General features: G+C 35.5%; 4 protein-coding genes and 4 pseudogenes across 4 annotated transcripts in view; 7 read left to right on the top strand and 1 right to left on the bottom strand.

The window, feature by feature from the left end:
* Positions 1-2,262, top strand: part of OR8K5 (olfactory receptor family 8 subfamily K member 5) — a 7,111-nt gene extending 4,849 nt beyond the window's left edge. The window contains 1 exon segment of the mRNA XM_073904925.1: positions 1,344-2,262. Within this exon segment, the coding sequence (XP_073761026.1) occupies positions 1,344-2,262 (919 nt within the window).
* A 4,128-nt stretch (positions 2,263-6,390) lies between these two features.
* Positions 6,391-7,350, top strand: LOC112829509 (olfactory receptor 8K1-like). The gene has a single exon (XM_025879140.1). It carries the CDS (start codon positions 6,391-6,393, stop codon positions 7,348-7,350), a length of 960 nt encoding a protein of 319 aa, XP_025734925.1.
* A 12,059-nt stretch (positions 7,351-19,409) lies between these two features.
* LOC112829713 (olfactory receptor 8J1-like) lies at positions 19,410-20,291 on the top strand (annotated as a pseudogene).
* Positions 20,292-28,047: 7,756 nt separating this feature from the next.
* Positions 28,048-29,213, top strand: LOC112829516 (olfactory receptor 8U9-like; annotated as a pseudogene).
* A 5,081-nt stretch (positions 29,214-34,294) lies between these two features.
* On the top strand, positions 34,295-35,269 carry LOC112829688 (olfactory receptor 5AL1-like). The gene has a single exon (XM_025879411.2). The coding sequence runs from the start codon at positions 34,295-34,297 to the stop codon at positions 35,267-35,269; it is 975 nt and encodes a 324-aa protein (XP_025735196.2).
* Positions 35,270-36,909: 1,640 nt separating this feature from the next.
* Positions 36,910-43,295, top strand: LOC112829712 (olfactory receptor 5AL1-like; annotated as a pseudogene).
* A 10,601-nt stretch (positions 43,296-53,896) lies between these two features.
* Positions 53,897-54,817, top strand: LOC112828974 (olfactory receptor 5AL1-like; annotated as a pseudogene).
* A 4,690-nt stretch (positions 54,818-59,507) lies between these two features.
* On the bottom strand, positions 59,508-60,461 carry OR8U3 (olfactory receptor family 8 subfamily U member 3). Its single transcript, XM_025879040.2, has one exon. The coding sequence runs from the start codon at positions 60,459-60,461 to the stop codon at positions 59,508-59,510; it is 954 nt and encodes a 317-aa protein (XP_025734825.1).
* Between the last annotated feature and the right edge of the window lie 11,628 nt (positions 60,462-72,089).

Below are 72,089 nucleotides of genomic sequence, written 5' to 3'. Positions count from 1 at the left end.
CTGAGATTAAGACCTGAACCAAAGCCGAGTCAGACACTTAATCAACTTTCCTACCAGGCACCCCAGGAAAGCACAAGCACAAACCTTATGCACTTGAAGCTTATACTAATTTGAGAGTTTTCTTTTTTTAAAAAAAAGGAAATAAAAAGTATACGTGTAAATTGAGGTATAAATGTGAAATTAAAGTAGAAAAATAATCTTAAAAGTTCAGTTGTTAACTAAGAGTCAAAAGCATCATAAAATCTGTAAATATGTTTTTATTAATGAAATTCTACATACATCTTAGCCTATTTGGTGGTAGGAGTGTTCTTAGAAGCTGTTCTTACACCAAAATGGATTGCACTATTCAGTGATAAATATCATTGATTCTGAAACATATAGATATATTCACTAACCATCAAATAAAGCTTTATTTACTCAGTCTCCCTTTACTAGACCCCACAAATGCCTGCAGACATGCCAGTGCATCTTGATATTAGCTGAAGTATGATGGAGCAGAAGTTGGAATAGAGAGAGAAAGTAGACTTAATTGATCAAGGCTAAAAGGTTAAAATATTTTACATTTTCAACTTTTACAAAGATTTGGCACTTTGTTAGTTCATTGCTAAGTCGCCACCCAGGGCCTTGAAAATGCTCATGAGGGAACTTAAATCTCAAATTTCATTAGTTGCATATTACTTCTGCTTCTTTCTTTAAGAATATCAAAATTTCACTGGGATTCTCATACAAAATTGGAAGTGTACTAAAGAAAAATTGTGCTATCATTGTGTAGGTGAAATAAAGTCTAATAAAAATCTATATAAATACTTATGTGGCTTTTTTAAAATCAGTGGATATGTTCCAAATATTGTGGACTCTATTTGGAGTTTATTTTTTTATTATTTTTTAAAAATATTTTATTTATTTATTTGACAGAGAGAGACACAGTGAGAGAGGGAACACAAGCAGAGACAGAGGGAGAGGGAGAAGCAGACTCCCCACTGAGCAGGGAGCCCGATGCGTGGCTGGATCCCAGGACACTGGGATCATGACCTGAGCCGAAGGCAGATGCTTAACGACTGAGCCACTCAGGGGCCCCTCTATTTAGAGTTTAATCAGCCATATCAGTGCATGTGTTTCATATGGCTCTCTCCAGCTGAGAAGTAGACGATTCTATCATTTCTTTTAGTTTCAAAATCAGATGGGATGATTATTTTTCTATCCCCATTACAAAGAAAAATCTACATTCTGTCTATAAATACTATGATATGTTTAAATGATACTACATGAAAGCTGATAGCAACCTCTCTGTTTCTTCCTAGAAGAGCTAACTGGACTAAATGAGTCCAACAGAATCTAACATCGCTGACTGGGTTCATTCTAATGGGAGTCACAAGGCAACCTGAGCTTCAGGTTCCCCGGTTTGGGGTCTTCCTCATCATCTACATAATCACAGTGGTGGGCAACCTGGGGATGATCACCTTGATCCAGGTGGACTCCCACCTCCACACACCTATGTATTTTTTTATCAAACACTTGGCTTTCATTGACCTTGGTAATTCTACTGTCATTTGTCCCAAGATGCTGGTAGATTTTGTGGTGGATCAAAATACCATTTCTTATTGAGCATGTGCCACACAGTTGGCTTTCTTCCTTATGTTCATTATCAGTGAATTTTTCATCTTGTCAGCTATGGCCTATGACTGCTATTTGGCCATCTGCAACCCCTTGCTCTACAATGTTATTATGTCCCAGAGATTTTGCCACATGCTGGTGGGCATTCCATACCTCTACAGTACTTTTCAGGCTCTAAGGTTCACCATTAAGATTTTTACATTAACCTTCTGTGGTTCTAATGTTATCAGTCATTTCTATTGCGATGATGTTCCCTTTTTACTTATGCTCTGCTCAGATGCACAAGAAATAGAATTGTTGATCATACTATTTTCAGCATTTAATTTGATCTCTTCCCTGCTGGTAGTCCTAGTGTCCTGCATACTAATTCTGATATCTATATTTCGAATGCATTCTGCAGAGGGCAGGAAAAAAGCTTTCTCCACATGGGGTTCTCATCTGACAGTGGTGGTTGTGTTCTATGGCTCTCTTCTATTTATGTACATGCAGCCCAAATCTGCCCATTCCTTTGATACTGATAAAATGGCCTCCGTGTTTTACACGTTAGTGATCCCCATGCTTAACCCCTTGATCTACAGCTTAAGGAACAGAGAGGTAAAAAATGTCTCCCGCAGGGTCTTTAAGAATCAATGCAAACTTTGTATCTAATATTCAATATGGAATATTGTTCTAATAAACTACGATAAAGGCAAATGCCACTTAATAATCTAATAGATATAATTACTTTCTTTTTGGCTCCAGAACAGACACTAATTATAATACACAAATTCTTTTTCTTATATTCAGCCAATATATTTATATATATTCAGTTCATATTTTGTATCTTAAATGCACCACCTAAAACATTCCTTGCTTTTATTTTTTACTGAATCAATGTATTTTAAGAAAAATACATGGAAAAATTATATATTTATTAAAGAGAAAGATCTAGTAAGAGAACAAAAGCATTCCTTGCTTTTGATTCAAAGTTTCTTTTAGCTATCCCATAGAACCTCACATTTGTCCCACTGAAAACCTTCATTAAATGCTGCCTCAGTAAGCAAAGTGTGTGCTTTTCTGTGGGGAGGGGGGGTAGGTATCTTCTCAATCTTGTTTTCACTGTATTTTCTGAACCCACAACAAAGTATAAACAGAGTGAGTCTCCTGCAGATAATGTATAGTTGGATCATGATTTTTTTTTAAATCCATTCTATCAGTCCCTGCCTTCAGAGAATTTAATTTATTTACATTTAAAGTAATTACATTACAAGGTTTTCTTGAGTTTGTGGCTCAACACTAACTTGGGCCTGCCTATGGTGAAAGTCCACAAGGTGGTTAAAAGAATGAGCATGGAAATGCAAGCTGAACAATTCCAGAGATCACACAGATCAGGAAGACATGGGAATTTAAGAAAGCTGGAGTGTAGAGTCCATGGTCAACACCTGGGCATCCAAAGAGATCTCAGAGGTAAAAGCTACTTTAGACTCCTGTTTATATAGTTTGAAAACAGTCTCAAAAAAAGCCACATAATCCTTGTTTATAACATTATTAACATTGTTTAACAAGGTTTACGACTTAACATTATCTGAGGAAGACACAAAAATTGTAGTACTCATTAATATAAAATTCACAATATTTAGCATCCAATCACAAATACTATGCATATGTGAAGGCAGAAACATGTGACCCTACCAGATGATTAAAACAGGTCCTGAAATGATGGCGATGATAGAATTATCAAGCAAGGATTTTAAAATATATTATAAATACATTCAATATACTGAATGATTTAATAAAAACACTCACCTTTTGAGGACACAAATGAAAAATTAAAAAATGACCAAAAGGAATTTCTATAAATTAAGATACAGTATTAGATGCAAACAAATATATATTAGATGAGAGTAGCAGCACCTGAAAAAGAAATGACAAGTACACTTAAACATATCACATAAACAATAGAAGGTATCCCAATGAAACCAGAGAGAAAACAAAAATTGGATAAACACTAAGTGACCTGTAGAACAATAACAAGCTGCACACTATACATATAAGTGTAGGTCCAATTGGGAAAAAAGAGTATGTAGAGCAGAAAAGCCACTGCAAGTGATGTTGGCCAGAATTTTTTTTCCAAATTCATTAAAAAACAACGATATGATACATATACGTATATGTATAATACAAGAAGCTAAAATTCTTCTAAGCAGGGTAAATAGAAAGGAAATTACACCAACATCACAATCAAATTTCTAAAAACCAATGATAAAGAGAAATCCTTAAAAACAGAGATGAAAGGTACTTTATGAACAGATGAAGGAAAGGTTTACCAATGATACATTGGCAGCAACAATAGAAGTCATAAAGCATTGTCTTATATCATCCCATAATTATATATCCAGTAAAAATATCTTTGGATAGTGGATGCTGTATTATCAAATATTACATAACATTTTTCTTGGAAGTCATTCTTTCATTTACTCATGCACTGTGTGCGTGTGAGTAATATACCTAATACATGCATGATATCATATAACTGAGACGCTGAAAAAAGCACATTTATGATTTCCAGTGTTTAGTGGTATAGTACAATTTATTTATTCAGTTAGACACAGGCACAAAGTATTTTTGATTTTTCTCAATGGGACATTCCAAGAATATACAGAGACCCACGGTATTCTCCCTCAAGTAATTACATGCATTTTTTTTTCCTAGAGTTAGATTAAAATTTTAACAAAATGAGTCTCAAGGGAGTAGGAAAATGTTTAAATACATTCTGCAGCAACCAGTGAAGATTAAAACAGAAGTCAAAACGATTCTCCAGTAAGGTGAATAGAAAACACTGGTTTTTGAAAATGTCAGGACATACTACAGCTTAAACTGGATCATCACCAGAGTCCTGAATGGCATTATGCTCTGTAAAACTGTTTCTTCCTTTGCAGTATGCTTTTCCGTCATCAACAGGATTAATGTGTTGGAGAGACCTGTTCTTTACTCTCTGGTACTCTGAGCTATGCTTTTTAGACCATCTTTGTTTTCACATCTTACTCTTCTGTCATCTATTTTAACAATCTTTGTGTATCTTTATTTACCTGATGTTCCTCCAGTCCACTTTTCATTTCCCATTGACTGACTCTGGGTGACCTTAAGAGAAAGACTGTTACTGTGTTTATGAGAATAGATTCTGAAGACAGAATAACTTTTTTGAATTTTGACTCCACCACTTACCTTAGTGACCTTGGTTAAGTCATTTTTTTTGACTTTTAGATGGATATAGTCATATTCTCTACTTCCTAGAGGTATTGTGTGCATCATATGAGTTAATATATATGAAGCGCTCAGAAAAGTATCCAGCACATAATGAGTTCTCTATCAGTCCTTGATATCCATTTGTATGCTTCTTCCCACTGGGCCTCTTTAGATGTATCTCCATGAAGAATTCATAAATAATTAGAATGGTCAAATCCTCTTTGTGCAAGAGGACTGTATTATTGGAAGAGCATTAGAAAAAATGATTCAATAGGCAGAAACACCAAATGTGGCAAATGTAAACAAGATATTAATAACGAAATTTTGAAATTAATATTACACTATATTTTGTCTTGGGTAAATCAACTGAGCTGTATTGCAGTGAGAATATTGAAATATATATTTAATGTCAGAGGTTTCCTGAATACCATCTCATGCTTTGGTCCACTAACCATTTAGAAAGGTTTTTGTTTGTCTGTCTGTTTTATGTCTTGCTACTTTAAACAGATATGATTATTGTCAATAAGGTAAGGCTAATGGTTTAGGTATAGATATTTGTTTTCCTTGCTTCAAAATTTTAAAAAGGTTGATGTATAATAGATAGGTCTTTTGACATACTTAAAACAACTTTGGGCCCAGAAAAGCAGGTCATTGTATCAAAACAACCACTTCAAAGTATTTGGCCCCTTTGAAGAATACTTGAGCAAAGTTTCCATCACTGTGTGTTGTGTGTAGACCTCAGTCTATCATAGGGATGCCATCAGGTAGGGATGCCAGTGGACCTATGCTACCCCTGGTCTTGAAGGGCTTGGAGGACCTGGAGTTCTACCTTTATTGGGGTCAAGGATGGAATGTCTAGAGTTTCATGGGCTTGCTCTTTATTGGTGACTTTAAAACGTAGGAACAGGAATTAAAGCTTGGAAAGGGAAATGCAGGCTCCCTCCAACAGTTGGCCCTCTGGGTCACCCAGGGCTTTCCAAAACGGCGGCTTCATGGGCAAGGTGGCCTGGCATTTTACCTAGTTGTGTAGCTGACAATGTGCTTATTTGAGATGGATGTTTTTGAAATTGACACCTTGGCAATGAAAAGCTTAATCTCAGGGATTTACATTACAATTAAAAAAGCTGATCGTCAGGCACTTACACTACATTGTGAGTGAAGGTATGTGTAGTTTGGGCCTCATGGTAAAATGAGTCTCTATTTATGTTTTATGATAAAGAAATTATATCTGTATCTGGGCGCCTGGGTGGCTCAGTCGATTAAGTGTCTGACTTTTGATTTCTGCTCAGGTCATGATCTCAGGGACCTGGGATCAAGCCCCACATGGGGCTCTGTGCTCAATTCACAGAGTCTGCTTGAGATTCTCTCTCTGCCTCTCCCTCTTTCTCTCCCCCTGCTCCTACTCTCTCTCACAAATAAATAAATAAATAAATAAATAACATCTTTAAAAAAAGGGTATCTGTATCTCATGCATAATATTTTAAATTTTCTTAGAAGATAGCATCTCAAATATAATACACGGTGATTTTATACCTTACATAGGTTACCAAGATGAACTGTATGGAGAAACAGAATCATACTGCAGCGAGTAAGGTGACTGAATTTATTCTCATGGGGATCATCAACAACCCTGGGATGCAAGCACCTCTCTTTGGAATCTTCCTCGTCATATGCCTGGTCACAGTGACAGGCAATCTGGGCATAGTTATCTTGACCCATTTGGACTCCAAGTTCCATACTCCCATGTACTTTTCCCTTAGACATTTGTCAATTACTGATCTCGGTTACTCCACTGTCATTGGCCCAAAAATGATGGTAAACTTTGTGGTGCACAAAAATACAATTTCCTACCATTTGTGTGCCACCCAGCTGGCAGTCTTTGAGATTTTCATCATCACTGAACTGTTTATTCTTTCAGCAATGGCCTGTGATCGTCACGTAGCCATCTGTAAGCCTCTCCTCTACGCAGTCATCATGGCCGAGAAGGTGTGTCGGGTGCTGGTCCTTGCTCCTTATCTCTACAGCACATTTGTGTTGCTCTTTCTCACAATTAAGTTATTTAAGTTGTCCTTCTGTGGCTCTAACATTATCAATTATTTTTACTGTGACCAGCTTCCTCTCATATCCATGCTCTGTTCTGACACGCGTGAATTAGAATTGATCATTTTAATTTTTTCAGGCTGTAATTTGCTCTTTTTCCTCTTGATTGTTCTTATATCCTACATGTTTATTCTTGTCGCCATTCTCAGGATGAATTCAACCGAGGGGAGATACAAAACCTTCTCCACCTGTAGCTCCCATCTGACAGTGGTGGATGTATTCTATGGGATATTACTGTTTATTTACCTGCAACCTAAATCCAGCCATACTTTTGATATTGATAAAATGGCCTCTGTGTTTTACACTGTGGTGATCCTTATGCTGAATCCATTGATCTATAGCTTAAGGAACAAAAAAGTAAAAAATGCTCTGAAAAGAACTTTAACCAATGGATGCAAAATTCCCACTTAATGTCTTACTATGCGGTTGCAAAGATGGGTCCAAAAATCTTTGTTTAATACTCTGCCAATCCACTTACATCATCAAAAAGTAGAAATGTTTTACCCGATTGTTTTTCTCTTTTTCTGGATAAAACACTTCCTCTTGAATCTCCCTATATTCTTCTTCACTCCAACTGAATAAATAAATAAACATTGTACCCAGATAATTTAAGTCCCAAGTGATGTCCAAGGTCATATTGGAGTTTATAGGCAAATCATATTGAACATAAGCTTGTAGAGGTTAAGAAAAAAAGTCTTAGTCAAAATAGAATAAAATTAATTGGAAAATTAGTAATGTATATTTTGTAACAGTCATTTTATATTAACAATAAGTAAGATTGAATCATGAAGAATGTGTAGGCTAGACAGGAGACAAGAAAGTAAGTAAATACATGATTATAACATAACATGAACAAATTGTTTCAAGAATCTAGGCTAAATGGAAAATAAAGTATATCACCTCAGAATGAAACTTTCAACTGGATTGAGTTCATATTTTCTATCTCAAGGATACAGTGGTCATTTGGGAAGATTTTTTCATTAAGAGCTTGAGAAAAATATTGGCTGATTCTGGGTCCTCCTTGACAGATCCTCACACAAGATAGCTAACTTTGATTTATGATAGCCTGCTGATAAGCTGATTTAAGATCAACAAACTCACCATAAAGGAGTTATATGGTTATCTACCAGAATGACATCAACATTATGAAAAATCTATAGCCGTAATAGCAAAGATTAAAGATAAATGAGACATTCATGTCTATTTTGTCTCCTTCTTCAGCCTGTATATACAGTGATGATATTTTGCATGGACTGTGCTAACATAAGGCTTCATTCACATTGTACACTCAGTCAGCAAATGAACAGATTCCTTATATCTTTGTATTGTCCTTGTTGTTTAACGGGCATTTTTTAGTTTTTTAAAATATATACACTACCCCAATAATGTTTGTTTCAATCTAACTTAGCATTCACAGTTAAAACTGTGGGGAATTAAGTCAAGTAAGAACCATGGCCTCCTTGTCCCAAATCCATGTATTTTGCTTATTTTCTCCCTTCTTTAATGCATTGTGGTTTATTTACAGAGTTGATCTTAAGCTTTCTCACCACAAATAGAAAAATTAACTATGTGAGGTGATGGATATGTCAATTAGCCTGGTTATGGCGATCATTTCACAATATATGCATATACCAAATCATCGTTGGACACCTTAATTATTATAATTTTTATTTATCAGTTGTAACCTCAATAAAGCTGAAATTTTTTAATTTTTAAAAATTAAAAAAACTGACTAAAATAAAACATAAATTGAACACAATAAAAGAAATACAAGGTTTTGTTCTCTGATCATATTAATTTTGTTTACCATGTTGACTTTGGATCCTGTCCATAAGTATATATGTTGTTATAAATACATTTTATTTTCTAGAGTAATATTTTATATTATACTACACAGTCCTTTTTAGTCATATACATTTTTCTTTCCCAAATTCTATCATTTCCACTGCTATCCATGAACCAAAAGTAAAGCCAAATCATATTAATAGCGTTCTCCTATATCACCCATTACAAAAAGGGCTTTAAAAAATCATAATGCAGCATATCCCTGCAACTTATTTTTCTTCCTTGAGAATTCATCAAAAACATATTTCTTGGTCAATAAACATTAAATATAATTTTTAATATCAGCATACAACTGTGAAGTATCCCTCAGTCTCTCTGTATTTACCCTCCCTTGATTGATGGACGTGAGATTGCTTGCAGTTTTTTATTTCTTTCACCATTATTTTTTTAAAAAGCCACAATAAATGACCTTGTACTTATGGCATGATATACTATTGCTTTTTATTTCTAAAATAAATATGTAAGGTTCTTTCACATTCTAATGATATGTTGGGTAGATGTTTTATAAATATGCATAATAACTTGAAATAAAAAAGAAAATACAGAAGAAAAGTGCTATGCATTGTAATTTTTTCCAAGTAGTATTTCTATTTTATTATTTCTTAAGAAGGGATACTAACATTTACTGACATTTCATTTTCATTGTGCAATTGCATGATGAGAAAATTGCAAAATGTCAATAATAGGTGATTATTAGCATCAGCTGATAAATGGGTGATTATTATCATCAGGTGACGATATCATGAGCTATTGGATATTCTAAATATAACATGAATGGTCCTAAAATATTATCTCTTTTCTACAGGAAATTTATCATATTTCCAATTTCATTGGATAAGGCCATTGCTTTTAATGGCCATGAAGTACATATTCTCGTCATAATTATAATGATAAATAGTTTAGAAATAATGCTATCAACTTACATGAAAATCCTTTAGTATTTGTACACTCTTAAACTTCTTCCCAGAGCTAGAACCTTTAGTTTTCCTTGATGTATTTCCAGTGCATATCTAATTAATAGATTCATGCATCCAAGCTTTTAGCTTGGAAATTAGAATATATTTGCATCAATTATTAAATGGTAATAGTTGCAAGGCCCTAATGACTCAAGCTCACACTCCAATTATTTCTTAAAGTCCTTGAGATTGATTTCCTACATGGACTCTGCATTGATTTCATGAATTCCTTTCCTATTACCTCTGTTTTTTTTAAAAAAAGAGCAAGATATGCTCTTTCTTGAAGGGATTGTCTCAAACACTTCAAATTTCCCATGTGGAACAGAAAACCATTCTTGCTTTAAGAAGCTGGAGAGAGTTGGCTCAGAAAAGAAGAATGATGTCTTAATATGTCATCCTAAGCATCCGAGTGGTTCAATCCTTAACATCATAATTTTGAGACCAAGGTACAACTTTTAACAAGACTCAATGTTAAGGATCAAATTTTCATATGAAAATAATTTAAGAACTGCTACGAAATGTGACCTTTTTCAGACCTGAAAACTTTAAACCTAACTTCATGATATATAAACTAGGTCCCTCATGTCTGGCTTTAGGTCTGCTTCTATACAGTACAGAAAAGATCCAGAATAGCTACAACAATTTTTTAAAAAAAGAACAAAGTTGGAGAACTTACAATACTGGTTGTTTTTTTTGTTTTTGTTTTTGTTTTGTTTTGTTTTAGATTTTATTTATTTATTTGACGGAAAGAGAGACAGCGAGAGAGGGAACACAAGCAGGGGGAGTTGTAAGGCCAACTATAAACCTACATCAATCAGGAGAATAGAGAGCCCAAAACGTGTGCACATATGTATGTTCAACTATCTGCTAAGAAGCCAAAGTAATTTAATAAGATCCCAAATATAAATATATATATATACACAAATCAATAAAAAGACAAATAACCTAATAAAACTGGAGAAAAAGATCAGAAGATACTTTGCAGAAGAAATATAAAAAGTCAATACACACGTACCAAAGGCCTAACATCCTTAGTCACCAGAGAAATGAAATTAAACAACTATGAGCTACTTCTTGTCACCCACTAGCATGGATAAAATTTAAAATACTGGATTTCCAAGTACAAAGAATCCTATCAGCTGCTATGTTCAGCTCCTGAAATTATCAAACATTGCTGATTGGAATGTACAGACGTCCTTCACTTTGGAAATAAGTTACTACCAAATATCCCAGGAATTGTCCTCCTGGATGCTTACCCACGAGGAATGAAAAGATGTCCAGAAAAATATGTGTATATTAATGCTACTGATAACTGTATTCATGACAGTACAAAATGGAAATTTTTTAACTGTCCATCAATAGATACAAAGATAAATTGTAATACATACTTAGAATGGAGTACAACTCAGCAGTAAAATGGAATAAGTTGTCCACGGATTCAAGAGAGTGAATGAATTTCAATAGTATTAAGTTGAGCAAAAGAAACCAGATACAAACATACTATACTATTCCATTTACATGAAGTTTCAAAACAGGTAAAATGAGTCTATGGTGAGAGAAATCATAGTAATTGTGGCTTAGTGTGGGACAATTTGCTGCAAAGAGACACTGAAGAACATTTTAAGGTACTGAAATATTCTCTTATTGGAAGCAGTAGTAACTCAGGAGATGTTATTTTTCAAGTACTGTCCATGCATGCTTGGCATGTGATTTTACCTAAGTTATAACTTAAAAATATATTGTTTTATTTATATATTTTATTTTTAAAAAATATATTGTTTTAAGAGAAGCCAGTATAATATGGCCTTTGTTTCTTTTTTTTCAAGTTTTTATTTAAATTCCAGTTAGTTAACTGTTAGTCATTCATGTATATATTATATATATATATAAATATAATGTACACTCACACACTATATATATACACATTTATTTATGTTATATATAATAAATATGTAAACACTGAATATTATAATACACATATATTTATTTATATATTTATATATAATAATAAACATATATATTTAAACACTGAGTATGATATATAATAGTTATATATACACACATTTATTTATATATTTATGTTATATAAATAGTATCTATAACAATAAATATATATTTAAGTACTGAATACTATATATATTTATGTATACTATATATTATTTATATATTATATATAACATTATTATATATAATAAATATATGTATATAATATTCAGTATTTAAAACATTTATGCAGTGACAGGAAATTTATGGACATGACCCAGGGGCTTCCATTTTAAATATTGTGTTTGACTCTTCTCTACTAATTATGTTCCACCTCTTCTCACCTCTTATTATTAGTAAAAGATTAAAATAATAATCTTATTACCTGTGGATTGTTTTTGTAGGACACTTCCTCCTTTTAACAACCATGACACTCCATTCCCTGAAATAATGATTATGTTAACTATATTCTTTGAAGCAAAAGTGAAGGAAAAAGAAATAGCGGCATAATAAAAATACCATTTATATATAGAGTTTTTTTGTTTGTTTGCGTTATTTGATAGAGGAGAGCACAAGCAGGGGATGCTGCAGGAAGAGGGAGAAGCAGGGAGCCCGACGTGAGACTTGATCCCAGGACACTGGGATCATGACCTGAGCTGAAGGCAGATGCTTAACCAACTGATCCACCCAGGCACGCTAGAGTTTGTTCTAACTTCACTGCTAGACCATTGGTTTCTACCTGGGGCTCAATCTCATGATCCTGAGATCATGACCTGAGCTAATTTAATACTGAAATTTTGTAATAATGACTCTCTGAATGCAAATGAGTTACTTTTGCAGATACACCTTAATCACCGTATCCCTTCAATGTCAGGGAATTAAACTCACTTCAGTAATGTAGGTCCATATTGCCACAAAGATGACTCAAATGGTGTCTAGTTGAATTCCTAGGGGGGAAATTTTGTTAAGGAGCCATTCCCAAGTGGCATCTTCCCCAAGGATGTAAAAGGCAATTTGTCAATCCTAGAATCACCTGTGCTTCAGGTATTTTATTGAACTCCATTTAGAGATTCTCACTAAGAGACTCAAGCAGATTCTCCATTAGAGGTAGGTAGAAAATATTTATCTTATTTTTGTATAATGGCCTTTGAAATATCCAAAACTGTCCCTCAAACTGAGCTGTTTCATTTCATTGAAATACACCTGACACTATGTCTAATCAAATAATACAATACTTAAAGTAGTCTGTTTCCAAGATTTATAACTTTGGGGGGAATACTTGTTATTAAATATAAACCAACTATTTATGTTTCCAAATCAGAACTGGCATCATTATGTTTTATGTACTTAAATAAATTATTTCACTACAGAAACAATGAATTTTTGCTCACTGAGTTTATTTATATCATAGTTTTGTTTCTGCGATATAAGCTAAAATGAAAACTGCATGTTTCACAGGACAACCTGTGAAAAGAAACTAGATACACAACTACCCAAACTCCAAATGATGTTCCTTTTTGAGGAACATAACAGCACAAATTTTCACAAGAAAATGACCATTAAATCTGATAATACCAGGGCAAAAGTATGTATAGAAGCATAATACATAATCAATGCACTAATAAAACATATTTAGATAAGCCATCTATCTTATAGTAAAATAAATCTGTCAACATTTCAGTTAAAAAGGTCTCAAAAAAAAAACACCTTCTATTTGAGGAAAGACACTGCATAAGTGGGAGTGAGACTTTAAGAAACTGCAAACCTCAAGATTCCTGGTTTGATAGGACAGAACTTCTGTAACATCCTCAAGGAGAAAATAAAACACAGGAAAAAAAATATTCATTTGCTGGGTTGTCCTTAATTCACATGACCCAAAATAAAACATTTAAAAATAAATTTACTTTCTTCTAAAGATTTATTTTTTTTTTTAAGAGAGAGGGAGAGAGTGCAGGTGGGGGTAGGGACAGAGGGAAAGAATCTCAAACAGACTCCCTCCTGAGTGTGGAGCTTGACCTGGGGCTCAATCTCATGATCCTGAGATCATGACCTGAGCTAAAATCAAGAGTCAGACACTTAACTAACTGAGCCATGAAGGTCCTCCCAAAATAAATTTACTTTCTAAAACAATTCTGCCTTAGGGGCACCTGGGTGGCTTAGTTGTTTTAGCATCTGCCTTCAGCTCAGGTCATGATCCCTGAGGAGATCCCATATGGGGCTCCCTGCACAGTGGGGAGTCTGCTTCTCCCTCTCTCTCTGCCCCTCCCCCCACTCATGCTCACTCTCTCTTAAATAAATTAATTAAATTAAAAAATTCTGCCTTATAATTTTATAATACAAGAAAATTCTAAATGCATGAAAACTATTTCCATATATACTTTAAGACTATTATTATTACTCATTAGCCATTATACATTGGTACTAATTTAAAGATAAATCACATTTTTACCCTCCCTGTTACTTATTAGTATTCATAAGAAGATTTAAAATGCCTAGAGTATGGTCAGAAATGACATTTTTTTTATTTATTTATTTCAGAGAGAGAGAGAGAGCACAAACTGGGGAGACAAGCAGAGGCAGAGGGAGAAGCAGACTTCCCACTGAGCAGGGAGCCCAACGTGGGGCTCAATCCCAGGACCCTGAGATCAGGACCCGAGCTGAAGGCAGACACTTAACCTACTGAGCCACCCAGGTGCCCCAGAAATGACATTCTTAAATATTCCAAAATTCAAGTTTGCTAGCATCATTTGACACAATATTCATTTCTACTTTCTGATCACACGGAGCCCCTGCTACAAAGGATGAGCAAACTTCTTTCAGGTAACACATCACCTCTCACACCCAAATAATGGAGTAATCTCAGAAGAATCAACATGAGTAAGGACATGGAGGGCCAGAGATGAAAATTTATGATCAATGTGTGCTGATAGGATAGTATGACCAGGAAGTTGGTATGGGCCTGATTATGAAATGCACTGAAAATAAAGCTAAAGCATCTTGCAATTATTATTTTAAAAAATAGCTCAAATTACATACCTTAATTACTGAAAAATCTTTAATGACTGCCATTTGTCTACCAGCTAATCTGAGAGAATTATGATATGGAAAGCAAGAAGAATGCCATAGTCAATGATGGTATTAATGAAAGCTTGACCTAAGGAAGATGAAGAGGAGGGTGTTTAGGATGGGGAAGTATTTATGGAAATTGGCCAGTAATATATATGGAATTTTGAAAGAGAAAATTAGAAGATGAATAGGATGTTTGTCTTTTAAAATGGTTGCTTTTTAAGATTTATTATTGCCCTTTAATATAGAGCGTATAACCAGCAACACATCAGATTTCAGCAGAAATAGAGGAGCTGATACAATTTAGAAGCATTCTTTTCTGCTTATAGTTGATATGTTTGCCAAGGAAGACAATGGAGAGCCTGAAAGCTGCAGATAAAATGTTAAAAATTGTAAACACAGAGAAGATAGGCTCAGAAAGAGGTGTGGGGTGGGGGGAACAAAGTGGGGGGAAACTAAAGCAATATCCTATAGTGCAGTGTTTGGGGATAAAAGGAAAGCAAAAATTTTGAAACAGAATGTTGTCCCTCAGTGGAAAAGGATGAAGATCAAGGAACATATTAGAAGTTTTTGTTAAAATTTTTCTAAAAATCTTGAAATAGATAAGAAAAAAATGCTATCATCATCTGGGTTGACATTTCTTAAGTATCTGTAAGACTAACCACACCAATGTGCTCCAGACTTAAACATTAGCTTGGATAAATGATTGTTTACATGTCTCAAAAGCACCTAAAACTTCTTATATTCAAAATACCAGTGTGATCACTCCATCTTAAACCACATTCTCTAATATTCAAAAATTGTAATGGCTATCGATCCAATTGCAAAAAAAATCACGAAATGTTTCTTTTCTAATTTTTTTTATATATTTTATTTATTTGAGATAGAGAGAATGAGCAGTGGGGAAGGGCAGAGAGAGAGAGGGACAAGCAGACTCCTCACTGAGCAAGGAGCCTGATGCAGCACTCCACCCCAGAACCCTGCGATCATGACCTGAGCCAAAGGCAGAGGCTTGACTGACTGAGCCACCCAGGTGCCCCAACAAAACGTTTCTTGATCCGACTTCACCTTTCATTCCTTCATATCTCTCTCACAGAATACATAATGTGCATTATGTTGAAGATACCATCTGGTTTCTGCTCCCAACTCTTAAATTTACCTCCTTCCCTATACCTGTAGCTTCTCCCCTTGAACCCAAGTCAACATTATCTTCCCCAGAAATCCTATAACAACTGCTTGGCTCATTTTTTAAAACTTCTATTTATGTCTACCCATTTCTAATCCTATAACTCATTATGGCAGTAAGTGTTCTCATTTTAAAATTTAAAGTTGATCATGTTATTCACCTACCTTAAAACTTCGCAATGGACAACTGACTTAGAATAAAATCCAAATATTTATTGTGATCTATATAATCTGATTCTACTAGCTCTCCACTTTCTCATTACCATCCAGTCACACTGGCCTATGTTCCCCTTTAAAAACAAATTAAAACCTAAAGTCTTTCATACCCTTGAGCAGCATCTTCAAGAAACACATGCCTACCTAGAATCCTGAAACATTCTTCCTGTGATTTATGAAATAGTTGGCTCCTTCCCATAGGTTTCAGTTCAAATGTCACTCTCTCAGAAAGGCCTTCCCCTAACATCCCAGTTGATCCTAATGTATCTTTTTCACTCAATTTATTTATTGTACTTACTTGGCATGAGCCAAGCTACTCATGCTGTTTGACAAAGTCCAAGTATGAGGGACAATCCTGAAAAATCGGGAGACTCCACAGGCTGGCTCCTGCTACTTCCTTTCATTTTATTTGCGGCAATCATTATAATCAATTCTGGGGTTTCATGATAAAATGATTTATAAATTTAGTTATGTCTATGCAAGCAATCATAATGAAACTGATTCCAAAAAGCCCCACGATGGGCCAAGAAGTAAAAATACCCAATGTCCTCCAATCTGTAAGGGAGCTGTTGGATCCAGGCCCAGTAAAAATTCCTATTGATGAGATTCCTCAGGCACCTCCGAAACATTAGAAGAATCTCATGACATTCCACAGTACAGGAACCTCCCTATGTTGTATACAAAATAGAGGCCACCTTTGGTATGCCCCTCGAGGCAAGCCCCTGGTGTAGGATAACTTCCTTGCCCCTACTCTTCCCATTCCTTATACTGGAGTTGATAATGAGGACATAAACAAATAGTATAAGATTAAAGGAAAAAAGGGTGCGGGCATCATCTGACAGCCTCTGGGAAAGGAGTGATCCTCCGTGGTGTCTATGGAGCAAGGACAAGAGACATGTAGAAATGGAATAAGTACTTTGATAAAATAGGGTGCACCCATTGTAAGCTGCCTTTGGAGAAAGTAGATAACGTTCATAGGTCACGCTCTATTTTCTAAATCCGAAATGATTGCGATAAAATGTAAAAAAAAAATAAGATCACATGGAAGAATGGAAAAACAAGAAAACACTAATGAATAAAGAGAGTCCCTCCGAGGCTATCAGGAGGGAGATGCTTGCAACCTGATCCTGTGTCCGTGTCTCCTCACTGCCGACCCGTCCTTTCCTTCAAGGACCCTTCCCCCGCTGGAGCTGGACTCCGGCACTTATTATAACCTACAATTATCTCCTCTATAAGTTCCATTACCAGCGTTTTTTGTCTCTTCCTTATTACTGGAAATAGAAGGCTCAAGAGCTGAGGAACAAGTATTTTACCTGAAGCTTAAACATACTCTGGCACAAGTAAGAAATCAACAAATGCTTTTTAAATAAATAAGAAGATGACTCAAAGAAACCAGGAAAAGAATGATGATGTAGTAAATAGCACCGTTAAAAATTGTTTTGGTCTTGTTTCTCTGATTCTTTATTGTTGCTTCACCGTTTTTTCTCACAGCAGATAGATTTCTTTTCTTTTTTTTCCTATTCCATCACATTTTAGGAGAGAAAATGTCAACAACTTGAGCATTTAACCATTCAGGCATTATGTTGTTTTTTTTTTTTAACCCACTTTATTGAGGTATGGTTGACATACAAAAAGCTGTATACCTGTTTGATGGGTACAATTTGGTAAGTTTGGAGATACATCAGTGAAACCATCACCACAATGTATCATGGCCATATCCATCATCTCCAAATGTTTCCTTCCACACACTTTATTATCATTAATTTTGTATGTATGCATACTTAAATTTTTGTTAAAGGGTAGATGTGATGTTACATGATGATATAGTATTGACTCTTTAGAATTTAAGTCCAGGTCTTCAGATAAGACACAATCACAAGACTTCTTTGGACCAGGTACCCATCACTGGAACCAGTTCTGATTCTCTGATCCCAGGGAAGGGATTCTAATTGGCTTAGGTAGGAATAGATGATCATCCTTGAAACAAACATGTCCAAGAGAATATTCAGTCATGTTATAATAGCATGCTGATTCTTTGGCAAATATATGCAATGAAATTATTATAGAGTCTCTATAATGTAAGGAGGCTTATCATCATTACAGTAGCGAAAAATGTCAAATCTAGGAAAATATATTGAGAAAAAGATCAACTAAAAATGAAGGTCAGATATATTTTACATTTAAAAAATGTCATAAAATTCTATAATTAAAAATACTATTTAAAAATAAACAGTGGAAAGAATACAAGGAATTTTATAACTTGTGGGACAAGAAGGAAAAGTTATGGGATGCCTGGGTTCTCAGTCAGATAAGCGTCTGCCTTGGGCTCAGGTCATGATCCCAGGGTCTTGGGATCAAGTCCTGAGTCAGGCTCCTTGCTCAGCAGGAAGCCTGCTTCTCCTTCTGCTTACCGCTCCCCCTGCTTGTGTTCACTAACATTCTCTCTCTCTCTCTGACAAATAAATAAATAAAATCTTAAAAAAAAAAGAAGGAAAAGTTTTGAGAGGGAAGGAAAAGGAAGTAGTATCCAATAAAGCATAGTGGGTTGTTTTATGAAAATTTGTAATTTTCACAGATCTCATTTTCTGAAAGCTGGGAAAAAATCAGTCATCAGAAAGATAAAAGACATATCTCCATGTATTTTTGTCTGGGTTAACAAAATGGAAAATGAGAAAAAGCAGTTGACAGACATGGATGGTAGAAATTAGAAATTCAATGCCCATCAAATAAAAGTTATAGAAAAATAGAATAAAGAAAATGAGGCAGGATAGAGACTAGAATCATCCGATCTTCAGAAAAAGCCAGTCCCAGATTAGGAAATCACAAGAAGATATTGGATTATTTGGAGGCATACGATTCCTCAAGTCTTTCTCATACTCAAAAGACATGATATGAAGATATGAACCATGGCTTCAAATGTTTGTAAGCTAATAAGATACTCATGATTTAATGAGATCGTGAGGAAGTAAATTTTCAAATAGTACATGACGTTGGATCATCTGTTTAATTTGCTATATACTTGCTTTTTCTCTCTTCCAAATGTTTGCAAAATTTACCAGGTCTTGCACCTTGATTTTAATAACTGAGTTAGATTAACACATGATTCCAGGAAATCTCACCTAAGGAATATATCATCTAATGACCATCCTAGAAAATAATCCCTTCAAGTTTGTAACCACTTCTTTTCCTCTCCGAACAGATGATTCTCCAAACACTTACATGGCTCCTGGAAATTTTACCCAGGTCACTGAGTTTGTTCTCACTGGAGTCTCAGACCATCCAGACCTCCAGATTCTACTCTTCTTTGTTTTCCTGGTGATCTATGGGCTGACCATGGCAGGGAACCTGGGCATCATCTTCCTCACCAGTGTTGACTCTCAGCGTGAAACGCCCATGTACTTCTTCCTCCAGCCCCTGGCTATCACCAATCTTGGTGATTCTACTGTCATTGACCCTAAAATGCTGATCAATTTTTTAGTAAAGAAGAAAACCACCTCCTACTATGAATGTGCCACCTAGCTGGGAGGGTTCTTGGTTTTCATTGTAGCTGAGGTGTTTACATTAGCTGTGATGGCCTATGACCACTATGTGGCCATTTGCAACCCCCTGCTGTATATGGTGGCGGTATCTCCACAGATCTGCCTCCTGTTGGTGTCCGTCACATACCTCTACAGCTTTTCCACAGCTCTTCCAATGTAATCAATCATTTTTTCTGTGATATTGCCCTTCTGTTAACATTGGCCTGCTCTGATACTTACCTTCCAGAGACAATCGTATTTATACCTGCAGCTACAAATTTGGTTTTATCCTTGATTATAGTTCTAGTGTCTTATTTCAACATTGTTTTATCCATTCTAAGGATGCGATCGTCAGAAGGAAGGAAGAAAGCCTTTTCCACATGTGCTTCGCATATTATGGCAGTCACAGTTTTCTACGGGTCGCTACTCATTGGATACAGATAAAATCGCTTCCATGTTTTATACACTGGTCATCCCCATGTTGAATCCCATGATCTACAGCCTGTGGAATAAGGATGTGAAGGCTGCCTTACAGAGATTTCTGGCAAATTCATGCTGCTCTTTTAAATCAATGGAATTTTAAATCTCCATAGGTAAATGATGAGATGGTTAAGATAAGGTACTACATGTCAGAGAAAACAAACATTAGGTGGCTGACTTATAGGTTTACAAGTAATTCCAGGAATTAAAAAGAGCTGGGATTTGGGAAGCACTGAATTAAAAAGTAAACTGAAATTCTTGGAAATATGAGGTTAAAACAGAAACAAGCATTATTGACTAACTTCATATGTAGGTACCCAATTTGAAAGAAATATTTCCAGGAGTTGAGAGATATAGAAGTTAAAAAAAAATTTAAATAAGTTTGAACAGAGCAATACAATATTGCTGAGAGAAGTAAGTTGATCTTTCTTATCCTTTGGCTTTGTTTTTGCTTTCTGACTGGGTATGTTGGGGTATAGTGGATCACAGCATCTAAGGAACTGTAATTACAGATGGCTAAAGTCCTCTTCACAGCCAAGTTAGTAAAATTAAACTGAAAAGCATATTTAAAATAAAACTCCCTAACTTTTTCTTAATATTGTTTGATTGAAAAAATAACATATACCACTGATAAATTTACATTCAGAATGCTAACCAAATATGATTGAAATTATTTTAATGCAATTAATATAATTTATATAACTTCTTAGTGAAGAATCCAGAGTATAATCATTGATATTTTCAGTTTGATTCATAAACTTACTGGATTCTGTAAGATTTATTTCTCTTCCTACGCCAAATATCAGCCTTCTTTATTGTGTGTAATATATGTACTGTATTGTGATATCATTAGACATTCCAGGAATCATGTTTGTGAGAATTCCTTATATCATTAGAGGGACATTTTAATTGTTTTTATAAACATTTTTGTTTTGTATTCTGATAGTTCTTGATCAGTGAATATACACCAAAATCTGTTGTATAACTTTGAACAGAGGTAACCAGCCTGTATCTCAGATCTACCAAATCAGCATCACCACATAAAGGTCAATAAATCCATGTTTTAATCCGCTCTATGGGTGATCTGACATTTAACCTTAAGAATGAGTCTTGATAAATAATCAAAGAACTAAACTGGAAGAGATGCCGGCATACATCATTTCATTGCACTTTGCTTTATTGCACTTTGCAGATATTGCCGTTTTAAAAAAAAAGTCTGAGGCAACCCTGCCTTGAGCAAGTCTATCAGCACCATTTTTCCAATAGCAGTTGCTCACTCTGTGTCTCAGGCACGTTTTTGTCATTGCAATATTTCAAACTTTTGTGATGGTGATCTGTGATCAGTAATGACTCACTGGAAGCTCAGTTGATGGTTAGCATATTTTAGCAATAAAGTTGTTTTTTTTAAATTAAGATTTGTACATTTTTTAGATGTACTACTATTGCACACTTAATAGACTACAGTATAGTGTAAACATAAATTTTGTATGCCTCTGGAAACCAAAAAAAATCCATTTCACTTACTTTATTGTGATGTTTTCTTTATTACATTGGCCTGGAACCTAACCCTCAATATCTTTGAGATATGTCTGTATATGGAAAATCATATTAACATTCTGTGGTTATGTTCACTTTACTTATAAATGAATTCCAGTGTTGAAGAGTTTCTTCAAGTATAGGCACTAAATCTTTAGTCAAAATAATTATGATATAAGAAAAGAAATCTAATCCTACAAAACAAAATTAGACTCATTGACATGAAAACATTGTAATTGGGGTATCCTTGGACTATTCCCCCAAATCCTTTTTAAATTATTCCTTACTAATTTCCTTACTAATTAAGTTAAATTAGTTCTAAAATCCCCAACTTAGGGAGAAGAAATATGAGGCATCCCAGAGAAATGTTTTCTTTTATCAGTTGCACTAACATTGTGACAAGCCATTAGTTGATACTTTGCATTGTCTCTTCTTTCCTTTAGTTTATTATAAAATTATTGACGAATGGTCCTAGTTTTAGAATGGACAGCTAGAGCAGATGCTTTAGTAAAGCAGGGAGACCACATAGTCCTTTGGAATCTTCTTATTACCCTGAACTTAGGTATGGGAACTTACAGATCCACTAAATAATAGGAAAGAATAAAATTATGTAGAGTCTTTTAGTACACACCCAGTTAATCAATGTTAAATGTTGATATATTGATCTAGTCTAATGTTACAAGATGGAAATCCTTAATTTACTACATTTGTTGTATGATCAGCCAAGCTCTATTCAGTGAACATGGTCTTTCTTACCCATTTATTCACAGACACTATGCCTTATAAATCCTGTTTGTGATGAGACATGAGTGAGGAAATGGATGTTCAGGAGGAACTAAGCCATGAGTTACATATGGGTGCTTACAGTGGTTCCTACAAGTCTGAATAGAAAGCTATGAACTGACATTAAACAAGACCATCATGTGAAATATATGCAGGATTCACTGAATAAAGTTTATAAACTCCCATAGAAAATGTAGTGTTGGTTTTCCATGGCCCTCCTTAAAATGTCTTCTATCAGTTATATTGTACTTAATTGTTTAACCTTATACAATATTTTAAGATAAAAAAACAAAAAAGAATTGAGGAATCAAATGTAATTTCTGGACTCTTTATATATTTCTGATTCATTAGGAAGACTTTCCTTTTAATTACATTTAGAGTTGAATGGCTTCTTCAGAATCACTACTGGTATTCCTAAAGATTTTGTTTTTTTGTTTGTTTTTGTTTTTATTATGTTATGTCAATCACCATACATTACATCATTAGTTTTTGATGTAGTGTTCCATGATTCATTGTTTGCGTATAACACCCAATGCTCCACGCAGAATGTGCCCTCCTTAATACCCATCACCAGGCTAACCCAACCCCTCACCACCCTCCCCTCTAGAGCCCTCAGTTTGTTTCTCAGAGTCCATAGTCTCTCATGGTTTGTCTCCCCCTCCGACCCCCCGCCTTCATTTCCTCCTTCCTGCTATCTTCTTTCTTTTTTTTTTTTTAACATATAATGTATTATTTGTTTCAGAGGTACAGGTCTGTGGTTCAACAGTCTTGCACAATTCACAGTGCTCACCTTAGCATATACCCTCCCCAATGTCTATCACCCAGTCACCCCATCCCTCCCACCCTCTACCATGTTTGTTTGTTCTTAAGTATAATACTATACTTAATGATCAAGCATTTCAATACCAAATCACAAGTCATGGCATTTTATAACAAGGCACAAACAGAGACAGGATATTTAGCCAATCATACCAGATGTGTTCCCTAACCCGGGGGGAGGGGGAGAGACATACTAAATATACAAAAAAGAATTATTTAATATCTGGAATATATAATTCAAACATACGATTCCCTATCTTGATCCCTATCTTGATCTTTATCTGGCTTGATCATCATTTACACAATGTAAGCAGGTTGTGATTTTTAAGCATTTGCTGTATTTTCTCCTTCAGTCAAGTGTCCTGTTTACACAACGTGAAAAAGAAATGTAAGATTCCATCCTGTTCTTCATTATATTGTAGCCCAGTGTTATAGTTAAATTTTTATTAAAGGAAAAGTAAGGGGCAAATTTTAAATTCCTAGCCAGTATATAAAACTTACATATCCACATTTCTTTCCCCACACACTAATTTGGCAATATATTTCTTATTCATCATCTAGGTCAGAGTTACTAAGATGCAAGCTAATGCCCAGAACTTTTACCAAATGCTTTATGTATATAGTATTAAGGGGCAGGTCCTTAGAGGAATTAGATAAATGTTTCATAGAAAGTTATAAGAACTTTAAAAAGGTAATTCATACCTCTCCTTAAAAGCGAATTTCAAAAATTGACCCTCATGATCTACTATAAAAAATAATTTTTTAAAAAAGTAACTAAAAATTTTTAAAAGTTAAGAGAACCTTAGAGCAATAACATTATATTAAAGGCAGAGCTATAAATATGCAGTTTTTCAAAAACAGGAAATCATATCAATAGATCTTCAGCCTGCCTTGAGATCCCAGTTGAGCATGGATTATAATTTTTCTGATAATCGTACTTGCATTGTGCTTTGAGGTAAGATCCGCTGGGACAGAGACACTAATAAATACATGCAGTCAGCTGCTATTCAAAGCCATTATGAGGAGAAATAGGAGGGCCTTCTACCCAGTTAGGTTAGAAGAGCATATTTCAAAATGGTCGACTTTGACTTATTGACCTGTAATAACATCCCTTTAGCAGCTCAAGATAAGAATTTTAAAAATTAAGTAGAGTATAATATGATGGACTAGATAAAAAAGCTCGGAGTACATTTTGTAACATGAAAGTAAACAGTGTTTTCTCTGATTTTACATTAGTTATACATATATATTTCTTTTTAGATTTAAAAATATATTTTATATATACATATTTTTTCTTTTTAGATTATATATTTATTAATTATATATATTTTATTTCTTATATGTAATTTCTTTTTAGATTAAAGAAAATAAAAATTCCAGTTTCGATCTATGAGAAAATTTGGAAAAATCAGGCCCATGATTTACCAGATTATAATCTATCAAAACTGTTTCTGCATTTACAGTAGCTAGAGATTTTACACAGGATTAGCAGGGAGTGTATTGAACAAAGATCATCAATGTGTCATTAAAAATATTTTCCAAAGCACTGACTATAATGTAAAAATAAGGAGAAGAAATATTCAAATATCATTATTATGATATTAACATTTAGATTTTATTTATTTATTTATTTGAGAAAGTGAGAATGGGCTGAAAGGCAGAGGGAGAAGCAGACTCCCCCCTGAGCAGGGAGCCCAACTCTGGCTGGATCCCGGGATTCCAGGATCATGACGTGAGCTGAAGGCAGATGCTCAACCGACTGAGCTACCCAGGTGCCCCATGATATTAATCTTAAATTAGTTAATCCAGCATTAATATTTAATTCTTCATTACCTAACATTTAGGAGAGACTGCATTAAGAAATGACAAAAAGCCAGGATGGCTCTCAACCATAATTGTCTAACTAACATCCAGCAAGGGAAGAGGTATAGAAACAGACGATTGTTATACATATGGCAAGAACTATAAATGAATTATTATGTCTAAAGTGATTCTAGAACAAAAATATGAAATATGTTAACATGGGAAGTAACTCTTCACAGAATAGATGATGTTTCAACAGACCTTAACGATAAATGAATTTCCCTTCATCATCCATTTTTCTTATAGAGAAGAGTACTAGGAACAGCAAGAATAAAGTAGAGAAGCATGGAAAGGCATGTTACTGACAAGTGGAGACCAACTCTGTTAACAGGACCAATGGATGTCCACTGATGGTGGAAAGGATTGAATGGAATTGGGATTAAAAAAATATTCAGGGATGAGATTGTAAAAAGTTGCATACACTTTTAAATATAATTATCCAAGTTTTATTTTTAATACAAAGTAAAGTGGTTTGTATGTACAAATGTCAGAGTTTTGTGCTTTGGAAGTGGAGTAAAACAATTGAGAAGAAGAGACCAGAAAAATAAAGGAAATTTGAATAAAGTTTTCTTTCTTTCCAGTCTAGTCTAATGCCTATTCTTTGGCTGCTCTGTCTTCAGACAGTGGTGCCTGGGAATTAATGCTTCTCAACATACATTATTGAAAGAAAGAATGAGTGAATTGACATAGGCTTCTAATGGAGTGGCAGTTGGACATAACCAGGACAAGGATAGGATATGCTCAGTCTTGCTTAGAGATGAGAGTAGGTCTGTTTGTAGGGGAGTTGCTTATCCACTGAGGTTGGTGAAAACGGTGATGGTGTGTGTTGTGCCAGAGTGTAGTTTTTGAAACTGTGTTGGAACTACTACTAGATTGTGGTTCAATTTTTAGAATCTTAACCAGGATTATTTTGGCTAATTAGAATAAAACAGATTCTAGTAGGACATAAGAGAACGTGCAAGATAAGCACATGCTGGGTCATGAGAGTATTACTCTGGATATATTTATAAGCTCCATGCCATCATGTAACAAGATTTGTTTTCATTTCTCAAGTGTAATAGTGGGAAAGAGAGACAGAAACAGAGAGAGAGAAAGGGAGAGAGAGAGAAGAAAAAGAGGAGAGAGATGACATTAATAGTAAGAATATGGTTCTAGGGGGCGCCTGGGTGGCTCAGTTGGTTAAGTGACTGCCTTCGGCTCAGGTCATGATCCTGGAGTCCCGGGATCGAGTCCCGCATCAGGCTCCCTGCTCAGCAGGGAGTCTGCTTCTCCCTCTGACCCTCCCCCCCCACGTGCTCTCTTTCTCTCTCTCATTCTCACTCTTTTAAATAAATAAATAAATAAATAAATCTTTAAAAAAAAGATTATGGTTCTATAATTTTTATGCTTTCCTAAAATAAATTTCCATAAATTTTATTTAGATACTCAATAATTCAATTATGAAAGTCAATCACTAATGCCAAGAACTGTTCCATTCTTCTTAGATAATGTCATTATATGCCTTTTACAGACCACTAAAGATTAAATACTTAGTAATTAAAAATTAGAATTATATGGATATATACATATATAGAGAGAGAGAGATCTAAATTGGTTAGCTCCATGGGCAGCACACAATAACACTTTCTCTTTCAAAAGAATAAATTGCATTAATTACAAATCCTTCAAAAAAAGAAAAAGGAGAAATTTGGGTAAAATGAATAAGAAAAATAGGGATCCAACTTAAAGTAAGAAAATGAAAATTAACACATAAAACATAATTCAAATCTATGTTTCCTTAATAAAAGGTAAACAAGTTGAAAGAAATATAAATTGACTTATAGAGACATAAATTTCCAAATGTCTTGAAAAGCAAGGATCAATTTAAAAAATGTAATTTATAATATAGAACTTATTAATATTATATAAGATTATTATGTAATATATAATATAGGTTATATTAAATATATTACATTATGTTAATATAATATAGGCTATATTGAAATATAATCTATCTTACAATATAAAATTTGTGAGGGTCCATTCCCTTTGTTCATGTAGGTTCATGCTTCAGAGATAAAGGTGTTTGTGCACTATGGTAGCAAGCAAAATTTGAAAATAATAATGAGATAAGGATTCCTGAATCAAAAACATATGGGTGTGAAACCCAACTAACTGTACTCAGACCAGCTATCTGCTTTTGTTTCAGGTGTTAACTGTTTCAGTTTCCTCTTCCTCGTTTGTAAGGTGGGCATAATAATACGGTTTTTACATAAAGGTTTAGTGAGATCAAATGAGGTCAATAAATATCTCATTGTACTTTCCATACTTACCCATTTCACATAACTATGAAGATTATGTTGCAACCTAGAAGGGCCTTTTAGTGATAAATTATCAAGGTAACATAGAAAATACAATGTTTCCACCAGCATTGGGACAATGTGGATTTGTGTCTGCACAGGTACAATGACAGATTTGTCAGGGCGATGCCACTACAGAAGATTTATTTTCCTTAATGTTATTAATGTTAACATTTTTTCCCGATAAAAGCAATAGTTAAAACATTTCAGCAAGTCACATTATAGTTTTAAATAGCTTACCGCACAAGATCTTTGAACAGAAACCAAGAAAATGTGGATAGTTCCATGGGTCCCATCTTTGTATATACATTGGATTTGAGGAAAGAGAAATAGACTGTTCCCACATACAATTCTTTCTGTTCTTCATTTCATTCCCAGAATCCCAAAATGCTAACAATCTCTATATTAGCAACAAAACTTCTTTACAACATATTAAGGTATAAAAAACACTACTTATTGGAATGTCAACCTGAATTTAACTCTTTTCTCTACTTCCCTATACAGATGCTTTGAAAAGATATGGCTCAGATAAACTGCACCCATGTGAAAGAGTTCATTCTCATGGGCCTCACAGATCAAAAGGAATTAAAGATGCCCTTCTTTGTGGTTTTCTTTTTTTTTTTTAAGATTTTATTTATTTATTTGAGAGAGAGAGAATGAGAGATAGAGAGCACAAGAGGGAAGAGGGTCAGAGGGAGAAGCAAACTCCCTGCTGAGCAGGGAGCCTGATGCGGGACTCGATCCCAGGACTCCAGGATCATGACCTGAGCCGAAGGCAGTCGCTTAACCAACTGAGCCACCCAGGCACCCTTTCTTTGTGGTTTTCTTATCTATCTATCTCTTCACAGTAGTAGGGAATCTAGGTTTGATCCTAGTCATTAGAACAGACTCAAGACTCAACACACCCATGTACTTCTTTCTTAGCAACCTAGCTTTTGTCGATTTCTGCTATTTTTCTGTCATTACACCCAAAATGCTTGGGAATTTCTTGTACAAACAAAATGTTATCTCCTTCAATGCATGTGATGCTCAATTGGGCTGTTTCCTCACTTTCATGGTATCTGAGTGCTTGCTGCTGGCTTCCATGGCCTATGACCAATACGTGGCCATTTGTAACCTTCTCCTCTACATGGTTGTAATGTCCCTAGGAATCTGCATTCAGCTTGTGGCTGTCCCCTACAGCTATCGCTTCCTGGTGGCACTGTTTCATACCATCCTTACCTTTCACCTCTCCTATTGTCACTCCAATATCATCAATCATTTCTATTGTGATGACATGCCTCTCCTCAGGCGAACCTGTTCAGACACTCACTCCAAACAGCTATGGATCTTTGCCTGTGCTGGGATCATGTTCATTTCTTCCCTTCTGGTTGTCTTCATCTCCTACATGTACATTATTTCTGCCATCCTGAGGATGCACTCAGCCGAGGGCAGGCACAGGGCTTTCTCCACATGTGGCTCCCACATGCTGGCGGTCACCATATTCTATGGGACCCTCATCTTTACGTACTTACAGCCAAGCTCAAACCATTCCCTACACAGACAAAATGGCCTCAGTCTTCTACACAGTGATCATTCCCATGTTGAACCCCTTAATCTACAGCCTGAAACAAGGAGGTGAAAGATGCTCTGAAGAAAGTTATCATCAGTAGAAACTTAAAATATTCATGAAATTGAGGAAGTGACTTGAATAAATATAAATAGGCTTTTCTTCATGGTCTGGTTTTTCCTCTTAAAAAATTGTCAGAATGCCTATTTTTAATGTGATTTCTGTATATCTGTTCACTATATAATGGAATTTTCTAAATATTTTTACTTAGAATGAGATTTCAGATGTAAAAATAACCATAAGAATTTACACCCACTCTCTCATTTTAAATGGAAAGTATATTAAAAATATTTAATTTTTGTTCCATAGGAAATTATTGATCTTCCCAATTCTCAAGTAAAAAAATGCATAAAAAGTCATTAATTTGGTATATAACTAGTTACAGGCAGAACATGGACAAAAGTTCTGACCCCACTTCTCCAAAATTCCCACTTCAGAATTCTCTGGCTACATCAACAATATCCCCTGTGAAAAGCAAAGATGTACAGTGTAAAGATTATTTTCCTGATATGCTAATTTCTTGAAAATATAAGACAATATAAAACTGTTCCATATTGTAATTTAACAAACTGCCTTTATTAAAGAGAATAGTAGTACATCCTAACTTTACTATCTGACTGATTTAACACAACTGTCTACTCACCTGGAAGTCTGGCTTGGTCCCAAAAGACTCTTAAGTAAACTGCCTTTTTTTTTAAGCCTATGAGATCTCATATATTTTTTCCAATTATCTAAAATTAAAAAAATAATAAGGTAATTCAGGGATTGCATCCCAAGGGCATCATCCATTCCAAATAAATTAACTCAAAACAATGGAAACATTATAGAACATTTTGCCAGTAGCAAGGATCATATGAGTTATACTGGGCAAACCTTGGGTAAGTTGATCCTTATAAATCAAAGTATAGCTTAAAACACTGGACAGTGTAGCATTGGACAGTGTAGCCTATGTGTGGGCTTTCACTAGTTTCTCAATTAAATGAGGACAAATAGTGCTCATTTTGGAGTCTTCTTAAAGATTAAACAACATGAAAGGGGTAATAGTAAATTGTGGGTACTAGTAGATCATTTTCCCTCCTTCTATGAGCCTAAGGACCTGAGTTCTAGTCCCAGGTGTACTGATGAACTTGAGGGAGCAATTTATAAATAAGTATTACCATACACAACTGATAACTGTGATATAGGTAAACAGATACACAGTTATATTTATAGATATGTAGATATAGATATGTATGTATATGGTTCAGGAAGCCTGGGCAGCTCAGCTGGTTAAGCAACTATCTTCAGCTCAGGTCATGATCCTGGAGTCCTGGGATCGAGTCCCACGGCGGGCTCCCTGCTCAGCAGGGAGTCTGCTTCTCCCTCCGACCCTTCCCCCTCCCCCCTCTCATGCTCTCTCTCTCTCATTCTCTCTCTCTCAAATAAATAAATATCTTAAAAAAACATATATATGTATATGGTTCAAATAAATGCAAAGATCTTTTTACAATTTTAAATTACACGGAAAATGGTTTTGAGTTGGCAACTCATGTTTACTATGAATTTTTTTTTTTTCAATCTAAGGGTCATATAAAAGCTTAATGACAGAAAAGACTAGGATGTTATTAATAGCCAGAGAGAGAAGATCGTATTTAAACTTGCCTTAGGTCAAGGTGTGCTTTTGATCTTACCATACATTTTGATGGATCATAGAGACACAGGGCTGGCTGCTCTGATCTATGATTCTCAAAAGTTACTTTCCTTCTCTTCTCTTTAAACACATTTACCTACTATTTGAACATTTCAGTGGCTCCCTGTTTTCTGACAAAACTCCTGCAGCAGGTTGTGAGTCTGTATGCTATATGCCCAAAGCTGATCACTGACATCCTTGAATTAACAGTCTCCTGTCTTAGAAGGCTGCCGCGTTCTCTATGCCACAGCTGTGCCTTTAAAAAGCACGGATTCCGGGCGCCTGGGTGGCTCAGATGGTTAAGCGTCTACCTTCAGCTCAGGTCATGATTCCAGGGTCCTGGGATCGAGTCCCACATCAGGCTCCCTGCTCCTTGGGAGCCTGCTTCTCTCTCTCTCTCTGTCAAATAAATAAAATCTTTAAAAAAAAAAAAATAAAAAGCATGGATTCCTTGGAGTCTAAAAGCCCAAATGTGAATGCTGGGTCTCACACTGGCTGAATCAAAAGACAATTTATTCCGCTTACGTTATCCCTCAGTTTCCTCAGCAATAAGAAGGTGAAGACAATATCATCTGTTGAATCTATCATTCTAGGATTTAAAAAGGCAATGGATTAAAATAACATTTTGGAGTAAAAGACTTTTTAAATTGACAATTTTTAGATTTCTTACTCTTAATTTTAAAAGGCTGAACATTTAGGAAACCACCCAAAGTAAGATTTAAGAACGTCAAATTAAATCTGAAGACTTGACACACCATTTTAATAAAAGAGGAAAAATATTGACATGATTTTCACTTCAAATTTGATGATTTTGTAAATTGGTTTTGTCCTCTTTGAGGAGAATTGTTTTTAATTTGTTAACAAATTAGTCCACCTTTGCAACATATCACAATGAAATATTGCCCCCTAAAATGTAGGGATTATGAAGTCATTTTTAGCGGTAAATAATTAGGAACTCTTCAAACATCCATATGGGCACCAGATAAGCACAAATTATAGGGATAACCAATACGAAAAATTAAATTGTCAGTATTCATAGATGTGGAATGCATAGTAACATGGAAATGTACATTTGAAATTGAAATCAAAGGAACCTGGGTGGCTTAGATGGTTAAGCATCTGCCCTCAGCTCAGGTCATGATCTCAGGGTCCTGGGATCGAGTTCCGCATCGGGCTCCCTGCTCAGCGGGGAGCCTGCTTCTCCCTCTGTTTGCCGCTCCCCTGCTTATGCTCTCTCGCTCTCTCTGACAAATAAGTAAATAAAATCTTTAAAAAAATGAAATTGAAATCAAGCTTGTTGAAGTAGAGTATAATGCAAAATCTAAAGGATGATTACAATGAATAGGGAGGAGGGAAGAGCCCCAGTACCACCTCATAACTACTGTTAATATCGTGGTATGGTTTGCACATTTTCCTTCTGTGTATAAATGATCTATAGGCCATGATGTGATGTGCAGATATAGAAATCATGTATCACTATATAACCTGTTTAGTATGCTGCTCTTTTCAGTGTGTTATATTGTGAACATTTTTCAATATCAATAAATGTAGACTTAGTTCAGCTTTTGAATGGCTACTTAATATTTTACTGAGATGTGCAAAAGATGAATTAACTATCAGGGTATATTTAGATAACCTTCATTTTTTGGTAAGTAAAAATGAAACCATTCATATATTTGCATACTTTTATTATTTTCCTAATTGCCTAGCATTAAAATCATTGTATCAATGGCAGGACTAATTTAAACAATTTTGATGCTTACTATTACATTGCCTTCCAGAAAGATGAAGACAAATTTCACCTCCTTTGGATGTGTAAGGCTATATTTGTTTTCCTACACCTTTACCAACCCTGGGTATAACGATTATTTTAATTTGATGAATCTCATGAACAACTTATTGTTAGCTGATCCTTTTGTATTTTATAAAATGAACTTTTCCTCTTTGAAATTAACCAGTATATTGAGGAGAGATATTTATAATTATAGATACAAATACATTGTGAAGAGAGACTCATCATTGATTTTAAGTGTTTCTCTAGCATATGGTATAATATAAATATGCATGTGCTTTAACAATATTTTATATAATTTTGCTTATAATACCAACCTGCTTTTGTATAACCACCACCAGTGTCTCTCATAATAGCTTGTAAAAGATATAATCTGTATTTATTCCCAACTCCATGTTCAGTGGCTTTAATTTTGTAGCCTGAAATCAGTGATGGTGGAAATATTTACACCATTGAAATCGGAAAATCAACAGATGCTACAAATCAGCACTTTTTTTTGAAAGCAAGTTGATAAATAATCACTGTCCTGCCACAGATTTCCACTTTATTTTACAATCTGTGGTTTATAATATGGTTCACTATTTGTAAGAATAACCCTCCATTACACTTTATTTTAAGAAATGTCTACGCTGTTCTTGTAGGTTTATTTAGTAGATTTACTTAGGGTTACCCAGCATGCATTACATAGCTGAATTAACTTATAAAAACTTTCTTCTTTCCTAAATACCATTCCACTAAGACATAATGTGAAACTATGAGTTTATTCAGCTTAAACATAAACAACAAGAACATATAAAGCCAACAGTTTGCTAAGTTAAATATTAAATGAAACCCTAGGTTTTAAATTTATTATTTTAAATGGAATCTTAAAAACTATATTTTCACATTTCTTTGTCGGTTTTTTTATTTGTTTTTTTAAAGATTTTATTTATTTATTTGAGAGAGAGAGATAGAGACAGAAATAATGAGAAAGAGCATGAGCAGGGAGGAGAGGGAGAAGCAGGCTTCCCACTGAGCAGGGAGCCCAACGTGGGGCTCCATCTGGGATCATGACCTGAGCCGAATGCAGACACTTAACAACTGAGCCACCCAGGTGCCCCTATTTTCACGTTTCTTTGAAGTTACATTTTTATTATAGCATCATTTTCATTATATTGACTTGTAGCAGAAGACTTTTCCACAGTCATAACAAACCTAATATCTTTCCCCTGAAGTTACTGGTTTTGATACAATATCACTTACTTTATAAATAATATTTTACCCCTTCCTTTATTGCATTGGCTAGCACACTAATAATGTTTAGTGAGAGTCATGATTGTTTTATTTCTCAGTTGAGTTGAAATGCTCAGTATTTAATCTTAATATATTACTGAAATGTGCTCCCATCTCTTTTATCACTGAAATATTTACCTGCTATTGTTTTAATACTGGGTTTTTATTGTATATATGAGATTCCATATTTTAATTCAAGACATTCTGTTTTCTTCATCAACCCCCCAGACCACTGAGCATGTTGGAATTTCTGCCTGGAGCAAATCACTTCAAATCAAAAGCAGGCAGTGTGGAAACCTAAGAATGGCCCATAGAACCAGTAAGGATTATCTTTCCAATATGGTCACCATAAAATAAGTGTGAGTTAAATTCTTAATCCAAGAAGTGGAAGATTATCTAGCATGGATGTTCTAAAGACAATGATATGAAATGCTTCTACACATTTTCCATGGCTGAAGGCAATAATTCAGAAATAAGTGAATTCAACTTCTTGGGATTCACACAAAGCCCAGAGCTTCAAACCCTTCTTTTCGGGATCTTTCTAGTGATCTACTTAATTAGTGTTATAGGTAATCTTGGGTTAATTATGCTAATTCATATCAGTTCTCAGCTTCATACACCTACGTATTTTTTCCTCAACAACCTAGCTTTTGTTGATTTTTGTTATACCTCCTCTGTTACCCCTAACACCCTGGTGAACTTCCTCCAAGAAATTAAGAGAATATCCTTACCTGCTTGTGCCACCCAGTTGTGTTGCTTTATCATGTTTGCAGTTTGTGAAGTGTATATGCTCTCAGTCATGGTATATGATAGGTATGTCGCCATTTGCAACCCTTTACTCTATACCATTATCATGAACAGAAGGGTCTGTATTCAAATGGTTGTTAGTACATATGTGTATGGCTTTTCTGTTGGACTCCTACAGGCAGTCCTTACATTACACTTATCCTTTTGTAATTTCAATATAATAAATCACTTCTACTGTGATGACATTCCCCTGGATGGTCTGGCCTGCCATAAAACCCATTACAAAGATAGCAAAGAACTGGTAGTGTTCACACTTGCTAGTTTCAATACCCTCTGCTCTCTTCTTATTGTCCTTATCTCCTGCATATTCATTCTATTTGCCATTCTGAGGATTAATTCAGCAGAAGGCAGGCAAAAGGCATTCTCTACTTGTGCCTCCCACCTGACTTCCATCACCATATTTTATGGCACAATCATCTTCATGTACATGCAGCCAAAAACAAGCCATTCTCTGGATACTGACAAGATAGCTTCTGTTTTCTATATTGTGGTAATCCCCATGCTAAATCCTTTAATATACAGCTTGAGGAACCATGAAGTCAAAAACGCTTTGAAAAGAATTATGGAAAAGGTGTCTTCTACTATAAAATAAATGACCTATGGTCTAACTGAAAACCCTCAGAGTTGGGATGCAAAAAAACAAAAACAAAAGAAACAACATCAAAAAAACAGTCATCAAGTTATCTGCATTAGCATACTATTACTAACACGTTTTCAAATGTTAGAATATTAGGTAAGTTCATATCAAAACACAGGATACATTAATTTTCTGATTTTATTTTCCATTATCATAAAACTTATAACTCCTAAAAATATTGAAAGGCATGAAAATAAAATAAATTTGCAAATAGTAGGTTAGATTGTGTTCCACAGATCATTTAAAATCAATCTCTTTTTCATAGAAGAGTTTTGTCTTGAACACTCCAATTCATGAACTTGACATTGGTAAAAACCATGTCTACTTCAGATCACTAAAGCAGCTTTAAGTTATTAACATTGTCTATAAAAGACACACACGCACTCCCAGTAAGATGAATCTGAAAAGAATTATTTGTTCTGGTGACCTCACAGGGACAATGGCATCAACACTGGTAAAACACCTAAAAAAAGACTAAAAGAGCAAACTTGAATTTTACCAAATAAGACAAGTCCTTCAGAGCAGAATAAGGTCTGTGGATTATGTAATAATGCTGCACCAACATTAATTTGCAGATTTTTATAATAGTACTGTGGTCATTTAAGAACGCCCCTGATTTGAGTAAATATTATAAAAGTAAGGAAGCATTTGTCTCCAACTGATTATTAAACATTTCAGGATAAAAAAATGTGATAAAATGTTAATGTTTGGGAGTGCCTGGGTGGTTCAGTCGGTTAAGCCTTCGGCTCAGGTCATGATCCCAAGGTCCTGGAATTGAGCCCTGCATCGGGCTCCTTACTCTGTAGGGAGACTGCTTCTCCCTCTCCCTCTGCTTGTTGTTCACCCTCCTTGTGCTCTCTCTCTTTATGTCGAATAAATAGATAAAAATCTTTTAAAAAAATGTTAGTGTTTGGGGAATCTAGGTGAAGGATGTACAGGAATTCTTTGTAAAATATTAGCATCTTTTCTGTAATTTTGAAATTATGTCAAAATAAAAAGTTAAAATAAAAATAAGTCATTCAGCATTTATTATTCAATTTTAACATTTGAGGTGCCTAGGTGGCTCAGCGGGTTAAGCATCAACTCTTGATTTTGGTTCAGGTCTTAGTTAGGATCCCAGGGTCCTGGGGTGGAGTCCCACATTGGGCTCCCTGCTCAGCAGGGAGCCTGCTTCTCCCTCTCCCTCTGCTCCTCTCCCTGCTTGTGCTCTCCCTCTCTCTTTCTCTCTCTCTACTGTTCATTCTCTCTCTCTCAAATAAATAAATAAAAATCTTTAAAAAACAAGAAAACTTTAAATCACAATTTTGTATAACAATTCTTAAAGTCACTGCATTTTTGTTAATAACTTTATGATCAGCCATAAAAGTATAGCCAAGTTATTGAAACTTGTCAATGTCTCTTCATAAGGATTCAGCTCTTCATTGAGTGAGAGTGGATCTGGCTCTTTCAGATTCATTTTAATTGTATCACATTTGGAAGTCTTATACTTTATAGGCATGACAGATAAGTGAGCCTTGTATCTGTCATATGCAGGCAGCAGTCTGCAAATGTCACATGCAGATATACATGCAGGTGTATACAGATACCTTTTTACCATGGCCGAAGTGAACCCTGATCCTGTGAGTGAATGCTTGAAACACACTCAGATTTCTGGTCACCTCAATATCAGATGCTGGCATCATCATTCCAGGTACTCCTAGAACTGATTTTCTCAACAGTTCATCACACTACTATAAGCTCATGTTGGTGATCTATAAAGAAGGAAGCCAATGCTGAAATAAAATTCAAGAATGTCTTATAATAAGACCCTTTGAAGACAAAATTCCCATTAGTGTAAAAAAGGAACTAACAAATTTAATTTCTTTACCCTTGATCTTAGCCAGAAGGCCTAGAAGCAATCTTTTAATTTCTTCAATGCTCATTTTGTAAATATTTTTTGATAACATAAAACTTTTTCAGACATTCTGTTGAATGCTGAAACATTCCAAAATTCCACTTTGGTCCCCAAGGCCTATTTATGTGATCGAAATTCTGTGGCTCTCATTTCTTATTTTTAAATGACAGTTAATTCATTGATCTCCATCATGCTTTCCTTCACTGATTGATTCAGCCAAAAATTATTAAAAGTATTATTTCACCAAAAATTTATAATCATTTTTCTTGTAGATGCTTAGAGGTCAAAAAAGCCAAATCTGTATGTAAAGGAAGAGGGGAAATATCATTGAGCTGACAGTCTCTTCCAACTTAAATATAAAACACTGAGAGACATCAATTCTCACGAGGATTTCAAAACACAAAAATTTTACTAGGTGAGGGAAAAATAGATCCTGTAACGTATGCTGATAGAAAAATCATGTAACGCCTGCGGAGGGATATGTGGCAATACCTAGCAAAATTACAACAGCCAACAATCCCACTTCTAAGAAACTATCTCAATAAATATTAGCACAAAATGCAAAATAACACATGTGCAAAGTTATTTGCTGAGATATTATTTATATTAGCAACATATTGGCACCCACATATCCAGTGGTAAGAACAGCTATTCTAGAAATGAGGACAATTTCTAGGTGTGCTACGTGATGAGCGTCAGAATATAGTATTAAATCAGAAAGATATTAAAAAGAAAAAAAAAATTCAATATATTATTGAAAAGAAAAAAAGGATACTTCATATAAAACAAGAAAAGGGGATGATTAAAGACATGTACATGTGGAGCACATGGATGGCTTAGTCTGTGAAGTGCCTACTCTTGATTTTCAGCTCAGGTCATGATCTCACGGTCGTGAGATCAAGCCCCCTGTGGGGCTCTGTGGTAAGCATGGAGCCTGCTTAAGATTCTTCCTCTCCCTCTCCCTCTGCCTCTCCCTATCCTTCTCTCTCATGAGAAAGAAAAAAAGAAAGAAAAAGAAAAAGATATGTACATGTATTTTATTACATCTGATTAAAAAAAAAAAAAGAAAACACATTGAGAGGACAAGTCAAAATGAACAAAAGCAGTTCCCTACAGGGAAGGCAGGGAATGAAGTGGGTGCTGACAGGTACAGAAGGCAGTCTTATTTTGAATATATTTTGCTATGCATTTTGGTTTTAGAAGCATATCAAAATTTTAAGGAATTAAAAAACAAAAGTAAGTCAAAAGTGAAAAAAAAGAAAGAGACTTCATTTTAGAAGCCTTCTAGTGCATCTCATTTTATTCAAATAAAAGGCAAAGGCTTTACATTGATCCACAAAGCTCTGAATGATGTCGCCATGTCAACTCTCAAACTTCATCTCCTTCTCATCCTTTTCTTTTCTCTGACTTCCTTGTCCCTAAGATAACAGCATATTTCCTCCACAAGTTTTTGTTTCTTTGCTTGTTTGTTTGTTTTTCAAAAGGGTAAAACATTTTTATGGACATTCTTTCAAGAAAGATGCATGAACGGGCAATAGGCACATGAAAAGATGCTCAACATCGTTAGTCATTAGGAAAATGTAAATCAAAACCAAAATGAGATACTACTTCATACCTCATTTGCTTTTTGTTCTGCATAGCTAGTGCTGAGGCTGAACAGCCACAACAGCCCTGTGGACATCATTGGTTTTCATCTAAAGGAAATTTAGATAGAGTGGTTCATCCATTTCTGTGGAGTGATTACAACAAGATATCAAATGCCCTATGATTTGTATGCACTCAGTTTTCTAGAGATGGAAGAAGAAAATGAACATTCTTTTAAATTCATCTTTGCTGTTGAATTGAAATGTCAATCATAAGAACAGTTTGAAATATTAATCTCAGAAGAAAGGTTTCAATGTTGCTCATTGGGAAACTGATTTTTGTCCAATGGTTTTCAAAAACTGCTACTAAATACAAAGCCCACAAACTGAACGTTTATTTTAAATAAATTCATAATTTTAATATGAAACCAATGTGACAAAAGTTAAAGCAGATATAGCAAATATCTATAGCAGAAATAGTAATTAAATTGTTTTCCCAAGAGATAATTAAAATGTTCTTCTACCCTAGATTCTTCCATTAAGTAATAGCCCAGAAGGTGATCTACCGTTTCAAGGGAAATAATTTGGTCCCCAAACACTAAACATCAAATAACTGCCTGTTCTTGAATATATATAATTATGTTGTTTTCCAATGTTTGTTAAAAATAATGTAACACCCAAAAAATGTTTCCTGAGGGACCATACACACACAATACAAACTTGTCTCATAATACCTGGGTAATTTTAAATGTTACTGGCTTCACAAAGATTCCTTTCAGGTGCACTAGACCAGACTACTTACGGGTTTGTGGTTGAACTGAATGACAGTGTATTGAATATTGAAAGATGCAAAATCATAGGAAAAATATACTTTATCTTGGTGAGAAAGGCTTCGGACTTATATATATCATTGAACAGATAGTTATTGATCATCTTCTTGGTATTAGATACCACAAAAGGTAGGTGATTAAATTAGGCATAAAATACAAATTCATTGTTTAGAAATAACAGTTTTAGGTTTAGAATGTGTACAGACATGTTAACAGTTGGTTGCCATATAGTATAGCAAGTGCTAGGATGAAGGAATCAATGGATGCAAAATTGTATATATAAGATCACTTAATTTGCCCTGAAAAGTCAGGAAAGCCTCCAAGAGGAAATGGTGCAACAGAGCACAGGAAGTTTAGTGGAAGGGAAGTCAGATGAAGGGAATTGTGGCAAAGGGAAGTGTTCTGGGCAGAGATTAAAACGTATGTAACATTACGGCTTACATTTGAATAGCTATGGTAATTGGGAATACCTGTGACATAAACACTATTTGAAGAAAATCAGAAGAGATCAGCCTGATCTGAGATGCAGGAAGTAGATTTTCAAGAGTTATGTCAACTGTTAAAGACCTTAGAATTTTATCTTGAGAGCTATGGGAAGACACTGAAGGATTATATCATAAAAATGAAGTCCATGTCTATAAAAATTCACATAAGCTAAAACGTGAGGAACAGAAAGACATAGGAAAGATTGGAGGCAAGAATAAAAATTAGGGGTCAGTTGCAAACAAAACAAAACAAATCAAAAAGTCATTGTGGTTTGGATCAAGAAAACAATATAAGTGAACAGATCTGAAAAGTATGTAAAGTATGAAATAGGTACTGGAGACAAACTGAATACTAGAACAGGGAACAGGAAAACAAAGTAAAAGATAATTAGTCTCTGATTTGGAAAACTGAATGGATAATGGCACTGTTCATTGAAGATGTAAAATATATACTCCAGATCTTGAGTATTAGGTCCAATGTAAGGAGATACCAAGTTATTTTCTGTATGTGATACTCTTGCATATGCATAATCAGCATATAGATGCCTATTGAGGATTTAGGATTGGATAAAACCACTGAGCAAGAAAGTTAAAAAGGGGGGCGCCTGGGTGGCTCAGTCGTTAAGCATCTGCCTTTGGCTCAGGTCGTGATCCCAGGGTGCTGGGATCGAGCCCCACGTCGGGCTTCCTGCTCAGCGGGAAGCTTGCTTCTCCCTCTCCCACTCCCCCTCCCCCTCCCCCTGCTTCTGTTCCCTCTCTGGCTCTCTCTCTCTCTGTCAAAATAAATAAATAAAATCTTAAAAAAAAAATGTAAGTTAAAAGGGAAAGGGTGGGGGGGCTTTGGAGAAAGCCTGAACATGTTGTCTAAAGCAAAGTTAATAGGAGCAGAGCCTCCAAGATAGAAAATCAAAATGGACAAATAGTAAACTCAGAGACTGCTCTGTTCTGAAAACCAAAGGTGTATTCAATAGCGTTTAATGCTACCAAGCTGCCAAAAAAAAAAAGGGCTTTCTTGGATTTGGGAGTAGGGAAGTTGATAGTTAACTTGGTGAGGGGATTTCTTGTTTAATGGGAAAAGCAGGTAGGTTATACCTGGTTAAGATATAAATATGATTGAAAAATTGGGGGTAGATACTGTTCTAAGATGTTTGGTTGAAAGGGGGAAGGGCACCCGGGTGGCTCAGTCGGTCAAGCGTCTGCCTTTGGCTCATGTCATGATCTCAGGGTCCTGGGACTGAGCCCCACGTCAGGCTCCCTGCTCTGCGGGGAGCCTGCTTCTCCTTCTGCCTGCCACTCCCCCTGCTTGTGTTCTCTCTCTCTCTGTCAAATAAATAAATCTTAAAAAAAAAAAAAAGTGCTGAAGGGGAGAGAAAAAATAAAGTAGTAACCAAGATAAAGTTTCCAAGGAGATGTTAATCAGAATTTAAGTGGGAGAAGTGCTTTTTGTATTTTACTATAGTTTACCTGTCTTGACTCTCTGTGTCCTGACCATATGAAGTAACATGAGACAATGTAGTAGTAAAGGAAAATCAAGTTAACTTTTCCTCTGCTGTGCTTAAGTAAGGAAGGGAGATGATTTCAATTCTGCCAGCTTTCATGCATTCAGAATCCAACCCGGGTTTATGGAAATGTTCTATAACATGTAGTTGTTCTAAACGCTGCTTCAATTCTGTTCACTTCTGACCATTTAGATACTTGAAGAAAGAAGGTAAAATAATGTCTCCTAATCATTGAAAGCTGTTTTACAATCTGGAAATTTATTCTCTGGTGTGCATTTTGTCAAAAGACAAAGCCAGAAAACCCACAGTCCTCTTTTTCCTTAATATTAATATTATATGTGTATTAAGAAAAAAACAACATGGAGATAAGTAAAAAAAAGAAAAAAAAGAAAAAAATCATTTTGATATATATTGTCAAAGCCACTTACATTCTTAACGTTCTTTTTTATTTCTTTATATTTAAAGAAAGGTACAACACAGACTTTGCTATTGTACTGATTATAAAATTTTAATTGAAATACTCTCTTTCTTCTTCTACAGCTCCCTAGTAGATTTTATATCATGGAATTTCTGCCTGGACCAAATCCTTTCATGCGGAAAGCATAAGTGAAATCCACATGCAATTCAGAGTGCTTATCAAGATTCTGCTTTGGCTGAATTTAACATAACGCCCTCCAGGGCTATCTTCTCACATTGAATTGATTATTCCTTACAGAGTTTGTGCCCTAGAGGAGTTTATTGTAGATTTATCTTTTATTGTTTATTGTTCATCTATTTCATGGCAAAACACGGATCATTCAGCAGTCACTGAGTTTATTCTCTTGGGCCCCACAGATAACCCAGAGCTTCAGGGCATTCTCTTTTGTGTATACCTATTGATTTAGTTGCTGTCTTGGGTAATCTTGGTTTTTTATTGTTCTCATCCAGATCGGTCCTCAACTTCACAAACTCATGTATTCTTTCCTCTGTCATCTGGCTTTTGTTGATTTTTACAGTACCTCTGCCATCACTCCAAATACCCTTGGGAACTCTTTTCGTGAAATTAAAAGTATGCCATTTTATGCATGTGTCTCTCAAGTGTGTTGATTTATCACATTTTCAGTTTGGGAATTATTAATGCTCTCCTTCATGGCCTATGATTGGTATGTGGCCATCTGCAACCCTTTACATCATTCTCATTCCCAGGAAACTCTGCAACCAATTGGTCACTAGCTCTTATATTTACGGATTCACTGCAGGGCTCATACTAGCAGTAGCTACATTCCACATGTCTTTCTGTGATTCTGATGTGGTCAACCAGTTCTACTGTGATGATGTTCCCTTGATTGCTCTGGCCTGCTCTGACACCCAAGTCAAAGGGTTGATGTTGCTCATTTTTTGCGGGGTTCAATGTGTTCTGTTCTCTTATCATTGTCCTCCTATCCTATGTGTTCATTGTCTTTGCCATCTTAAAGATCCATTCTGTTGCAGGAAGACAAAAGCCTTTTCTACTTGTGCTTCTCACCTGTTTTCTATTACTATGTATTACGGGACCCTCAGTTTTATGTACCTGTGCCCCAAGTCAAGCCACTCACTGGATAAAGGCAAATTTGCCTCAGTATTCTATGCAGTGGTGACTCCCATGTAAAATCCATTAATCTACAGCTTGAGGAATCAGGAGGTAAAAAAACGCCTTCAAGAAAATTTTTGAAAAGTATATTCTAGTAATCGATAATGAGGTGCGTTTTTCCTAAAGAAACACTGGATGTTAGGAACTTTTAAATGAAGGCTTGTACATGGCACAGTGCCAGGACAAAGTAGAGATCTTTGTCCTCTGAAGCTCAGTTCCCTGATCTCTATCTCCTTGAAAAAATGGGTGTTTTCTTGGTTTTGCTTACATGTTTGCAGTAGATATTTTATAAATGCTTATTTAATTGTTGAATTGGAAAAAAGAGATAAAAACCATCCATTCTGTTTTTCCATGAAATGCTTCAATAATAAGAGGAAGAACAAAGCAACTTAAAAACTTAACTTTATCTTATTTCACTGTGATGTTGAGAATTTTAGGTGGTCTTGTGAGACAGCAACTTTGCAAATGTTAGTGAAAATACCAGGTCTGATTTTCTTCCATAGTTGAACTGGAGTAAAAGATAACAAGGTGCTTGTTTGAAGGGTTTGGTCTAAAAATGCCTAAAACATGACCTTGTCTTTTTTTTAAATGTCCCTATTTATATGGTTGAGCATTTTTTTAAAGACTTTATTTTTGTAGAGCAGTTTTGGGTTTACCACAAAATTGGAAGAAAGGTACAGAAATTTCTCACAGACTCTTACTGCCACACCTACAAACCTCCCCTCCCCCCACTATCAACATCTCTCACCAGAAAGGTACATTTGTCGCAGTGAATGAAACTATATTAATATATCATAATCATCCAAAGTCCGTAGTTCTCCTTAGTCTTCACTCTTGGTGTTGTACATTGTATGGGTTGGGACAAACGTACAATGACTTATATCCACCATTATAATATTATACGGAATATTTTCATTGCCCTAAAAATCTTCTGTGCTTTACTTATTCACCTGTCCTCCACGGTTCCCATCCCTGGCAATTGCTGATCTTTTTATTGTCTCCATTCTTCTCTAGAATGTCATAGAGTTAGAATCATATCCGATGTGGCCTTTTCAGATTGGCTTTTTTCACTTGGTGATAATGTAAGTTTCCTCCCTGTCTTTTCATGGCTTGAAAACTCATTTCTTTTTAGTGCTGAAACATTCTACTGTCTGAATGTAGCATAGTTTATTGATCCATTCACCTACCAAATGACATCTTAGCTGCTTCCAGGTTTTGGCAATTATGAATAAAGTGGCTATAAACATCAATGTGCAAGTTTCTGTGTGGATTTAAGTTCTCAGCTCCTTTGGTTAAATACCAATGAACACAATTGCTGGGTCAAGTGGTAAGAGTATGTTTAGTTTTGTAAGCAACTGCCAAATTCTCTTGGCTGAACATTTTAACATGATCGTTTAAGCACTGCCCTTTCTATGTTTCCCTCCCATTCAGCCAGGACTTTAGCTGCACCAATTATTCCTGAATGGACTGACACAAGCCTTACTCCACATAGTTACTGAGAATCTAATTGCCCTGTCCTTGTTGATTTATACATTTTGCAGTTGCCCATTGACAATTGCATTATCACTGGGCTAGAAAGTTCTAAAGATGCTCTGTGAATTCTTGTGTTCCAGCCCATTTGTGCTTTGGCACTCCTAATTTCTTATGTTAATTAGAATTGACTACCTTAGCCACCACACTAATTCATTCTTTGCCTGCTGGTCCACAGGCATGAAGCTGTCACAGATTCCAGTTTGTTAAAACACTAATTGAGACCCTGGTGGAAATATTTGCCTTCTGGAACTCCAAACCTATAACCCAGAATAGCCTAATATTGTAGGAAGAGGAGACACAAATTCAGAAATTGGGTCACAGGATGTAATTATGAGAAGGGCCGATCCTACTACCACTACTTCATTTCTAGACCCATGATTGCATTCTATTGAAGACACTATAACCTATATTGCCATTGGTTTGTAACCTACAGTGTATCATAGGAAGATAGTGCTCTGATGCAACAAGTTCTTTTTCTGGGCTGGTAACTTAGCTGAGCTATCAATATGCCATTCAGATTTCCTTTCAAGCTAGCTGATTGTTGGTGATGAGGTACACATTAAGATCATTCATTATGTGTCATGGTCATGCCAAACTTTCGTTGCTGTAAAATGTACTTCTTCTGAAACAATATGGTATTATTTACTATTCCAGTGAATTAGAAATCCTTTAAACTGTGGGAAGATAGTACTCCTTCCTTCAACCTATTGATTTCAGTATAAACAAATTGCTGTCCCCTTCAATACTGAAGAGGTCTGATATAATTGACTTATCACAGTGTTTCTGACTTGTCTCTCAAAAGAATGGTGGCATATTTAGGACTTAGCATAGGTATCTGCTCCTAACAGAGTGAACACCCAATGTTGATGGTGGTAGAAGACAGCCTGTGTTCCTGGATACATGCATAAGCTTCATTCCTGACACTGTGGCTACTGTGTTTGGTTCGGGGTCATAGCATAAGCCCGGAGACTGCAAGAGAGAAGGAGGTGGCTGCTATCTATATGATAGCTTCTCCAGTCCTTCTCATTGTTGCAAACTTCCTTTACCATAGTTATATTTTAGTAGTTAAGAAATTAAATTGGCATGCTTTGTGCCCACTCCTATAAACTCATTTAAAATCTTCTCCCCAAGAATGCCATGTTTTTGGAGACTTGTTACTCTCAGTTCCTTAGCCAACAGTCCAACACTATTTATCACTGTCTATGAATCAGTGTAGATCCCATTCCTTCAAGCTACATTTTCTCCGTATTAAGTGGAGGGTCAAATGTTCTACCCACTCGGACAATTTGCTCTCACCACCATCCTTCAGGACAACCTTGTAAGTTGGAGCATAATGAGGCACAAGTCCAATGATGATTAATTCCTACATAACGTGGCAGCCCTTCTTTGCACTGGGCCCAAATCTTATTTGGGACTTCTTCAGTGGAACCTCTAATCCATGAAACCACAGCATAGGTTGGCAGGAGTCTGTGCAGCAGAGATAAGTAATATAAAAATCTGGACCACTTGTTCATATAATTTGTTAATGCCATTTCAATCCAATTTAACCAGGTTATAAATAAATTACTTCCATCTACAATGGATTGCTATTGTGCCAGCCCCAAATTATGAGTTGGTGAATCCTATAACACATTATTGGTAGCTGATGCTGAGTTTTCACTTGATGTCTTTTCATCCAGGAGCATTTAGTTTTTACTAGGGTACAGTAGAACATGGAAAGCTGTTTTATTTCTTCATCAGAAGGTCTGGCTTTGCTCCAACGTCTCTGTGGTGATGTGAATTTGAGCTTCCAAAGACTCAAACATCATTCTTTTCCAATACAGATATCTCCAGAATCATTGGATCACTTGCAGAATCTACTCTTTCTCTGGAACTGAATCAAATCAGTAGTCTGCTGAAATACCCAGCAAATGGCTCAGAGCTATAATCTCAAGCATGGTATATGCTGCCTGGTAAGTCCAAAGAGTCCCCAAAAATGCTGTACACATTTCTGAGTTGCTGTCAGTTTGTGGCACACCAATGTGTCCTTTACTTTGGAGGGGATGGAAGTGCAAAGAGTACTACTTGTAATTCAACTTAAAGAAAGTATACTGAAGAAACTACGGTACTCTGAATATTTGTAGGTTTTTTCTCCCAGTTTTAGACTCCTATATGTTACTAAGGCATCAAAGGATCTTGCCACTCACAGTTCACCGGGTATAATCAGCAAGATTCTATCAATATAGTAAACTTACATTATGTTTTGTGAAATATCAAGATAATAAAAGCCCCAGTGGACAATTTTTTTAACTTTATTGGGGTATAATTGACAAGCAAAAATCATATATATTTAAGGAGTATGACTTTTTGTTTTAAACTATATGTATCTATCATGAAATAATTGTACAATTAAACTAATGAATATATCTATCACCTCACATAATTACCCTTCCTTCCTTCCTTCCTTCTTTCCTTTCTGTCATAAGAACACTTAAGATCTACCTTCTTAGCAAATTGCAAGTACCCACTACAGTACTGTTAACTATAGTCACATCACTGTACATTGCATCTCCAGAACATACGCGTCTTGCATAACTAAAACTTCGCATCAACATTTCCCCCATTTCTTCTTCCACCTCCAGCCCCTGCCAACCATTCTACTTTCTGCTGTTAAAAGTTTGGATTTTGGGTTTCACATATAAGTTAGATCATGTAGTATTTGTTTTTCTGTGTCTGACTTATTTCACTTAGCATAACATCTTCCAGGTACATGAACAAACTTTGAAAGTAAAACGTTTACATATCCTTGAAGAAGTCTGCTCTAAAGTAATTTATTATTTTTTTCTTTTTTGGTAGAGAAACTAAGGGTAAACAAATTCTTCATTGATCCATATTAGCAGATGCATTTTCTCAAGTTAAATAATTGTATTAAGCTTGTGTGTGTGCATTATCCCCATTTTATAAATAACTGAATTTTAAAGATAATAAATGACTTGCTCAAGAACACACACCTTGTATGTAGCAAAGTTAGGATTTGGGGCCAAATGCTTCTGAATTCAAAATTCACGGGTTTTAACACTCTCAGACACTGACTGATGATCCAATGTGTCATATTTTTTACATGTTTGTTTTATTTAAGTGCCTTGAGGCAGATTTGGGAAGATCATAATTGTGGTAGATTACTACCAAATACTCCACACAAATCCCTAGGTCTATATTCACACACTTGTATAGTTACCTTTCTTGTGGACTCTGGCCCTGTGACTTGCTTTATAAAATAAAATGCTCAAAAGTGAACAAACTGAGGGTTCTAGAGGGGAGGGGAGTGGGGGGATGGGTTAGCCTGGTGATGGGTACTGAAGAGGACATGTACTGCATGGAGCACTGGGTGTTATATGCAAACAATGAATCATGGAACACTACATCAAAAACTAATGATGTAATGTATGGTGATTAACATAACATAATTAATAAATAAATAAATAAATAAATAAAACCTCATTATTGGGGAAAAAGAAAAAAAAGTGATGTTACACTGTAATTTCTAAGGCTTGATTCTTTTTCTTCATTGGAGTGCTAAACGTTAGAACCCAACCACCATATTTATGGACACCCAAGCCAGATACCTGGAAATGTCACTTGCATAAAAGAAAGTATTCTAGCTGGTAGCCTCACCAAGTGTCAGTTGTGATCAAGATTATCTTGGGCCACACATCAGTCCTACTGTCCAACTTCCACCATATGAAGGATTGTCTAGTTAGCCCACAGAATCATGAGAGATAATAAATCATAGTTACTTTAGGCCACTAGGTTTTGTTTTGTTTTGTTTTAATTATTGCAGTAGATAGTTGAAACAATAGTAATCACAAAAAGAATTGCAATTTTTTTTAATTTTTTAAAGGTTTTCTTTATTTATTCATAAGAGATAGTGAGAGAGAGGGAGGCAGAGGTAGAGGGAGAAGCAGGCACCCCAGGGAGTAGGGAGCCAGACATGGACCCGATCACAGGACCCGATTCCAGGACTCGATCTCAAGACCCTGAGATCACGACCTGAGCCAAAGGCAGACCCTTAACTGACTGAGCCACCCAGGCGCCCAAGAATTGCAATTTTTAAAGATTAAATTAGTTCTGAGTTGCCTGGGTAGCTCATTCAGTTAAGCGTCCAACTCTTGATTTCTGCTCAGGTCATGATCTCAAGGTTGTGAGATGGAGCCCCAAGTCAGACTTCATGTTGGTTGTTCCTCTTGGAGCCTGTTAAGATTCTCTCCCTTCCTCTCCCTCTACCCCTCCCCCACCTCTCCCTCTCAAAAAAAATTAAATTAGTTCTAAGAATAAATCCTAAACATAGATTTTATGATTTTGACAGAAGGAAAAAGTTAAAAATATCTTTTTTTAAATTTATTTTTTTATTAACATATAATGTATTATTTGTTTCAGGGGTACAGGTCTATGATTCATCAGTCTTATGTGATTCACCAGTGCTCATTACAACACATACCTTCCCCAATGTCCATCCCTCACTCTGTCCCCCCATCCCCCTCCCCTCCAGCAACCCTGTTTGTTTCCTAAGATTGAGTCTCTTATGGTTTTTCTCCCTCTCTGGTTTTGTCTTGTTTCATTTTTTCCTCTCTTCCCCTATGATCTAAAACAACTAATAAACATATTCTTAGAGGCCCATAGCTGCATACATGCTAATGGATGTTTTCAAGTCTCTGAGGAAAGCTACACTTAGTATAATCATTACAGATTAGTTTTAAAAAATGCAAAAACATGCAAAATAAAAATAAAATGCAGAAAATTAAAATGCAAAAAATATGGTGGCTTCTGTAGAATTTATGTTTTAAATTTTTTATTGTTTTAATTCTGTTAGGCAGAATGGTGTTATAAAAACTCAGAAAAACAGTGTTCTTAGGATAAAATATCCACATTCAATACGATTTAATTGTTCTTTTTTTCTTTTGTAAAAATAAGCAATGATTTTTCTATCCATGTCTCTCTCTGTGTATCACTCTATACATACATGTGTATGTGGAATGGGGAGGAACAGAGTCTGCTAAAGAGTTTGAAGAGGAGTGTTCATTTCTCTGTGGTTAGCATGCCTTAAATGCTTTCCAAAAGACTTCAGGAAACAAAGTGAAGTTCATTGTAAGTCATGTTCCTCTGACCAGAACTTTCAAACAATTTTTCTGAGATTAAGTTAAATGTACCTGCAGGTAGATAAGAAATTCATGGTTTAATTATTATTTGCCTACAGCTCAACAGATATTGACTTTCAGATGTAAGGTTGGATCTTTGGTGCAATCTTAATCAATACTTGGTAGCCTTGCAAAGTTCAACAGCAAGCCAATGAACTTTTATCAAATGCAAATTGTTACCTCTTACTAAAATTCAAAATTTAATAAATTCCATACTAACAGAAAAAAATTAAATAAAATATAGTTAAATATTTTCCCGTGTGTTAAAATAATCTTTGTATTGTTATTAATTCTTTGTTATACTTGGGCTCAACACAGTAATCTGAAATTTCAAATGATTGTTCCCTGACTGTTAAGCAAATAGGATCCCAAAAGATTAACTATAACGTAATTGCTCATGCTTGTGAAACATCATTACCTATTTTGTTTTGTTTTTCCAGAAATTACTTAAAATGATGTAACACAAAGAAAATATTCTAGAGGGATCAACAAATAGTACAAGATATACTCCCCCATACTTTAGTAACATAAAGTATTCACAGAATTTGCCTCAAGATATGTTGGACTCTCTTTGGTTACTCAACGGCAGCTTGTAGAGGAGGAAGAAATCGAGGTAATTGAGGTAATAAAAAGGGTTTGATGTAACACAAACTTTGTATATATTTTTCCATTATTCTACTATTATTTTAGACCATCTATGAATTGCTGAGTCCTATGAGGTATTGGAGGGAAAAAAGGAAAATATAAAACTATCTTTGTTTGCCAGGAATTTGAAATTTAGAGTTGGGTTACAAACAAATCAATAGGCAAATCAATTATTAGATTAAACACTTGAGAGGTAATGAAACCCATCTAGAAAGAGGCAAAATTTCACCTGAGGTCTGAAGGATAAATAGAAAGATACTAGCTAACTAGAGGAGGGAAGATAAAGGGAGGAATATTCTGGCCCAACTGTGTACAAAATCCATGGTCACATCTGAGAAACGAATAGTTGGCAACATCATTGGAGCATGGAGATTACATGTCAGAAATTATACTCAAGGCACCACTATATGCATAGAAAGAGTGCAAGGCTGGTGGGTAAAATAAATGTTAGAGGTCAATAATCCAGAAAGTTTTGATAGAGTCCTGAACAAATAAAAGAATATAGAAAGTGTTAGAAGTAGAAAGATATTTTTTAAATCAGTTAAATAATTAGTAGTGTTCAATAAGGCATTGTTTATTGGTGGAAGTTAGAGAGACATATGAAAAATGTTTTCTTGGTTTCTTATGTGGATAACTGGTTGATAAACATCACCATTCACTGAGGTATGAGCAGGATAGGGTGGTTCTTGGATTACTGAATTTTCTTTTGAACGTGTTAAATTTAGATGCATTGGGAATACCTAAATGAAGCTGTCTGGGAACAGATTAAATATATGTATATGGAGTTCAGAGGAGAAATCTGGCCTAGAAATTTCAATTTTGCATCACCAGTGATGCATATAAGTGACAATTTCCCTTATAACATTAGATGAGTGCTCCCAAGAGAAATGTGCAAAATTGTCATGAGTTGGCTGAGGGAAGAACCATAAGTAATCGTCTACCTAAAGTGTGAACAAAGGAAGCAGAGTCACTAAGGAATAAAAGTACACAGAAAGATAAGAAAACCCAAAGATTCTAGCAACTTGGAACCAAAACAAAACAAAAACCACTTTTCATGATGAAAGTTGATGTTAATACTGTCTAATGTTACAGAGATGTCATAAAAGAAGTCCTCACTGTCTTTGGGAATAAGGAGAGAATTGGTGAACTTGGAATGAGTAATTGCATTGCAATTATGCTGAGAACACATTTCAGAATACAATAGATTGAGATATATACGTGAAGGATGAAGTAATGACTTTTACAGGATGTTTGGTACTGAAGGGATAAAGAGCAGAGCTTAATGGAGGGTAAAGGAAAAGAAGTCAAAGTCTCTGGTGAGGTTTTTTTGCATATATCCTATTTTTACATTGGTGGGAAAGACTGAATGAATTGGTAGAAGAAAAGAACAGAAGACAAAAAAGTTTGGGAACCAAAATATAAGCTTAGATATTAGAAAAAGAATAACATCCCCACTCCCCAAAAAGTGGAAAGACTAGATGCGGAAGCAGGAAGTTTTGCACAACTGGTGACAGGAAGTTGAGAAACGTTCCATTTTATGGCACTAAGTCTCCCTGTGATGTCGGAATTATTAACAACTACTGAGAGTAACGGGGTGGGACAAGGGTGTGAAAGCATCCAAAGGGTGGGAAATGACTGTATGCAGATTGAGAGATAAACATTGTTTTGCAAAAAAGCAGGTCAAGTAAGTGACTACTTGATCTTAAATGTAATACGTTTGTAATAATTCATTTTTGCCTAGATGGTGTTCTTGGTAGTTCAGGAACAATCACAGACAGGAATATTTCAAAATACCCAAATTTTGGTATATCTGGGAGGAAATAGGACCACAAAATTTGGACACGGGAAAGAGTCATTGTAGTAACTCATCTCAGAGTCTAAGCTCTATAGGGTAAGAGTTGAATAAAGGAGATGCCAATAGATCCAAGATAATGAGTGAAGTTAAAGGAATAGTGACATGCATCCATAAAGGAAAAGTTATAGTGTCATAACTGAGGTGAAAAGAAAGGGTAGGATGCCTGTGATCATAAGATAATGCTTTAATTTTGGATATTTAGCATTTAATCCATTTCCGGATAAATCAATTTTCAAAATGGAACTATGGGAGTGGGAAGCTCAAGGCACATGGTGGTGGGGGAAGTCATATTATTAAATATGTGGGGTGTATGGGCACAAACGACAACAGTGTGGGAGAGGAACAGAGTGATTTTAGTACCAGAGTCTTCAGAGAAGTGACCTGGAAAGAAGTAGATTTTCAAGGGGGACCCAAATTTCGGTTTAAGGAAAGGAAAATAAAATGATTGAAGATGTTGGAGAGTTTTGTAATAGATTAAGAGCTACACAGGCTCCAGTACATCAGAGAATTAACAGTACTAGAAAGAATAAGAGCCAGGAGAAGCAAATATTTGAGATCCCTGCTTGTGAGGTGATGGAAGAACACTTCAAAGTACCGTCAAAAGAATAACCAGCTGGGTGGCTCAGTCAGTTAAATGGCTCCCTTCAGCTCGGGTCACGATCTTGGGGTCCTGGGATCAAGCCCTGCATGGGGCACCCTGCTCAGCAGGAAGCCTGCTTCTCCCTTTTCCTCTGCCTGCCACTCCCCCTGCTTGTGTGTGTTCTCTCTCTGTCAAATAAATAAAATATTTTAAAAAATTATACAATATTATGAATGTTTGATATAGACATCATTGGCATTCAAAATTTTGTTTATGACTTTTCATATTACCTTTTTTGGCACTGACTTTTTTGTTTTTGTTTTTTGTTTTTCTTTTAAAGATTTTATTTATTTATTCATGAGAGACAGAGAGAGAGAGGCAGAGGCAGAGGGAGAAGCAGACTCCCCGCTGAGCAGGGAGCCTGATGCAGGACTCAATCCCAGGACCCTGGGATCGTGACCTGAGCGGAAGGCAGACACTTAACTGACTGAGTCACCCAGGCGCCCAGGCACTGATTTTTTTGAATTTTTGTTTCCTGTTAACTAAAAATTTCAAAGGAATTAGTATAATTTTGTTTAAAATATTTCAACAATTTTAAAAGTATTTTATTTGTGTTCACATGATACTCAACCTTTATTTTCTTTTATTAAAAATAGTTATGACATAGATTATTCAGTTATGTAAAAATTTAAATAAAATACCATCCTTCTATGTTTACAAATCCCCACAGAGTTTCATCTTTTGGAATTGCTCTTAGAACAAATCACTTCATTCTGAAGTCAGACCTAAGAACCAGCTCCTATTATCTGCTTGATTATTGCCAAAGGTGACAAGAATATTCAGAACATATGCTCTGGAGGGTTTTAAAATATAAAAAATCTTTGAAGTCTATTCCATGGCCAGAGGCAATCATTCACTAGTATCTGAGTTTATCCTCTTGGGACTCACAGATAATCCAGAGCTTCAAGCCATTCTCTTTGGCATGTTCCTAGTCATCTACTTAGCTAGTGTCATGGGTAATCTTGGTATGATTGTGCTCATCCAAGTCAGCCCTCAGCTTCACACACCCATGTATTTTTTTCTCAGCCCTCTGGCTTTTGTTGATTTTTCTTTTACTTCATCTGTCACCCCAAACACCTTGGTGAATTTCCTGTGTGACATTTTATGCATGCGCCATTCAGGTATGCTGCTTCATCACATTTGTAGTTTGTGAACTGTATTTGCTCGAAGTCATGGCCTACGATCAGTAGGTGGCCATCTGCAATCCTCTACTCTATGTCATTCTCATGCCTAGAAGGCTCTGTAATGGAATGATTCCTAGCACTTATGGATTCACAGTGGGTCTCGTACAGACAGTAGCAACCTTCCACTTGTCTTTTTGTGGCTCCAACATGGTCAACCACTTTTACTGTGATGATGTTCCCTTGGTTGCTCTGGCCTGCTCTGACACTCACATCAAAGAGCTGATGTTGTTCATCATTGATGGGTTCAATACCCTCTGTCCTCTACTGCTTGTAATAATTTCTTATATACTCATCTTCTTTGCCATCCTAAGGATCCATTCTACTGAAGGAAGACAGAAAGCCTTTTTGATGTTTGCTTCCCACCTCACCTCCATCACAATATTTTATGGGACAATCATTTTTAAGTACCACTGCCCAAGTCGAGCCATTCTCTGAACACAGATAAATTTGCTTCGGTGTTTTATATGGTAATGATCCCCGTGTTAAACCCACTGATCTACAGCTTGAGGAATCAGGAGGTAAAAAATGCACTGAAAAGAATTATAGGAAAGTTGTGTTTGGCTGTCAGATAACTGAAAAATCACCGGACAGGAATCAGAGGACTTTGAGCTGTTGTCTTACATAGAGTTACAATGCTGACAAATGGTAGATTTGAATTCCTCACTTCCAGGGCTCAAATTCAATCAGGAGATGTCTTACCCACTGTTCCATTCTGTGATTTCCACATGAAAGGCATTCTGTAAATTTTAAGTTATTGAATTGTAAAAGGAGAGAGAAAAATAGAGAAAGCAAGAGAGTGAGAGCCAGAGAGAGTCAGGGGTGGGGGGGTAGAGAGAAAGAGAAAGAGATTCTTAACCTGTTTGACCATGACATCTTCTCCAAAATCAAAGGAACAGAGTATGGGGGAATAGTGGCTTTATCTGAATTCTGTGTCGTATTGAAAAATCTGGGTTGTACTGAAATAGATCAACATCTGGTATCTTGTATTTCAAGTTGCTGCATAGATAATCTGGAAAACATGTCAAAATTGAATAGCAAGGATTTTTGGCTTTAACACTATGGATAATTTCCCTGATACTCCACTTTCTGCATTCAGCTAAAAGCACCCACCAGGCTCCCTTAACATTGAGTATTTAGTGACACTGATTCTGTATCAGTTTAGTTCAGTGGAGTCACTTTACCTGATTATAATTCACTGCCTATGTTATATATATATATATATATATATAAGATTTTATTTATTTGACAGAGAGAGATGCGATGAGAGAAGGAATACAAGCAGGGGGAGTGGGAGAGGGAGAAGCAGGCTTCCCACAGAGCAGGGAGCCCCATGTGGGACTCGATCCCAAGACCCTGAGACCATGACCTGAGCCTGACAACTGAGCCACCCAGGTGCCCCAACTGCCTATGTTATATTAAGTGTGTAGTTAGGAATGTGGACTCTTCATTCCCACAGTTTGGCAACAATCTTAGCTTTTCCAAGAGCTGTTGCCATTGGTAAATTATTTTACACTTCTGTATCTTGGTTTCCCCACTGCAAAAGGTAGTAATGGTTCCTTTCTTTAGGACTGCTTATGAGGATTAAATAAGATTTGAATACAAAAGGTGTCGCATGGGGCCACCTGGGTGGCTCAGTCGATTAAGCCTCTGACTTTGGCTCAGGTCATGATCTTGGGGTCCTGGGATCCAGTCCCTTGTCAGGCTCCCCTCAGCAGGGGGTCTGCTTCTCCCTTTCCCTTTGCCCCTCCCCCTGCTCCTGGTCTCTTTCTCAAATCCAACACACAGCAAGCATTTCATAAGTGTTGACTATTATACTTAATTATTAACATTGTTATTGTATCAGTGATTCCTTTTATTAGGTTTTAGGTTTTAGGAAATAGTTGGCAACATGACATGCTTCATTTCAAAATCAACAAAATGAAAATGTAAAAGCTAAGAAATTATTTTATTGTGATCCTCAAAACAATTCAGTTCTTTTAAATTTCCTTTTCCGTCATATGTTTATGAACATATTTTAAACTGAATTTTTTTAGGTTCCTCCACTCCTGCTATTAAAATAAGCATCTTTTTTCTTGAAGAAAGAATTAAGCTGCTTTTGTTACATTTAGCAATGACTAGACAAATAAATAATGAATTTAACTAGTTTGAAACTTTTCAAAGTAAAAACAGAGCTAACATTGATTTTTTTTTTTTAAATCCCCACCACCTATTTCACCATCCTTCCACCCACATCACCTCTGCTAACCATCAGTTTGTGCTCTAGAGTTAAAGGGTTTGCTTTTTGGTTTGTCTCCTTTTTCCTTTGTTTTCTTTCTTAAATTCCACATATGAGTGAAATGATATGCTATTGTCTTTCTATTGAATGTTTTTCCAGAAGTGCTTTAAATTAGTTACTTTAATCAATTACATGGTTAATCTTCCTGACACCCTGCTTGAGACAGGTATCTAAAACCCAAAAAATTCTAAACAGTTTATATAATTCATTAACACAACACGTATCTAATAATTGGGGGTGGCAAGATTTGAATTCAATTTTGTCCAACTATAAAGCTTCCTTTTTAAATGGCTATCTTATATTTCCAGTTACAGTTATACAACCTTGGGATTTTTAAAACACTGAATGTTGATTCACAAAAAATTCACCTAAAAACTAGATTTCAGTTAAATTTTTCACAAGTCAAAGAAATAATTAGAAAGATATGTGAGCCTTAGTCTGGCACAGAAAATGTATCTCCCCTGTTGCTCATACACTCTGGAAAAGAGAGTAAAGAGAAAGGTCACCACATATGAAGCTGAGTACCTTCTGCCTTTCTCATCCCTTTGCCTACCAGTGATGTTAGCTTCAAATATTTCTGAGCATCTCCCATCTCCCTGGAAAGTCAGATTCTCAAGGGTTTCCATAAAGCCTAACCATATTTCACTTCAATACTTTGATGTGACTGGGTCCCATTTGCTATCACAAAACTGCCCTGGTTTACAACCCAAGGAAAGGACCTAGCGACTGGAGACATAATTTTCTCATTGAAAAATTGAGACTTTTAAGACGTTCCTGGGTGGCTCAGTGGATTAAACATCTGCCTTTAGCTCAGGTCATGATCCCAGGGTCCTGGGATTGGGATCCCTGCTCAGTGGGGAGTCTGCTTCTCCCTCTCCCTCTGCCCCTCCCTCCACTCCCCATATATTCTCTCTTTCTCTTTCAAAGAAATAAATAAAATCTTTAAAAAAATAAAAAAAATGAGACTTTTAAAGATTTATTTATTTATTTATTTGACAGAGAGAGAGAGAGAGAGAGAGAGAGAGCACAAGTAGGCAGAGGGAGAGGGAGAAGCAGGTTCCCTGCTGAGTGGAGAGCTGGATGTGGGGCTGGATCCCAGACCCTGGGATCATGACCTGAGCCAAAGGCAGATGCTTAACCCACTTGAGACACCCAGGTGCCCCTAAATTGAGACTTTTAAGAAAAGTTATCTCTAATGGTCTTCAATTTGTGTGATTGCTTACATAATAAAATGCCACACCGTATGCTTAGTTTAGTTGTTTAACGACCAAATTAAGTGCCTAAAAGAAGCCCTGAGGGGGAAAAGAGTCTATAAATATATAATTACTAGTTGTTCTTTATAGATTACATTCTAATATTACTTTGGTGAAGTCAAAAAATGTAGAAAAAATGGGTTCCTCTGAACTAATACATAAATAAATATAATTGAGAGAATATGAGGGACTTACAAGTGAGTATTACAATAAAGTACGCATTGAATTTATCAGAACACTTACATTCTAGATAGAGTCCTGAAAATCCTGTGCCTCCAAAATAATTGAATTATTTTAATTAAAGCATATTTTTAAGGAATTTTCACTTTGTACAGGTTTAAATTATCCTGTTGGAAGGTAAAATAGGTTAAAGATCACTTAATTTCTCTACTTTGTAAATTCTGATTTTCATACATTAAACTTCAATGTGTGTGACTTATATCTTAGTATTGATAAGAATATTAAATGAGTTGATAAATGCTAACCACGTAGAATTAGGCCAAACAGTGGTGAACACTTAATAAAAGTCAGCTATTTTTATTTGTATTATTGTGAGTGTTAGGGCAAAAATTTTAGAACTGAGTGATGGCCTTTTATTCAAATAAAACGTTTAAAAACAAGTTATACAGAAAGGGCACAGTTCTTTTTAGAACAATTCAGTCTTCATTCAACAAACTGAAGAAAAGTGAAGAGTAACCAAATTAAAGAAAATCTAATAGAAAGTCTAAAGCTTTTAATATAAATATGAGAAGACAATTGCTTGGATTTTTATTCAAAGTAAACCACTAATCAGTTGTAGTTACCAAAAAAAAATCCTTGATCTATACGAATATGTCTTCAGGATGGTCCATGTCACTGATAATGATAATAAAGCTATCTTTTTTTACCAACCCCATATTAGGTGTCAATGATTATGCCATGGTCCTCATATATACTTCTAAATTACAGACTTAAATTTGCATTTAGAATTATCATGTTACTAGCTATGTGAACTTAGGCACTTTATACATAATTGAGGAGCAGAGGTAAAGTCTCAGACATTTCCTAGGTTTATTTGATTGTATTAAGTAGGACTACTTGATACTACTTGATTGCCTGGAAGGTAGTAGAAACCTAACCAGGCTTTGTTCCTCTTCCTTCAAGACTGATTAGGCTTTGAGAACTCAATGAATTAACCTTTTTTAAAATCTTATTTTATTTAAATTCAATTAGTTAACAAACATTTATATAAAAAATACATTCATAGCACTTATTATCACAGGATATTGTTGTAAGCATTTCATAAATATTAACTTGTTTCATCTTTAAAACAAACCAATGAGTTGGGACCTCTTACTTTCCAGAATGAGAAACAGTCACACAGTTTAAGTCAATTGTCCATGGGGGCATGGCTAATAGAGGAAGAGAATAACATTCAAACTCAGGCAGCCCTAGCTCCAGAGTAGTAAGTTCTAACAAAAACACGCTGCTGCCTTCGCTTGAGATACACAGGTGTGCGTTTGAGGGTGTATTTGACCATAATTTCAGTCATCTGTAAAGGCTGCAGTGGCCTGAATGGGATTCTCTGAATCACACACTGACTCTCCAGACTCCATCTGGGTTCTTATAGAAAAGGTCAATGTCTGCTGAAGTACAGTCACATTTTCAATCGATTAGGAAAGAATGACAAGAAATGTCAGCAGGAGAAAGTTTGATTTATTTACCTTCTTGCATTTAATAAAGCACTTATTATTGTTATTTTCTTAATTTTAATAGCTTTAAGGTCTCACAACCTTTATCCAAGGCTTTCTTTGAAGCATCTTTCACCTCTTTGTTCCTTAGACTATAGATCAGGGGGTTCAACATCGGGATCACCACTGTGTAAAATACAGATGCCATTTTGTCTGTGTCCAGGGAGTGATTTGATTTAGGCTGCAGGTACATAAAGATCAAGGTGCCATAGAAAATAGTGACAGCCACCATATGGGAGCCACAGGTGGAAATGGCCTTGCGTCGCCCCTGTGTAGAGCGGATCCTTAGGATGGCAGCAATGATAAAGATGTAGGAGGTGAGGATGATAGAAGAGGAACAGATCATATTAAAACCAGCAAAGGCAAAGATCAGAATTTCCTTCACGTGTGTGTCTGAGCAGGACAGAGCCAAGAGAGGGAAGTCATCACAGTAGAAATGGTTAATTACGTTAGGGCCACAGTAAGTTAGACGGAAGGTGATAATGGTATGGAACAGGGCAACCAAAAAACTGTATATATATGGAACTGCCACTAATTGAATGCAGAGTCTTCTTGACATCAGGATTGAATAGTGCAGGGGACTACAGATGGCCACATAGCGATCATAGGCCATGGAAGCCAAAAGGAAACACTCGGTGATCACGAAGGCGAGAAAACAACCCAGTTGTGTTGCACAAGCATGGAAAGGAATAGTATTGAGTTCCACAACAACCATCATCTTTGGTGTGATAGCAGAGGAGTAGCAAAGGTCAACAAAGGCCAAGTGACTGAGGAAATAGTACATAGGTGTGTGGAGTTGAGTGTCAATCCTGATTAAGGTTATCAACCCCAGGTTGCCCAGCACTGTGACCAGATAGATGACGAAAAACACCACAAAGCATGGGGCCTGAAGCTCTGGCCGGTCTGTAATTCCCTTTAGAATGAACTCAGTGACATAGGTGATATTGACATTGGCCATTTATCCTGGTAAATTTTGTTGATTTTGCTGCAAGTTGAAGAATACAAATGACATTTCTCATGACCCCTGCCTGTGCTGGCAAAAGATGATCACTGTTGTCTTCTTGCCTTGAATCATGGTGTCTTGTGGGCAAAAAGTACACCTTAGCTCTCTGATGACATGCATTCTTGCCTCAGGAAGAGGATTACCATACTCTCAGAATAGCTTTCTTGAACGTTGTTTTGCTTTGTAATTTTAGAGAATATAGAAGTGTGCTGGTTAAAATTGCAATACCACCTGATAGAAAACACTGGAGACAACTAACACTAAGATTTCAGTGTTTTTGCTGCCACTATCTTTTTGTATGTATATAAATATGGCAGCACAAAAATAGGTAACTCATAAATGAACCTATATTAATATTAATATGAAGGTGGAGGTTGGATTCCAAACTGAAGAAACTTTTAAATCACCTAGAAACAAGATTACCTGCAAACATTTGTTAAAGTGCTCATAAAATATAGCATTTATTATTTTGTATCTACCTTACAACTCTCTGGATTATTTTATCAATTCCTCTAATTTTTTTAAAAGTAATTTTTTCTCGTACCCTCCAATTAGTTTCTATAGGTTGTTCTAAAGCAAACACTGTCTCAAAGTCTTACTAATTATTCCGTCGTTTCCACATCTCTGTCAATTTTGAGGTGAAGTCCTCAAAATCATTGACATAGTCACCTAAAGATTTACTTAATAAACACCGTTGTTTCTTGCTTTATTGTATCCTTCCTAAAGTGAGTTTTGCCTCAAATTTGACTGCACATTGGAATTACCTATGGAGTTTTTAACATTTCAATGCCCAGGCACCCCCTACCAATTTAATCAGAATGTCTGATCAGCCCCCAGGCATCAGTATTTGTAAAGCCCCCTTGGTGGTTCCAATATACAGAGGTGTTTGGGAATAAGTAGCCTAAAGAACAAATTCATGAGCATGGCAAGCAGAGATCAGTTCTACTTTCAAACTTACTTTTATTTCTCTTTTGGTTTTGTTTGCCTGACCTATGGCTGAATTTGTTTGAGTATCAGTGACTCCACCATGCCAGTGGAATTCAAGGTGGAGTAAGGCTATTTCTACTCACATGAAAAGACTCACCAAAAGTTACGAGGACAAGAATATTTTGAAGAAAATTAATTTTCAATCCCTCCATTTTTTTTATCTGTTTCTTTCTGAAACTCAGTTGTCTGAGAAGGCACCTGTGATCTTGTTTTTTTGTTTGTATTTGTTTTTGTCTTCCCTTTTCCAAACTCGAGAAGGCACCTGTGATCTTGTTTTTTTGTTTGTATTTGTTTTTGTCTTCCCTTTTCCAAACTCAACACTTTTCACAGTTTACAAATGCAAGGCATATCTCTCCCTGATCTGGAATCATGTTATGATCGCTTGCTCCAACATTTGGTCATTTAGATAATTCTTTTCATATGATACATAAATATACCCCCATCTCATTGATAAGATAAATTTCAAATGAAAGTTAAATCTATACTAAATAATTATTCATCAACATTGGAAGTATATAGGCTTTTTTATTTAATTGTAATTATAACTCAAATAGAAATACTTTACTACTGTAAAATATTATAATATTTTTTGTAATAAAAATATTTTACTGTTACTACTGTAACATATAAAAGCTATAGAACTTATTGTTACAAGAATACAATCAGTGTGTGTACATGTATTTGAGTTTTAGGGGAGTAAGGCAAAATAACCAGGGAAATAATTTCCATAATAAAATATATTACATTAGGTTTACTTTTTCTTTTGGTGGAAATTGAATGAACAAATGAATTCAAGGACAAAAAAAAAAAGAAATGTTCTATACTACCTAATTTTACAAAGGAGTCTCTGTATTTTCAATGGATGATGGTAATTATTGATTACCATAATATTACACTATTTTTGATACATTTAACTTTAGGCATATATGTGTATGTTTGTATACATATATATGTATATTTAAATTCATATTTATATATATGAATGCCAATATTTATAACGTGAAAAATTACATCTTTTATACCTATTTAAACTATTGGTGAAAAATTTTAGATGTTTACTTAACTATGTACAATGAGGCAAATACTTGTTATTTTCAGTTATTTGGGTACTAAATTAATCAGTAATGATCACTTTTAGTCCTTTCAGCTAGTTGGATACTGTTTTTAACAATGAGCAACTTCATTTATTTGGTTCTCCATCAGTCTTATGTAGAGCCATTTTGCCCATCGAAGTTCTCAAAACATAGTTGCCAAGCACATTAAATCTCTCCTTTGTACTAATTCTTAAAGGGTTTGTCTCTGCTTATTAAGCATTAGGGACGTATCTCTAATATGTCTACACATTTTGGCAATTAACACAATGGCAAAGCTTTGCACAGAAAAAGAGTTCAATAAATAGGGAAGAAGGAAATAGTCATTGGGAAACCTCTTCTCTCCTATTCTCTCTATTAGTCAAGTTATTTTCTGATTTACTCACTGCCTAGTCTTATCCAGGTCTTTCTCCCTGCTTTATAAGGGTCTGTATGGCTTCTCCAAGCTAAGCGTCTTTCATTCCAGGGCTTCACCAAGCTTGGTTTCTTCCCTAGAGCTTACCAGCTTGCAGAGGCACACTGAGCACCACCAGTACACTAGGTGTGCAGGTGTACAGGTGTGCAGACATCGTGACTTCTTCAACCTTCAGATGTGCCCTCTGTGTATCTCAAAACACATACCAATGACATGACATGACATGAGGAAGGGCTAAGAAGCATGGGTGTGAGTCTGATTGCCTTAAAACCCTTCCTGAGGCCAAACATCTCTTCTGAGAAGCAAAATTAGAAAAATGAAATCCAGTGGATTTCTATTTTATGTCAGGATTCAAAAATTACAGTGAGCACCCATTCTTTATTATAGAGGGAAATTTTTACAGTACATTTGGTGTTTCCAAAGGCCAAGGATAGAAAAACACTGTTACCAGCACTTAAGTGTAGAACCATTCTTGGTCACCCATTCTCATAAGAGAATTTTAGACAGAAAGCCCACCTGCCCTTGTATTTCTCCTCCACTGGCCATATAATAACAACTAGCTTTTGTGAGTATTACTGAAGGACAGAGGGTGTGATTCTAGATTATCTAGATAACTCAGTATGAGTCATTTAAGGAATGTGTGTATGTGAGAGAGAGAGACAGACAGACAGAAAAGGCAGGGAGGGAAGGAAAGAGGGAAGAACAGGGAATGGGAGATGAAGAAAGAAGCAGACATCCTTTAGAAAGTACTGAAAAGAAAAGAGTGTGACAATAAGGTGTATGAAACTAAGAAATGCAGTTAGGATGTTATAGGTGTTATCTCTAAAAGCAGACTGGTTCCATCGAATACCACAGTTCACCAAGGGGAGAGGTTTCTAATGGGAAGCCTGGCTATTGGTAGAGCATTGGTGATTCATTCCATATACAAACTCCATGACTCACCTGCTTAGCAATGACCCTAGCTCCCACTGAGCTCATTCTGAAGTTGTTTGGGTGATTTATTAGTTCCTACATCCCTTTGGGTTTAAATTTGAACCTCTGGAGATATCTGAAAGCTGTAATATTTCCTTTCCTATTTTTCTCAAATTAAAATGAGCTGGACAAATTATACTGGGAAGGTTAAAAAATCTTTTAATTATCTGTATTCCTGAAGGAACCATACTTCAAGTATACCAATCAGACAATTTCCATAAAGGCAAAAATAGACTATGCTACTAGAAACAACATGAAAAGACAGTGAACCATGGTTCATTTGAATAAAAATTCAAGTTTTGTGAAAGGAAAAGACCAAGACTTAAATCCCAAATAACTAACTTATGAGGCCTTGGACAATGTCCATATTCTTTTTAAGCCTCAATTGTAAAATCAAATAAAAATGGTACATCTTTTATGATTTTGTGAGTATTGAATAAATTAACGTATGTGAAGGACTCTTTAAACTCTAGGGTAACTAATAAGTGTTCAGAAGATGTTTGCTTTAAAAAGTAAGAGGAAACAAAAAATAAATAAAGCCAAAATAATCCAAAATCATACCTGAAAACCAGTTTCAGATTCTACCTTGGTAAATCTATACAAGAAGGGAAATCTGGTTTCTCACCAAATTTCAAACTAGAAAATCATTTTCAAGTCTAATATATATCATATATTACTAGATACATGTGTGTATAAAACAAAACTCATAGCAGAAGCAAAAATTCCTGGAAAATTTGTCTACTGCTTCCAATTTCCCCCAATCTTTTGCTCTTTCCAATCCAGGTTTTCCCCCCACAACTGAAGCCAGTTCTTTATAGCTTGTCTGATTATTATCCTACTGATATCTTCAATGAATGCTTTTCAATTCTTTGTCAGATTTCCTCTGAAATCTGGAAAATTGTTTATGGTCTCACTTCTTGGCATTTGATAAACCACACTTTTTTTCAGTTTTGTTTTCTTAATCATGGTAAAAACATTTCACATTAGATCAAACCCCTTAACAATTTTTTGAGGGCACAATACAGCACTGTTAACTATAGACAAAATGTTGTACAGCACAGCTCTAGAACTTATTCATCTTACATTATGGAACTTTTCTATCCATAGCAAACAACTCTCATTTCCTCCACCCCCAGTCCCTGGCAACCACCATTCTACTCTTTCTATGAGTCTACATTAGATGCCTCATTATTCTACTTAGAATAATGCAGTATTCATCCTTCTGTAGCTGGCTTATTGCACTTGGCGTAATGTCCTCATGTTGTCACATATGGAAGAATGTCCTTCTTTTTCAAGGCTGAATGATATTCTATTGTAGGTATATGCCACATTTTCTTTATCACCCATCAATGGGCATTTAAGTTGTTTCCACGTTGTGGCTATTAGGCGTAATGATGCAAGGAACATGAGGATGCAGATATCTCTTCTAGATCTTTATTTCAATTCTTTTGGATATATATCTGGAAGTGAGATTGATGAAGGATATGGTAGTTCTATTTTCATTTTTTGAGGAACCTCTATAATGCCTACCATATAGCAGCTATACCATGTTATATTCCTACCAATTATGTACAAGGCAATTTTTCCACAACCTTACCAACACTAACCCTTGCTTTCAATTTCTGAAGGCCTTACAACTAATTATTTGCGTCATCCTCAATGTAAATATCTGAGATCATCTAATTTAACATGGTCATTTAAACAAATGAGGAAACTAGGGCTCCTTGACCTTAAGTAATTCTCTCAGTTTCCCCCTATAAGTAAATAAAAGAACATCACTGTCTTCACTAACGATAATATCCACAAACATTTACTTAGGGTCACTCATATTGTCCCAGGCACTTTGTGTGTGTGTGTGTGTGTGTGTAATTTTTATATATTTATATATGATATATTTTATAAATTTTTATATATTTATGTATAATTATATATACATTTAATTTTCACAACAATCCTGTGATATAAGTATTATTATTATTATTATTATTTTCAAAAGAAGAAACTAAAGTATAGAGAGATTGGGCTCCTTGCTCAAGGTCACACACTGGGTAAGTGGAAGAACCATACTTTGACCCCAAACATAATCATTAATTGGTACTTCTCTTCCCTTCTCTGCTCTAAGCATAAACATAATGACTGCATCTCCCAGGCATGCATGAGAGCTGGATCTAACTGGATGCAGCCAAAAGGAAGTTGTGACAAGAAGTTTGATGGCACCAAGAGAGGGAGGTCAGGGCACTTTGTCTCTGTCCCTGCTCTCTCCTCACTTTTGTACCATGTCTCAAACAGCAGATGCAACCCTTTTTCTGGCTCCCTCCAGTCAGCCCCTGATCTACAACCTTGCTCCCGTTGGGCTCCTACAACTCCCTATGTCCCTTCAGACCTTGCAGTGGTGATAAGACTGCACTCTTGTTAGTATCTAGATGCCTCACTATTCTTTGCTTGTTCACAGCTCTTCAGTTGAATTACATAGGTTTATTCACAGGAATCTGATCAATAATTCTCAAATTCCATTGCAAGTCCTCTCATTTTTTGTTTTTTGAAAATTAAATGCTTTGGGAATTTGTTAGTAAAGTAAGATCACTTCTATTTATTTAAGTGAGGGTGGGTACATTCTAAGACCTTTGGATAAATGAAGCACTCAAGATAGGATTTAAAGAATGGACAAGATTACTATTCCTAGAAATGAGGAAATGATCTGTAAGTGTATGGATATTTACTATCTGCTTAAAATGTTAACTCTACACTTTATCCATGTGATCAAAATTATATATCTTCAGTGAGATGTGTGTGGATATGAGGAAGAAAAAACATCTCTTGACAACTGTCAGGTGGGATCTGGTCTGACACTAAAAGCTAAGCTGTAGTATCATATCAGTAATATTACTGGTATATCAATAATTTTACAGATCACCAACTGAGAAATGTTTACTTGGCAATGGCAAGACAAAAACAGAGTCACTCAGTAATAATGTTGGAGATCTAGACAAAATCAAGAACATTATGTCTAAACCACAAAAATGGTCAAATATCCTTTTCATCTGGCTAATATAAGGGACTGTTGCTTCTTTACCAATTAAAGCTTTAGCCTGACTCCAATTTGTCCATGTTCTAAATAAGAACTATTAACATATCAAATCATAAAAACATAGCCACTCAATGACAGCACCTAATTCAGAGTGCAACCATGTTTTCCTGACTCTACCCTAAATGACATTACAGGATGAAATCCCATATCAAGCTTGATACCTAAGTCCCCTTATTGAGATGGACCTGTTTTCCATGGTGTTCAACCTCCCTTGTTGAAACAAGCAACAGTAACACAACTTTGACTTGAGGTTCTCCTGGTGGTCTTTGCCTGGAGAACACTGATAGATGAAATGGTGTGAATTCTGGGATTTATTTCAAAACAACTTTTGGGGGCTAGTGGATAGGGTAAGAAGTATGGATAAAATATATCTGACCATTAATGTAGATACGGAAGTCGAACTATTGTTACTGGGGTAGGGATTATTATATCAAATTTGTCATTTTGTGTATGTTTGAAAATGTCCCTACTAAAAATATTTACTACTAATAATTCATTTATTATAAGAATAAAGATGTTTTAAAATCTGTAAGTAGTCATATTAGCTGGGGGGTTAAAAATCAATATATCTCTATGAAAAGTATTATCATAGAGGCCAGGAAATCTGTACAAAGGAAAAATAAGAGACATAAGTTTTTTAAAGAAAGGAATAAAAACATATTTCACAAAAGATGTGATTAGCAAAACCCAAGGAAATCAACAAATCAGAATAATTAAATTTCACCAGAACCAATGGCACTCTTATTTACTAGAAATGTCAAGAACTTAATGGTGCCTGGGTGGTGCATTCATTGAGCGTCCAACTCTTGGTTTCAGCTCGGGTCATGATCGAATCCCGCTTCAGGCTCCATGCTCAGTGCAGAGTTTGCTTACGACTCTCTCTCCCTCTCCCTCTGCCCTAAAATAAAGAAATAAATTTTTAAAAAACAAAATGGGAAAAATCTATTAACAATATTGTGAGATCTATTATATATGTATGTACTGAACTAAGACATACATTAAAAATATTCAAATAAAAAGGCACTATAGAAATAATAATAATTTACTATGCTGTTCCTTTTCTTTTAGATCATTTTATTCAAATTATTCCCCTAATTACTAAAAATGATTTTAAAAATGTTTATTTATTTTATTTATATTATTGTATTTATCAGGTAGCTCAGAGTCTAATGAGAGAGACAAACAAGGAAAATGCATATTATAATACAGCATGAAAAATATAACAGTGACATAAGGAAGACACAGAGTATCCTGAGAAATAATCAATCAGCACTCTTCCCTCTTTGAGGGATCAGGTGAAGAGAAAGTTGTGTGAATTTAGTGAAAATTTTACCAAGATGTTAACTTTTGACTTGTACTAAGAAGATGAGATAGAGAATTAGCCATTATAGAGCAGAAAAGCTGTGGGAAAGTTATTTCAATGGTAGAGAATATGCAAAGACAAAATGTATAGCCACAATCAATGAAGAAAATGAATTTGGTGGTGGACAGGGAAGGAAAAAGCAGGAGAAATTAGAAAAGACAGTCAAGACTATGGATACAGAACATTATCGATCATACTAATGAGTTTTGCCTAAACCCCATATATAGAGAAATAATAGAAATGTCTCCTATACAAGACTGATATATCAGATGTATTTCAAGAGCTCCCTCAGAGAAGATAGTGGCTTAACATTATGGAATTACATCCAATGAATTTGAAAAAGACTGGCATGTAGAAATATCACAATTTGAATTATTCAAAAGTGAAAAAAAATTACATGTTGCAGCTGATGTGTATGCCTTGAAAAATGAGAGAATTTAGAGGTGTGATTAATAGTTTACTATTCCCTGGGCATGATGTGGAATTCATTGTTAGAGTGGAATTCTTGTTTGGGGGGAGAATAAGAATTGCTTTTTGATTGATATGTATGTAGACCTTTTTAGTATCTTGCCTGGCACATAATAAACACCCAATAAATTTTAGTCCCTGTTATTTATTATGATCATAAATATTCTATTCATAATCATTACATGATCAATTTGCAGTTTGCAAAGTAATTAATATCCATTATGGGTTTACTCTTTGAAATAGCTCTGTGCTATAAGTAGCATTTTCATTTCTTAATTGAGGCTCAGAATTTATGGCCTTCCCAAGAGCACATGGATAGATAGTAGAAGGGTCTGCATGCAAACCTAGATCTGGCTCCACATCCCCTTCTCTTCCCACTACACTATCTTATTTCCCCAAGGAAGGCAGTTCAAGGTAGAGGAAATAGCCATCCCCAAGGAATCAGATGATTATCTCCACACACTCAAACTAAACTGCAGATTCATTAATTCTAAACTGAAACTTTATGTTTGCTGAGATTGGTTTCATTTAATATGTCCCCATGAAAAAGCTGAAAAACTTGTCATTTTAATAAGCCCCCTTGAAACTGATTAGCAAGGAGCCTCCTTGAAGCAATTACAGTAGGGAATTCTGTTTGCAATGATGAGTTTTATAATAAGACACAGAGAGACAGTTTCATCATCAGCACTGGAGTAAACTCTGACTTCAGTTTTTTCTTAATGACAAGCAATTATTTAATTAAAATTACCAGATGAAGAAGGGCAGTGACAGAAGCTGGCATTTTTCTTAATTTCTCAGATATCCTGAACCTCTGGAGCCTGACTAAAACTGGAAACACTAACTAACTGCTTTCATATTATGTAGTATGGAGGACAATAGGCACTCTGGAACTTTTAAATTCTGTACCGAGTTACTGAATATTCACCAGTATCAAAAAATTTGGAAAAATAATCAGTAATGGAAATTTCTTTTTTTTTAAAGATTTTACTTATTTATTTGACAGAGAGAGAGAGAGCACAAGCATGGGGGGACGTGGCAGGCAGAGGCAGAGAGAGAAGCAGGCTCCACACTGAGCAGGGGGAGCCGATGTGGAATTCGATCCCAGGACATGGGATCGGGATCATGACCCGAGCCAAAGGCAGTTGTTTAACCAACTGAGCCACCCAGGCGCCTGAAAATCTTTCAAATGCAGTGTCAAACTACTACCTTTTTCACAATTACGATTTTGACATATGCTATGATCAGAAAGCCCTTCTAGAATGCAGGGCTTGTTTTGATGGCTGAATAATATTCCATTGCATACAATACCACATATTTATCCATTCATCAGTCAATGAACATATGGGCTCTTTCCATAGTTTGGCTACTGTTAATAATGCTGCTATAAACATTGGGGTGCATGTGCCCCTTTGAATCTGTATTTTTGTATCCTTTGCGTAAATATCTAACAGGCAATTGCTGTATTGCAAGCTTGTTATTTTACAATTGTGTTTCCTCTTTTATTGTATTTATTTAATCATTGATAAAATATACATTTCTAATATTAAATGTTATTATTTAAAATGTAAATGGGTGCCTGGGTGGCTCAGTTGGTTAAGTGACTGCCTTCGGCTCAGGTCATGATCCTGGAGTCCCGGGATTGAGTCCCGCATCAGGCTCCCTGCTCAGCAGGGAGTCTTCTTCTCCCTCTGACCCTCTCCCCTCTCATGCTCTCTATCTCGTTCTCTCTCTCAAATAAATAAATAAAATCTTAAAAAAATAAAATAAAATAAAATGTAAATGACAAATTTACATTTTGCCAATGATTAAATAAGTATCCGTAAAAAACACTTTTTTAATTTTATTTTTTAATTTTTAAATAAAATTTTTAAAATAAAATACCCATAAAAACCTTTTTTTAATTTTTTTTAATTTTATTTAAATTCAATTAATTTACATATAGTGTATTATTAGTTTCAGAGGTAGGTTAGTGATTCATCAGTTGCATATAACACCCAGTGCTCATTATATCACGTGCCCTCCTTAATGCCCATCACCCAGTTACCCCATCCCTCCACCCACCTCCCCTCCAGCAACCCTCATTTGTTTCCTAGAGTTAAGAGTCTCTTATGATATTTCTTCCTCTCTGATTTTTGTCTTATTTTATGTTTCCCTCCCTTCCACTATGATCCTCTATTTTGTTTCTTAAATTCCACATATGAGTGAAATAATATGATGATTGTCATTCTCTGATTGATTTATTTCACTTGGCATAATACCTGTTAGTTCCATCCAGATTGTTGCAAATGGTAAGATTTCATTTTTTTGATGGCTGAGTAATATATATATATATACCGGGAGGAAGAGTCACATTGGGAATCACTGACATACTGACACTGTTAAATGGTGTAAGACCAAGTGAAATTAGCAAAGAAACATTTACAGATATAGACAAACTGAGAAAGCACTGAGCTTGGGACTCCTCAACACTTAGAACTGAAGGCAATGAGCAGGAACCCACAAAATTGAGAAAGAATATCCAGGAGGAAAATCAGGAGGATGTAGGAATCCAAGTGAAGAAAGCTAATCTAGGAATCATTAATTTGGCAAGTATTGTTGATGAATGTTGTTAATTAACACGATCTTATTAAAGGGATTTTCAAGAGAATAATGGGACAGAAGTCTGTTGGGATGAATTCGAGAGAAGTAGGCATAAATTGCAGACAACATGTAAACACAAACAGCTGTTTAAGGTACATTTCCAGAAAAAAAAAAATAGCAACAAGTAAAAAGTTTTAAAGTAGACAAATCCTGTTTTTCAACATTTCCATTTATTAACATTCTACCCTAAAATACTGGATTATTCAAAACAAATTTTGAATAAAAGAATTATTATTTTACTAATTTAAAAAAATCACAAAATGTCAAAATAAGAACTGTTATAGATATAGTAGAAAACATGCTTTGGAAAGAAATTTAAATAGTATGGAAAATCCTGATATATTGCTGGTTAAAAAATGGTAATTATAGGTAGTAAGTTTTCATATGAGCCCAATTTAATGAAATACATAAAAATATAAAGGAAAAGGAGAAACAAAAGTCTCTCTAAATTGAAAGAGCAGTTACCTCTGGTAGATGATATATATTTATATGTGGCATATATTTATTTTTATATTTGCATTTATATCTTCCTAAGATAAAGTTTTATAATCAGCATATA

Source organism: Callorhinus ursinus, unplaced genomic scaffold, assembly GCF_003265705.2.
Source record: "Callorhinus ursinus isolate GAN/ISIS: 27379988/994484 unplaced genomic scaffold, GSC_fseal_2.0 scaffold21, whole genome shotgun sequence".
In the NCBI taxonomy this organism is placed as follows: domain Eukaryota; kingdom Metazoa; phylum Chordata; class Mammalia; order Carnivora; family Otariidae; genus Callorhinus; species Callorhinus ursinus.
Note: the sequence above shows the minus strand (reverse complement) of the source record. Positions and strands in the feature narration are given on the sequence as shown.

What these genes read in the sequence shown, in the direction of transcription:
- LOC112829509 (XM_025879140.1), top strand. Translation starts at nt 6,391, where the DNA reads ATGAACTGTATGGAGAAACAGAATCATACTGCAGCGAGTAAGGTGACT.
- LOC112829688 (XM_025879411.2), top strand. Translation starts at nt 34,295, where the DNA reads ATGAAATGCTTCTACACATTTTCCATGGCTGAAGGCAATAATTCAGAA.
- OR8U3 (XM_025879040.2), bottom strand. Translation starts at nt 60,461, where the DNA reads ATGGCCAATGTCAATATCACCTATGTCACTGAGTTCATTCTAAAGGGA.